General features: G+C 39.7%; 2 protein-coding genes across 4 annotated transcripts; one reads left to right on the top strand and one right to left on the bottom strand.

Annotated features, from left to right (window-relative positions):
- The first annotated feature begins 43,610 nt into the window (after positions 1-43,610).
- Positions 43,611-52,495, top strand: slc39a4 (solute carrier family 39 member 4). 2 transcript variants are annotated; one of them, XM_074686963.1, is made up of 12 exons: positions 43,611-44,021; positions 46,432-46,525; positions 49,074-49,275; positions 49,423-49,580; positions 49,690-49,873; positions 49,993-50,165; positions 50,264-50,452; positions 50,609-50,707; positions 50,840-50,894; positions 50,990-51,142; positions 51,228-51,415; positions 51,509-52,495. In XM_074686963.1, exons 2-12 carry the CDS (start codon positions 46,505-46,507, stop codon positions 51,635-51,637), a joined length of 1,551 nt encoding a protein of 516 aa, XP_074543064.1. In that variant the 5' UTR covers positions 43,611-44,021; positions 46,432-46,504; the 3' UTR covers positions 51,638-52,495. The 2 variants fall into 2 exon arrangements, with proteins under 2 accessions (XP_074543064.1, XP_074543063.1); XM_074686962.1 differs by having other exon boundaries at positions 46,432-46,854.
- Positions 52,496-59,732: 7,237 nt separating this feature from the next.
- Positions 59,733-71,826, bottom strand: recql4 (RecQ helicase-like 4). 2 transcript variants are annotated; one of them, XM_074687395.1, is made up of 28 exons: positions 71,218-71,826; positions 71,082-71,115; positions 70,884-70,999; positions 70,641-70,787; positions 70,420-70,571; positions 69,154-70,195; positions 68,991-69,073; positions 68,491-68,590; positions 68,149-68,326; positions 67,818-67,928; positions 67,518-67,685; positions 67,339-67,431; positions 67,107-67,243; positions 66,917-67,000; positions 66,613-66,801; positions 65,732-65,914; positions 65,397-65,595; positions 65,106-65,299; positions 64,737-64,820; positions 64,472-64,609; positions 64,278-64,385; positions 63,897-64,173; positions 63,609-63,738; positions 63,348-63,514; positions 62,997-63,174; positions 61,317-61,470; positions 61,113-61,221; positions 59,733-59,951 (listed from the first exon to the last, which is right to left on the bottom strand). In XM_074687395.1, exons 1-28 carry the CDS (start codon positions 71,299-71,301, stop codon positions 59,830-59,832), a joined length of 4,761 nt encoding a protein of 1,586 aa, XP_074543496.1. In that variant the 5' UTR covers positions 71,302-71,826; the 3' UTR covers positions 59,733-59,829. The 2 variants fall into 2 exon arrangements, with proteins under 2 accessions (XP_074543496.1, XP_074543497.1); XM_074687396.1 differs by having other exon boundaries at positions 70,902-70,999.
- Positions 71,827-72,089: the final 263 nt, after the last annotated feature.

Genomic DNA, 72,089 nt, shown 5'->3' with positions numbered 1-72,089 from the left:
TCACGAAAAAATGTCTACCAGGAAGAATACCATAAATTTCAATCACGGGTTTGTAATAAATCCTCTAAAATTAGCCAGCAGGAAGAGCACATTCCTAGTATTTTTTTTTGACTATATTTAGAAACTGTAACCTGAGGCATTAGGAGTCAGATTAAGTTGACTGAAGTGTTTGAATCATGTCCTGCAACACACGACTGTGACTTTGATTTCAGCTTTGACGTTGAGAGAAAGACACACAGAGAGGAGGGGGGCGGAAGGATAAAATCAGTCATTAGAGTCTATTCACACTGCCTCTGTGGTGCCAATGGAAAGGCTCTTAACCTGCTGACACACACACACACACACACACACACACACACACACACACACACACACACACACACAGAAAGAGAGGGAGGGAAACGTAATGAACAGTCGGGGGAGTCTATTGCCCCTTCTGTTCACATTTAGACTCTTGATTGGTTGAGACCTCTGACCAGCAGGGTCAAAAGGTTCATATTTTGACCCTAAGGACAGCTGTGTGTCTGTGTGTGCGCACATGCATGGGACGGTGAACTGCTACAGAAAGGTCAAGAAGCAACAGTAAAAGCTAACTACATATCAAATACTAATGGAGAATTTTAACGGTAGAAAAAAACACGAAGGCTGACCGATTCCTCCATTTATGACATCCTAACACATCAGAGTGAACAGCAGGTCAGGGGCTCATGAACTGGACGTTTGTTTGGATGTGTGGGAACTCCAGTCTGCTGATGACAGCTCGTTAACAGACGGAGATCTGACCGACAACCCCAATCACTCTCTTTTCTACCCCCACATCCCCTCCACCACCACCGCTGCAGGCTCTGCAGCAACAAGGTCAAACACAGAGGTGGAGGATGGAGGCATCAAACAGGGCAGGGAGGTGTGTGGGCTGACGTTTCATGAAATCAGAAACCTGTGCATACGTGGGGATAAAGAGTCGGCCTCTTTCATATGTGATGATTAGTTGATTTGTCACGTATCTTTTTTTGTGCGCGGGAGAACACAGAACTTCAGAACAAGCTTGTGAAAATAGAGAAATCAGCTGCAAAAGCAAAATATGTCTTTCCGGATTAAGTAGAAAGTAGACATGGATACATTAAAGCTGTCAGTACTGGACATACGTACACCCGGAAAACAAACATGATTCTTTAAAGATGTAAGTGATTTATTATCAATCATTTTTTACTTTTACAGCACCAGTTTTTTCTTTCCAAAAACAGTAGCAGGTCCAGACTTGTTAGAGACTTAACATTAAAACAACAGGTCTTATCTCATCTTGACCCACTATGAGTAGAGAAATCTTTGCAGCATAGCAAGTTGCAATAGCAGGGAAAAACTCCATTTTAGCAGGCAGAAACCTTGGGCAAAACTGGACTCATGTTAGACAGAAGTTTGCCTGAACTGTGTTTGGGAAAGTGTGAAACAAGCAATTGATTTTTTTTACACTAAAAAAGTGATGGAGGTACATTTCTCTGTAGGAATAATTGTAATTGAATAATTTTATTTGTCAAAATTCAATTTTTACCTTTCTTTACTAAATTTTCTTTTATCCAAACTGTGCTGTCCTATAGAGCAGGAGTCGCCAAACTTTTAAGCTCACATCACGCAAAACATTTGTGCCTAAGACTGGTGATCCCCTGCTATGGGAAAGGGACAATCAAAAAAGCACAGACCAGTTCAGACAGGTTTCTACTCAAGTCAATGTGTCAAATAACACTGGATCTGCCCCACTGCAGTTCAGCTGGGTCTGGCTGGGTCTCTGCTCCAGCAGGTTACAGCAAATACTCAACAGTCCTATACAGTATTTGCCGGATGCCAGAGCCATGACCCGTCAATTCTCCATAGGGCAGACTGAGCAGGAAAGTAAGTTGTCCACGGAAAGCACCAAAAATGCCCAGTGACTTTCAAAATAAAACAAACCATGTCAAAAACACATCGTATTTAGCCTGACTACAACAACAAGCCAACCTAATGAAAACAGCCGGGCCAGGATTTATCAGGTTTGAGACTTTACTGCCCAACGTGAATGAGGAGAGGCTGTCTGGTGTCCTGTGAGGTGCCGGACTGGACAAGCAGGCTGTGAGAGTTGACATCTGCAGTCAACAGGCAACAGAGCGGACTCATCTGGCATATTCCCAGTGTTTGTCACCCAGGGGTCTTGCGGCAACAAAGAGATACGGAAAACCAATCAAACATTTTCTGTTTGCATGGGTTCTTTGAAAATGGAAATCCTATTTTTGTTTATATTTTTACACTTATTGATAAAACAGGAAGCTAGGCGCCACCCCGATGGCTATGGCTGCCTTTTGCAGCAGCTCTCTCCTCTTTGTCTGTTTCTTGTAATTTTTTTCGTCTCTTTTTCATAATCTTTGTATTTGGAGAGGATCATTATTTTGTTTGGCTCGTTTGTTGGCCGTGGACACCAAACTTTTTGTGGCTTCAGCGATATTTTTACTACTTTCTCTCCTGTGTTTGTCTGGAGATCCTACATGTAACCATTACTGCATTATTTACATGTGAACTCAGTTGTTAGCAGCCTGTAACATGTCAATGCTAACTGGTGTAAGGCCTGATGTCTTCCCACAAGGTGAGGAGAAGGAGGTGAGGACAAAGTGCTGGTTCTCAGGTGTGAGCTAAGAAGTGACGACATGGACCTGTCCTTCCATCCATCGTTATTGGGAACGTAAGATCTATCTCCAATAAGATAAACGAGCTAGCCATGCTAACCCAGCAACAGAGGGAATACCAGAGGGCAGAGTAGCATCATGCTATTCAGAGACATGGCTAACAGAGCTAACATCAGACACCAACACCACATTGGAAGAACTTCACCTGCTGTGAACAGACAGGATCTAGGAGACAGAGATGGAGCATGACTGAAGAAGCTCAGTCCTGGACCCTGTGGAGGTGGAGGTTGGCTGAACTGGACAATGATGGACAAGTTGTCATCATCTATTTTCTTATGGAACTTTTTGCACTTTCTATACACTTTCTTACTTTTGTTTTCTTGATTGCTGCTGTGAGTTCTATTTTGTTGTACTTGTTACAATGACAATAAATTTCTATTCTATTCTTTTTTAAGTTGTAAATAGTTTTTGGTCTTAAGAGGCATTCCCTGATCCCCAGTTTGGGAAACCACTGTTATACAGTGATGATTTCCAAAAACCTTTTACAGACTCTTTTTACATCATTTTCAATCTATATTCCTCCTGCAAATACATGTGATTAAATTTTAAATGTCCCTTCTTTACCAAAGCTGTTCTTTCTCCAAAATGTCAGCATAACAGAAAAAAATGACCACTTTTCTAACTTTATATAACAACTCTGTTTGCCTCCATGCTACACTCTGTTGACTGTTGTTGCTCTTCCTGAAGCAACTGGTTGTGTACGTGTTTGTGCTCCTCCACAGTTGGCTTGTTTGCAGCCCTGCACTGGGCTTTATAATAAGCTATTAGGTTAAGAAACACAGCAGTGAAAAGTTTGGCATGGGTTAACTGGGGGTCAAACTGTTGAATGGTCACCACCGCAGGGCGAGGAGGAATACCTGAGGAATTGTTAACAAAATCCCATCACACCATTATTACGCATCACTTCACCTTTCTCTGTGTAATCTCTCCGAACGTGACAGTAATTGTGGGGCGGTGAGGCACATGTCAGCTGAGGGATCACTGCCTGCAGCGAAGATGAGAAAGATGACTGAAGAAGCTGAAAGAAAAAGAGCATCAGAAAGGTCGTAACCTTAATTCATGTACAAATAAAGCCTGGAAATTTCCCAAATCAGAATAATAATTATTTAGTCTACAGAAGTGTGATTATATGAATAAAGAGCATGATAAAAAAAAAAACAGGGGGAGAGGGACACAGAGGTGTGAAGATAGAGGAAGGTGAAGAATTGGGCTAAGTAGGGATCAGCTTCACACAGAGATCACAGACATGCAGCTCTGTCTGTCTGTCTGTTTACCTCTCCTGCTCCATCTTTACCTCCATCTCTGTCTCATTTTTTTTCTCCCTGCACCTCGGTGTCTAAGCTTGTCTCAGAGAGAAAGAGAGATAAAAGATAAGCAGAGACAGGGAGACAGGGTTTTGTGGTAGCGAAAGAAAAAAAAGGAGGCAGTTAAAGGAGATGGCAAGGAGTGAAAGAAGATGAGAAGGAAATGCAGATGGTTGTTTTTATGGCCGGGTCAATGAAAGCAACAATGGTCCTTTCTTCGCATTCCTCTTTCTCTCAAAACGCAGTGGACGGGGCAAAGGGGTCAGAGTGACAGAGAGAAAGATCACACACTGATTGGTACACGTGACTACCAAACATAGCGCTCTGTTTGCTTTTTAGAGTTTTTGAAGCCTTCAACTGAATCCCACTACATTTCCCCTGGTGCTAAATCTGACTGACAGGTGCATCAGGTGGAAACATCTCCAGAAAACTCTGCAACTTGCAACAGATTAGACAGATGCCTGTTGAAGTAATACTCTACTTATTGCCTTCTCTGCCCTAAATATTCAAATAGCATGTTTTATGATTGCAGATGAGTCAGCTTGAGTCTGCACATGAATCATTTTAATTTAACAGCTCAACAACGGAAATTTTGCATGAAATCAATTCCAAAACATCAAAGCATAAATCAATGTGGAAAATACTGGAATAATCAGCCCCATACCACTGCAAAAATAAGTGAAAGAGTTATACAAACAGCTTAATGATCAGAAACACACAACTATTTTCATGTATATCATTTTTGAAAATTCCATTGAAGTTGGTAAAACAAAAAAGATAAATAATAATTTAACCTTACAAATTTGTTCATATTCCTGAGGTAAACTTCCCATAACAATTTTCTCAAATTCACAGGAAATTAGATTTTCTACCCCCCTGCAACCCAAACAGTGATACACACACAGGCCATACACTAAAGCGTAAAGTTCAGAAGTTGCTTTTAGACAAATCTTTGGCCATGATTTCTCAGATGCATTTGAAATTTTGTACCTGAATTTAATAAATCCACAAATAAACATCTTTAGGGGTAACATAATACCCAACACATATTTTAGAGAAAACGACCAAAGGGAGGAGGACTTCTTGTGCTATAAATTTAATAAACAACCTAGATTCAGCTTCAAATGTTGAGATTCTTTATTGGAGTTTTCACCCTTTCAACCCCCTGAAAATAAACTCTAATTACAAGTCTGTGGAAAAACAACAAGAATGGTAGTCACATTGAACAGGGTCAGTTTCAATTTTAAAGAAAGAAAGAAGAGTTTCTAAATCAATGTGAAATGCAGCTGATATGAAAAACTTAAAAAGAAGTGACTGACTCTCACGTTTTTATCTCCGAACAATAGAAACTCGCTGTGAGAGGCTAGCGTCTGTGAATGTTTATGTGAGTCACTGTGAAAGTGAGGTGGATGTGATTGGAGAGGTTATGACGAAAGGAGATCATGATGGCAAAAATGCACACACTTAGACTTGTACACAGGAAGAGAGGGAAAGGGGAGTGCAATCATCTCCAATCAAGATGTTATTGATTTGCTGCTTGTGCTCGCTCTCCCTCTTTTCTCTCTCTGTCTCTCAGCAGCACCTGGCTCTTGTCACAGTAGGACACTGAGGCTCAGTCGCAGCAGTGAGACACACAGTTTTACATCATTATCTTTCTTCTCACACACACACACACACACACACACACACACACACACACACACACACACACACACACACACACACACACACACACACACACTTAAAGTGTGTATTTTCCTGGTCACTTGCTTCAAGATGCAAACGCACACAGATCTTTTCTTTTGTTCTGCCTGCTCTCCAATCATGATCTGTTGCTTTTCCTCCAGATAAACACAACACAACCACATAAGAATATACACAACAGGAGCTCTTTCAGTCTCAGCGCAGCATTACAGTACTGCTTACACAGTGCGTGATCTAAGGTGTAATCTGAAATGGTCCATTCTGCTTAACAAGCATCTCTACTGTTGATTGTGCTACAGCATGTTTAGAGTGCTTAATGTACAATCTTGACACCTATACATTAAGGACTTGAATTCAGAGTTTAACTCTTTCACCACATCCTTACGGTATGCAAGCAAGTACCCAACGAAAACAACGCAACGCAATCATACAACAACCTCGCAACGTCCCCATGCAACACAGCCCCGCAATGTAACACAGTGTAACATAAATCAATGCAGCTTAAGGCAATGCAACAGAAAGCAACACATCATAGCACAACGCAACAACACAACACTACAGAACACTACGTAACAGAACACAAGGTAACAGAACACTGAGTAACACAAAACACTCAGAACCATAGACTGTGTAGAACATGGACATAGCCTCTGCAACGTTACTTGGTCTGTTCCTGAAACCGTGGTACGAAGCCAATCTGTGGGTGCAGCCATATTTTCTATGACGTCGGCCGTGAGTTTCCTTTTGAACAGTAATAGGGCACCCATCAGTCACTTGACCTGAGCTTTGTCTCTGATTGGAAGATCAAACGATCCTAAAAACTTCTAAACCGCTGAGTTAGAAAAAAAAAATCACTCACCAAACAGTGTGTGCTGATAGCGAAATTAGCGTTTTAGACCCAAGCCATTTTTTTTTAACCAGGCTGTAAATATGCCTTTTAATGCCGTAAAAGTCCATTTTTATGGCGGGGTGTGTATGTGACTTCTGGTCTTTCTCAGCCAGCCTCAAGCTGATCCTTGATGAACAGCAACTTTTAGCACTTAAGGTTCATTTTTCTATGCCCGATGTTGCACCTGGTTCGGAACACACAACACTGTATAACGGAACACTAGATAACAGAGTACTACATAAAAGAACACAACAGAATGGAACACAACTCTACAGAACACAACACTATGAAACACTATGGATACTACGGAACAAACATTTCGAACAAAATACTACGAAACCAAACACTAATCAAACACTATGTAAAATAAAACTACAAAACCAAACACTACAGAACCAAATACTAAGTAACTAAACACAATGTAAAGAAGTACGGTGTAACAACACACCACAGCACAACACAATGCTATGGTACACTGCATAACAGAACATTGGGTATATTTGTAATGGAACTCTACACAACAAAACAAAACACTTTGGCATGAAACCATAAACTGTAAAAAAATGGACGTCCACTTGCTCGTCTCCAAGTGAGGTCTCCACAAAAACTGCTCCGTCTGGTGGCTGGCTGCAGTATAGGTTAAAAAATACAGCTTTCCAGCCATTCCAGATGGGCTGTGATCAAACTTTAAAAAGTTAACACACCTCATAGAAATGTTTCTCACGTCCGATTGTTGTGGTGATTTGAAGATTTCATTTGGCTGTCTTGTATTCAAGTCCTCTTTTTTCTCAAAAGTTTTGTTTTCATTATACAAGGTTATACGAGGTTAAAAACAAGGTTTTACGTAGCATTTCACGATGATTGACAGATGCTGTTCTCGTGTATTTTTTTTCGGGGATTGTAAAATATGTCAGGAGGTAGAGTCAAGATTCTCCCAGAAAACTGCTATAATGGTGGCACCTGTGACGGGGGTATTTTGGCTTCAAAACCATACAATGATAAATGACAGAACCACGCTGCCCACAGTCTATGCATGGAACACTTGCAACTGAATGCTTTGTAACCCAACACAATGTAACAGAACACAACACAATGCTACAGAACACTAGGTAATGGAACCCTACGTAACAAATCACTACAGAACAAAGCACTCAGTTACAAAGCACTAAGTAACAAAGCACTATGTAACAAAACACAATGCAACAAAATCCTTCGGACTGGAAAACCATGTAACCAAACACAACAGTACTGATCACAATGGACGACATAATGGAGCACAATGCATAACATTACAGAAACAACGCAACCGAACGCAATGCACTGCAGTGCTCCACTATTAATCAAAAAAGTGTAGCATCAATACAGTTCTTTTTGGATCAGTCATAGGCACGTAAGGTTTAAAAGTACAAATATACTTTTTCACATTTTTTTTATTTGTGTGTGTATGTGTTAATGTGCAAGCCATGCTTTTGTGTTTTTGAGAGAAAGCTCCAAAATTCTGGTTGAAGTTTGTCAAAAACAGCTCAAACACACAGCCTCCCCAGATGTGTGTGTTGGTGTCCATGTGTCAGTGTGTTTCTAGCCGTATGTTAATCAACGCCGTTAATGTAGCAATGAATTAGTAGTTTAGATGTCACGGGACGCTTAACACAGCTGATCCTTACCAGACACCCACTGAAACACACACACACACACACACACACACACACACACATGCACACAAGCACACACACGCAGCCCACAGGACCCCTGGGGACCACAGGCGGACATTGTATAGTAGGCTAATTATCCCAAATTGCTAAAGTAGTAGAGAGGGTGTGTGTGTGTGTCTGTATGTGTGTGTGTGTGTGAGTGCAGGCTCTCACAGCTGCTCCTGGTGTCAAGCCTTTGATAGATGAGAGATAGAGAGAGTGTTCATTTACTGCTCGGAGACACACACACATTCACGCACACACACACCTGACTGCTCATTTATTGGTCTAACAGATTGGTCTTTTGTTGCTTGGTCGCTGGTTCACGCTGGAGGAACTACTGAAGTTCAAGCTACGACGCTCGGGGGGAAATAGCGCCCTGTCGTCAAGCGTAAATGCCTAAATGCTGGAACCAGACCTCCTATGAAATTTGCGGTTATAATTAGGAAACGAGAGGCGTCATAAAGAGACAGTGGTTTGACAATGAACAGGCGCAGGGGAGAGCCAAGTGTGAGATGGATGAGTGGATATGATCGCCTTCAGTGCCGACAAAGAGGATTCGCAGTTCTGTTGTTTGGAAACTTTTTTTGACATCTTTAACACCAAACTTTTGCTGTGTGAGTAGCTTTTAAAGCTTGAGTTGGGAAAAATATGTCATTCCCTACTTTCCAAAGAATAAAGGGGGAGTATTATGTCAACAGTTATATCATTAAAACTGTGAGTTGTGTTTGTCTCTAGGTGTTAGTAATGTGGCGTGGAAACCAGAAAAGTACACTTCTGTGTGATGTCACTTTAATATCAAGTGAGCACTGAGCAACCAGTGGATTGTTATGTGTATAATAAAGCTGCTTTGTACTCTTTTCTGCTCACCATGATGTCTTCATCCAAGCCATACACTGTTTGATAATGGACATATCAATGACATCACCCATCTGTTTATGATACGCACTTTTGAAGCAAATCATCTACAGGAGTCATTTTGGAAACGAGGTGGGCTTTGAGCCTAAGCTTCAAAACAAAACAACATTTATAGCAAAAACAGACATGTTAACTGCCTGTTTTTTTTTGTTTAAATGGTTTGGTGTGAATAGCTCATGTCTTTAACAGCACACACTGGATAGACAGGGAATTTTTCTTAACTGACTGAAAGGCATCTTCAAAGAATCACCCAAACTCGCACATAGTAAGGTTTAGTTTAGCATTTCTAGAATGGGCCAAGTTGACAATAGGCTTCAAAATAAGAATCAAATAGGAGATAACATCCATATTTGAGGCCCCGTTTACATGACGTTTCAACCAAACCACAGAGAAAAAAAACTGCATTTACACAGAAACGCTGAGGGACTGAAAACGGAGGTGTTGGCGCTTAAACTGTCTTATCCAGAAGCAGCTTTTGGTAGATCTCCACCGAAATAGGTTTGGGCTAGTCATCTGGTGTATTGGTGAATGCCATTTGCAGAAGTGGCATAACACATGCACATTTTGTTTAAAGACAGTTAGTAGATTCAGCAGGTTGAGAAGCACAAGCACGACACGTTAGTCCACGACTATCGTAACAACAGTGCGGTTGTGTGACATCAGTGTTTCCACTGAGAACTCCGGTTTACTCTTCATGCTGAAACGGTGGCAGTGAAAATATTCCACTCTGGGGGCCGTTTTTAAAAAGTTTTTAATTTATGTTGACTGAAATGCAGTTTCCAAGTAAACGAGAGGCTCAAACACAACAATACTTTTGCGTTTCATCCCAAAAACCATTGTTGTGTAAGCAGCCCTTTATGCCATCTATGGTCATTCCCCAATCTGCCTCCCAGTTCTCTGCTCGCATCCTATTCTCTCAATAAAGACATGAAAGCCAGAAAATAAACTTCTACAAGTTCAGTTTTTGTACTCAGCCTGTATAATTTCTTTTGATTGAAAAAGTCCATGTTAAGCCACTTTTCATCAACACATATCACTCTACTATAGTAAACCATTCATTCTACTGAAAAGGCTATGATATGGCAAAATCATTCTTTAGAAAGTTTGGCCCCTTTTCTAGTAAGGCTTCATTAGGAGTAAAAAAATACCCTCTAAAAATCCAGAGAGGATAACTGGTTCTTTTGTAACTTCTTTTGTTGTGAATTAACAGATTTAACGTAACAAACCACTAATCTGATGTATTCTTCTGCTGTTTTTTATTCGTGCAAATATGTTGTTTCCCTGAAGTAAAGAGTCCATCTCCAAGCTTGAAGGTCTTAACTGTGGGTTATTGAACTTTATTTTTAGATAAGAAGAAAGATAGATTCCAGAGTCTTTTGTCTTCCTTTGTTGTCCTTCTTTTTGCGAGACAATGCCCCCACCCTCTCCACCACCTTCACCCACCCATCCATCTCCTCATTCCTCCATCCCTCTGTCTCCTCAGTATTGATGAAGTGACGGGGCCACAGGCTGAAAGACACCACCTCATCTGCTTTAAATTACCTCAGAAGCGCACACACACCTGCACCAGCACCCGCACGGCTGTTTGTGTGGGTGGGTGGGTGTTGAGGGAGGGAGGGGGTAGAGCCTCTGGGATAGGTGACGGGGGAACGCCCATGACCCCAACCATACTGATAAGCACACACACACACACAAACAACAGGGGGAGAGCAACAGAGCGGGTGGGGTGTGAAATAAGCTGTAAGGCAGAGGGGATATTAAGCTGCCACATGTGTTCTGTTTACTATTCTCTAATTAACCCCCAGGCTGTCTTATAGACACACACACACACACACACACACACACACACACACACACACACACACACACACACACACACACACACACACACACACACACACACACACACACACACACACACACCATATCTCACATGTAATTGTCTCTTGTGTCTTACAGCCTGCACATCAACAGTGACACTATGTTGCTGTTAAAAAAAGACAAAAAAACGACCCTTGTTATGAGCCTGTGTTGGTATAAAACAATCTGCCCTGTCAGTAAACTTGACATAAAAGAAACATGTGCATGAAGACACTGACCTCCAAGTTTGACTCCCTTACCCGTCCCATGGTGCCCAGGGGTTGACTGTTGTTGATGGATGGCTCACCAGGAAACGCAGATGTATGGGTTTCCTCTACCTGAGCCATTTTTATACGCCCAGAAGAAAGATGGTTCGTGAGCAGCAGCTTTTCGTCAACAGACTCAGACTTACAGCTAACTGCTCACACTGGAGTTCATTAAGAGCTTTCTCCAAGAAGCCATTGTTGCTGCATCCTTATGACACAGTTATGGAGATTTCTCTGATAATTTAGCTTCGTATGTTAGTTTTTGTGACCTTCACACTCGAGGCATTGTGTGCATGTCCAAGTTCAAGCTAAACCAGTGGAACAGTCCTAATATGTGATATAAATGAAACATGCACATAGACACTCACACTCACACAAATCTCAAACTAATTATTTAAATTACTTCTAGATGAGAATTCACATTGCTTGTGAGTGGCACAAATTATGTGCCCAGCAGCCTTTAGGATTTTTTTTCTGGAAACATATCTTAGTTCCTGTCCCGTGTGAAATCAGAAGTCCATCACAAGGAGATATTTAAAGGGACTTTGAGGACTTTCAAAGTAATCTTGAAAAAGTCTAACTTCTAGATATTTGCCTGAACCTATCACACTTTAAAATGAAATTATTATCATCAAAATAGATGATTTCTAAATGCTATTTCTGAGCCCCCCTGATGGGGTCGGACAGGACAGGGTTGCTTTACATTACACAGACGTCCCCATAACAACACCAAGTTTAGTAGTTAGAAGGGAGATCTATGTTTTCTGTGCTGAAAAAGATTTCTTGGATTTACATATTTATATTTGTAGTAATGATTGACACTGGAGCTAAACTGTCAGACAAAAAAAGGACAGAAGAGCAGAAGAAAGCTAAACAGAGGAGCGCAAGCTGAAGAATAAAACACGGGTCAAGCTGTTTGTGACAATGTTCATTCCAACCCACATGCAGCAGTTATTCTGTAGTGGTCTGTTCAAACTTGAGAGTCTATCACTTAAATGAAGAGTGGGGTCAACATTAGCTCTGCTTGGTAGATGCCTGGTGGGACATAACAAGGATTCACCAACATTTCACATTATGGACATTATCAGCTACTAAACTACGGTACAAAGTTTCAAAGTTTGCTTGTTGTCACATTTCAAACAACAGGGTTACATAACTGTAGGTATGTACATTATCCTTTTTGGGTTGTATCTGGTAAAAAGTTAGCTTAAACAAGAGAAGTAGTGTTAAAAGAACATCTGATCTCTATTCGTCTGCTTCAAAACAAACATGTCTTGTTGCAATATGTCATCATGGCAGTGAGACACGATTACAGCTAAAGGTGTCACTGCGAACAGAAATTAAAGCAGTAATTGTGCCAATCTTTCTTTTCTTCTTGTACCACTGCGCTATGGCCTTTAGCTGGGCTCAAAGCAACTAATACAGTTTGTTAAATGTGAATTTGACTGGATTTTCTTTTAAAGGGGCTGTGAGGACAATGCACTTCCACCCGCTGTGATGGGGACATGTCTCTTACAAAGGCGAGCATTTGTTTTGAAGCAAATAAATAGAGGGCAGATCTTCTTTTTAACACGACTTTTACTGTTCAAGAAAACTTCTCTCTAGAATACAACACAACAGTAATTTATTTATTTATTTATTTATATATTTATTTATTTATACTTCATTTATAGTATAGTGTCTGAAATGTGGTAACAAGCTAACTTTATAGACGTGCTTAAAGTATAGTTTGGTACCAGGCTATATTAAGCACTACTCACAGCCCGGTGCCCGATAGCACCTGTTATTGTCAATTTGTTGGGTACCTTGAATTTTGGTTGACTTTTTCAATGCACCCTAGTTTTTTATGCTTTTTTATGAAAAATGTAGAATCAACGCATATCTGAACATATTAGACACTTCCAAACTGTTCCCTCTTCATTCTTTGTTCAGACACAAAATCACACAATCCTACCTTTCAAAATCACTTACTTTTCTTCTTTTTATGGCTGTATCAGATTCCCCTCCACAAACTGTGGGCAGAAAGACAAACAAATTAGGTCCTTTACAACGATTTCTGTAACCCTGAGCCCTTAAAAGGAAAGGAAAGCTGGTGCGTGTCCCTTTGTGCACATGTGATGATATCACCTATAATACAATCAGCTGTCACCACTAATGCTCTCATCTGTACTAATAGAGTGAGTCAGAGAGAAGAGGAGAGGACGAGTGGGAGGACACTTGCTGTGTTTTTGAGTGTTGGAAAATGAGCGGTTTCTTAATAGAATTCACCATGGTGCCTTTTCCTAAGGTGTCGCACGCAGACATGTACGCACTGTAGACGAAAAATCACACACAGATTCATGTACACACAAAAACTCGCACGCAGAGGGCTGGGGGAAGTAGGCAAGTCTAATTGAAAAGAACCAAGCAGAGAGAAATCTGATAGCTGTGGTGTGGCCTGAGGGGGGAGGAAAGGGAGAGGAAAGAGTGAGGGGAGGAACAGAGAAGGGGAGACAGGGGGTGAGACGAAGAGACAAAGAGGGACCAGAGGAAAAGAGAGTGGGAATAAAGAGGTGGAGACAAACAAAGCAAATGAAAAATGTCAAAGTCATATTTCATGAGGCGATGGCAAGATTGTTTTTTTGCTTTGGACCTTTTGTTTCAGTGAGATGTTGGTACCTTCCTGTAAAAAAACGGTATATTCTGCAGTATGTTTGTCATTTTATTGCTTTCCCCCAATACAGAAGTTCCCAAACTTTCTGGACAAGGTACCAAGTACTAAAGTATATTTATTCAGAACGACTTCGTATTGCAATGAAACAGACACTTTTCACAGAAATGTCAATAATGCTCATTCTCCATGCCATGTCAGACTCTGTGTCTACCTGAGCAGAGTTAGTTACGACATTTAATTGCTTTAGAATTAACAGAGCATTACAGTGAAACAAAACACTTGCATTCGGGGCCTTGACTGACTTTATTTTGGAGTAATTTTGATATAAATCCAAGAGTTCAGTGCAAAGTATTCTAATGAAATTAAATTACTGGTCTCCATACAACCAACAGTTGCTTTAGACCTACCTTTAATCAGATCTTGCAGTGTTTTGAGCCACATCCCTCTGCTGGTATGAGCTGGGGTTATATATATGTTTTTATGCTGCAAACAGAATCAGTCTGTGGTTGTTGAGTGCTGACTCAGCCAGAGCTGTCACTATTTCCTCAGCTGTGTCACTTTCTTCCAGCATTGCACATTTGTCTCATATTATTGACTTTTTTATGTTTGGCTCATGTGGTGTGTAATCATTTTTTAGCTGTGACTGACAGCCTGCATACAGTAACTCACCAGGCTGATCTGACACACAAGAGAGAAACGATATGATCAACAAATGACCATTGGTAATGTGTTTTTAGGAGCTTTTGTTTTATAAACTTGTGATTTAAAATGTTTCTCCATCATATTTTAGGCTCTGTGGATCAATCTTTGGTTCATTGTTAAGACAGATTCATGCCTCAGCTCTCGTATCAGCGCATGTTGAGATGGGAACCTTGTGTGCTATTTTGATGTTCTTCTGCTTCCAGTTACAACTGTCATCAACCACCTTCTTGCTAACAGTGCTACATGATAGTGTTATAGATAGATAAGAATTTTTAGCTCAAATTTCTATTAGCTTACCCAAAAGATACATAATATGAGAATAAGTATGTTCTTTCTTGCATGACTTTTAGCTTTTCCTCTTTTACTGTTCAACTCTAAATACAATGTTAGCTGGAACGGGTTTAAATACTAACGTTATCTGTTGATGAAAGGTAGCTACGTTTTTAAATGCTGTCTTGTGGTGATATTTTCCTGTATGTCTTTTGAGGTTTTCATCATCCACTGCCTTTTAAAGTGCGAGGCACATATGCACATTAGCTATGACAATGGACCATTTGTACTAATGGTGAAAAAAGATTGTCTCTTTTAAAGGACGACAGACGCCGTGCTCAGGCGTTACCATGAGACTCAATATGGGAAGAGAACAGGTATACAGGGATCAAATCAATCCTTTGGAAAGCCTGACGATGTCAGGAGACAAACTAATTTAAGATTTACAAGACACATTTTTATCGCTGTTCATGGAGAGTACACAAATGAAATTTGAGTTTGTTGAATAGGGGTTTTCCAGGAAGTTCCCTGCAAATATGACTTTCTGCACCTGCCTGGCTTTAATGGTGCAATTATTCAAACCAGGAAAGTCCATAGTTTGCTTTCTTTGGTCCGGACCAAAATACAATGTATCTTTTTTGGTTTGGTGTGGTTCCTTTTCACATTGCAATTTTCGCAAGAGTCCCAGGATTTGACAACAAACGCATGTGTGAGCAAAGATCGTTCAATCATTGGACAAAACGGTCTGGGGCAGGGTAACGTGGTAAAAACCAGAAGTAAACAATCATGGAGCTCCGGTGTGCTGCACTCGTTGTGCTTGTAATGATTTTTTATGCATTTTTATGTGTTTTTTCTAGCATACGTTTTATTTTGGCATCTGCCCAAATATAGAAGAGACATTCTGTCTCCTCAGTGCCCCACGTTGTGCCCCGACTCATTTTTGACGACGTAACGCTAACCACAGACTGTGATGCTTACCAAACAAAATGTCCCATAATTTCTGTGGCTATACGGAAGCACGTTACATTCAAAAAGGTGTGTGGTTTCAGAATTGGTTCGAACCACAGCACGGTCACTTTCGCTCATAAAGCGAACAGCACCACAGTTCACTTGGAAGCGAACCGACACCACCCCTCCGGAGAGGTCTTGGACCAACTGTTTGCTCCGCACCAGAGTTCGCTGGTTTGTATTCAGACCAGCCCAAAAGGCTCGCAGCACAGACTCTTTTGGTTTAGTCTGAACCAAACAGCTCTGGTGTGACAGCGCCCAAAGCTAATACATACAGAACTTTCTTGGAAGATAGTCAGGTTATCTGGTTAGTGGTGAAAATTTTGTCCGTTACTGGATTTCAGCTATCGGTTGTGCAGGCAAGTCAGCACTGCCCCAATTAGTGCAATAGATTCACCTCAAAATGAAGTCAAGCTCAACCTTGTTTGATGACAACAGGCTGGAGAGGTGTTTGAATGGAACTAAATCCGGTTACAAGGTTAGCATTTCTGTTTGTTTGCAAAGACAACTGGTTATTCCCCCTATTGAAGCGAGTAAACACAAAAACGTCCCAGTGTTCAAATGAGGGAGTGAATTATTTTATTCCTTTCTGGTGTGGCCACAAAACACTAGGTTTCTGAAAGTAAATCATTTTTGTTCCATCGTCTAATGACCAGACAGACGGAGAGGTGAGAGTCCTTTAATTTATGTCCCTTTGTCCTGCCCACAAACACACAAAGTTGGGATATCAACACCACTAATGAGAGCAAGGAGTAATTTATGTTACTGAGATGTAGTAACAGCAAAGGACACAGAGTGAATTATACTATAACCCAAACAAAAGGCTTTGAGCACACACACACATACACACACACACACACACACACACACACACACACACACACACACACACACACACACACACACAGCCTGCTCTTTGTCCTGTTTCCACCATCTTAACTCTCACATGTAATTAGCCTCAGTCTCTCTGTCCGTGGCTGATACGGATAACACACAGGAGGGGGTCAGTGTGGGTGTGTGAGGGTTTGTGGGTGGGTATGGGACAAGGGGGGTCCAAGCGTCTCCAGGGACAGGTTATGACAAATAAGATTAATGTGTCCCCTATTTCCAGACTGGTGCACTGGCCTCTCTGATGCTCTCACACGGTCTCACGTCACAATAAAACACACATACACGCCTCCCTGATAGCCTTTTTCTCAGGAGAGGCTCCATATGGGGACTGGAGTCGCCTGGGAGTGTGTTTAGGAGTGTGTGTCTCTCTAGGACGCTGTCAAGCACAATTAAAAACATTAGAGCTCGGTGTATCTCTAGTCTCATGGCTATTTTGTAGATCTGTGTGTTTAAGTTTTTTGGAAATCCGTCTGTAATTAATTTAATAGAAACATTTGAGAACAGGAAATGTTACAGATTGAGAGAGACTTTTTTAAAGGAGTGACTGATGATCCTGTCAGGCTTGTGAGCAAACATGCTGCTCTCCACAGATCCTGAATATGTTTCTGTGTGTTTTGCAGAGATATTCTCTCAGAAGGAAAGCCAGCCTCACGCTCACGAACATTAAACACTGCTGAACCGGGTGACCTCCTTTCACCTTTGACCTCTGCTCTTTTGATCCTCCATGCTCGAGTGGTCATTACATATCAGCATCACAAAGAGGAAATCTGTCTTTGAGTGAGACACAGGAAGAGAGAAAGTGTAGGGGATAGGATTTAAAGAGAAATTTACAATTAAGACAATGTTACCTAAATCAACTTAAATGAAACTTAAAACGGATAAAATGGTACCACTTCATCTACAGATGATGATGTTTAATCAGGAGTTTTTATTTTCAAAGCAAACGTACGAAACTGCCAGCCAATAACACTAATCGGCTTCAAACTGGCAGGGAACTATTTCAACAGCCTACAGATGTATATGTAAGAGGCTCCCACGATGAGTCCTGCAGTAATCGAAAAGCAACACTCAGTGTGAGGCTAATAGAGCCGGGACGAGAGCCGAGCTGCAGATTCAGCTGTGTATGTTTCTCCATAAAGAAGGAGAGTCAAGGTTTGATTTTTTAGCACTTGTGTTATTTAGGTACAAAAATATCAACCCAAACACTTAGCTTATGTTCAGTAATGCATGCCAAAAGTAGACAGCTGGGTGGAGATAAAAATGTGCAAACTCGACACAATAAAAAGGAGGAAAGAAGGTGACAGGTAATATTTAGCTCAAATTCAACAAATCAGTCAGTAACCCAAACCTATATCTCATTAATACAAGGACTGGTAGATGGACTGTAATTATAAAGCCCTTCCTACCGCCTTTGACCATTCATACACTGATGACAGAGGCTGCTATCATTTTTAACTGTCCTGTTTGCACATTCAGCCACTGGGGGCAGTGTGGTGTTAAGTGCTTTATCCAAGCAGCAACTTCTGGTCTAAAATATGAAGCAAAGCAGAATTGCTAAAATCTGCAGTTCATACAGTGTCTGCTTGTTGCTGGCTCCTGAAGTACGAGAAACAGACCCACCAGCCCCCCAAAAAAGCTATTTACATAGCAGAAAGAAACATGTTTACAGCCTGATACCAAAAATGTCCTCTGTCTGAATGGCTAATTTCTGTAACGGCCCACAACCAACAGGGGGGTGAATTCTTTTGTAGAGTTTAGTAGATATTAAGATCACCAACAGGAGGCACAGCTCAGCTGATTGGCAGGCTGGTGCCCTGTCGCTGTTGGTGTGGAGGACTAGAGCCCACCCCATTTCCAATATGGCTCCTGTCGACGATTAGCTTCAGAACTCATTTCCAAAACCAGAAGGGTGACATCACAGAGACTATGTCCACTTATTTTACAGTGTACTGTCTTACTTAAGGGGCAATATCCAGTTTTAAAAACTGAAGCCTATGCTGAAGTATTAAAAATTGCAGTTTGTTGAAGGTCCACTTGAGGAAGGCTGCAGAAAGACTGTGTACATATCACACTAAAAAAGTGATTTTTACAACATTGCAAAAACATGTTTACAGTCTTGTTTAAAAAAACGGCTTGGGTCTGAATAATTCATTTCTCTATCAGCACACACTGCTCAGGGGTTGAATCTTTTTCCAATTCGAGAAAAAAAAAAGAAAACATTAAGATAACGAGTTTGTCCAATCAGAGGCACAGCTTATGTGACTGACAGGTCTGGCACCCTGTAGCTGTTAGTGAGGGGGCTCAGAGACCGCCTCTTGAGTTGGTAATTGTAATATGGCACTGGCCAACAGAGGGCATCATAACTCTGTTCAGTAACAGACAGGTGACGTCAGAGAGACGATGGCTGTTTCCCAAAGCCCAGGTACCTTGCCTTGCCTTGCCTTTGAAGGCAGTGCCTCCGAAGCCACTTCCTTCCAATCCAAGGCAAGTGTCCTGCCTCTGCTCAAAAGGAGATGCTAATGGAACAGCCTACAAAGGCATATTTTTTACCATCAGATTCCTGTCACAAATGTATATGTAATTGGAGATACATTGTCTCACATAACATGTGTTGCACTGTGGACAGTGCTTGGAAAGTTTATACAAACATGGGAGGAGATCAAGCAGCTACAAATATTGTCATGTCTTGCCACTTTTGTATGCTTTTTGCTTTTTAATTGTCATATCATTGATACTCTGCAGGTGCAGATTCTCAGTAATTATAGTTACGTGAGTGACACACAAAAGAGTCAAGTGTTGGACATGGTATAAGTTGTTATTTTCAGAGGTGTATTTTGTTGCTTACATTTGAATTGGAATTTACCGCGCGCCTCCACTGGAGCGTCTCTCCCTGGCGCGTCTTTTCCTTCCATTCTTTTCCTTTTTCGTAGATTCACGCATTGCATGTTGGGTATTTATAGCCGTGGCAAGGCTACAAAGGATACACCTGTGTATCCTTGGTCAATTAGCCACATGCTAACCAAACGGAGGACATATGCCTCTAGAGGACATGAACATTGGAACAGCACTTGGGCAGCGACTGATGATGTGGTTGCTTGCCCACACCCACCCCACCCCACCCCATGCCCACATCAGACCAAGGCAAGGCAAGGTACCTGGGCTTTGGGAAACAGCCTATGTCCATATATTTTACAGTCTATGTCAGAGCTGTTCAATTAAAAATCTGGTCAGGCTGGATTTTAAGATTAAGGTATGAGCAGGGCTGCACATTTTTAGCAGCAAAGTTAAGATGCTGTGGCTATGCAAAACTGCTTTATTGTAATACAGCTCTGATTATAAGATGCAGTCAAACTCTGAATTTTAGCCGCCCCCTTCACGAGATCCCTCAGGAGAGTTTGTCCAAAAGACGGCATATTTTTTCATAATATTTCAGCACTGCAACGTACTGATTGCAGAGCAAAAACATTGGTTTGGTTTTTGGACTTGGTAGTACAATAGATGAATAAATACTTTTGAGTCCACACAGAATAAAACTGACAATTATCCTTGCTTTTCGTTCAAGGGTAGAAAGAGACATGCCATTTGCACCTGTGCAGGACTGCTAATGTTAACTTTGCAAACTAACCTGCTCAATGAAACAATGCATTGGGTTAGTTGCTAGGTTACTATAGGTGTTGCATTCGAGATTGTAGTAATACTGAAATTTTTGTAAGAACTTGTCCGTGTCAGTAAAAGTTGTTTTTTCTCATCATATCTGAATCCCAATCACTTGGCAGCTACTTCCAGGCTACTCAAAGGTTGCTCTTGGGCTGCATGTGGCCAGCAGGCAACTAACTAAATAGCACTAGTCGATGGTCTTCTCCAAGGACATTTCGGCGCCAGAACAGCAGGACCTGGGATCAAACCCCTGACCTTTGTTTGAGATGACCTGCTCTACGACTGAGCCCCAGTCATCCAGTAATAGTTGTAAAGGGATTTTTACTCCACCTTTATCGAAAAACCAGGCTTATGTTTCTTGTTTAGACCAAGATTCTTAAACATTTTTAATGCTTTATTAGTTCTGTTAAAAAATAACACAAAAATTAACGCAGTTTGTGTTTGGTGGATTATTTCTTTGATGTAGTGATGCTTTCTGTTAGTAAATCTTACAATGTTGGAAAGCTTGTTTATCTCCCCATATTTGTAAGAAACGGGTATTTGTGGAATGAGTAGCAGAGCTGAGTGTGTGTGTGCCAGTTTGTCTTTTTCTTCATACATCAATCATCCAATCCACCAATCAACACCAAACACCAAATGCCAAACATGAGTCAATGGCAGAATAAGTTGTTTGGCATTAGCAGAGAAGATTAGGCAAATTTTTTATGGACGCAACCTACACACTCACCCTGTTTCCTGCTCTATCCACTGTCCCGTCCTCTTCAGTCAAAGCTATAAAAAGATCAAAAATAAGTTTAAAATAATAATAATAATAATAATATAAAGTTTGTCTTAGTTATTTGGATATCCCTTCTTTAAAAAGCAGACAGAAGAAACAGTCGGGTTAATCCTGCAGTTGACATTGTATCAGCTTGGTCCTTCTTGCAACACATTGGGTCAGTCTGTCTGGAATGCAAATCATTCGTATGAAACTTTCAGCAGAATGTGATACATTCACCTCACTGTTAAAGTTCAGGGTTTGTTGTGTTTGTGTGTGTTCAGTGTGTGTGTGTGTGTGTGTGTGTGTTTCAGCCCCAGAGGTATAATCTTTTCCCCTTGTACTCCCGCTGCGCTCTTCTCCCTCCCCCAGATCGGAGCCTGTACCCCCAACTGGGACAATAAGAGTGTGTGTGTGTGTGTGTGTGTGTGTGTGTGTGTGTGTGTGTGTGTGTGTGTGTGTGTGTGTGTGTGTGTGTGTGTGTGTGTTTGTCTGTGTGTTTTGTCCTCCCTGTGTGTGCTTGTTGCAGCTACCCAGGAGACACAAAAATCACACACTCACACACACCCCATGGGATCTCTGACACACACATGCCAGAAGGCCCCCAAGAGAGGCAAAAAGCAAGAGACACAGAGAGGAATGAACAAATAGAAATCGTTTCCAAAAAATGTGTGCAGCTCAATTCGTCTGTGAGCGTTAGGATGCAGTTTAATTGCCATACTTTCTGTATATAAAATAGTCACAGAAATGGAAGAAGAAAGGAGAAAGGAAGGACTTAAAAGAGGAACATGGGATGGGAAACATGAGGAAATTACTGCAAATTGGATTAACAGGACAAAATAAATGCAGGATGATCTGGTGTGCTGTAGTCATGTTTGTGCATGTGTGACACACATGAGAAAAATATCAAAAATTGAAATAAAAATAGAATTAAATGGACGCAGCAAAAGAGGGAGAGAGACGGGTAAGGGAGACAAAAACAAAATGATCAAGGGAAGAAGAGAAAGAGAATCTCTGTCCTGTCCTGAAACTAATTGGTCCAGGATTAGAGGAGATTATATAAAAAAAAATACAGAAAAATTATACAAAGCCCTCTACAGGTCTGGTTTCCATGGAAATGGTCTGCTGTGCAACAGTGCAACAGCAACAGGGAGCGAAACAAAAACCAGTTGCTGTGTTGATCAGAATAAGAGTTACAAACCAGTCACACAAAACTGAAAGTAGTTGGAAAAAGGTGATAGTGATAGAATTATTACAAGTGTGACGCATGCTTGTTGTCTTTATGAAGCTGTGCAGGGTGAATGAAAAACCCAGTTTTTAGTATTCATGGTCATATACTTGGATGTCCAGGGCATTCTCTCAATCACAAAATTTGAAATAAGCAAACCCATTCTTTTGTTTGTAATCCACCTCAGTTTGATAACACGGTCTGATATCTGTACCACCACCCTCACCTTCGTAGCTGTAAGTTCAGGCAGGTCAGGGTAGATGTGCTCTTCCCACCTTAGGCTTTGGCATTCCACATGGGCCTGAGGAAGAGCAGGGAGCTCCAAGAACAGAGCCACAACGCCAAATACAGAAACATTATTGCACGAAAATAGATTCTTTTGATCTGACTGTATAAATCCTTCCTAAAAGTGATCTGTCCTACTGACTTCATGCTGTGGCATGTGTGATCATTTTGGATGTAATATTCCAGCAGCAGCTCTAGAATAGAATAGAACAGAATAGAATAGAATAGAATAGAATAGAATAGAAAATACTTTATATATCCCCAAGGGGAAATTCAGGAGGACTCACATCAGTAATCAAGAAAACAAATGTAAGAAAGTGTATAGAAAGTGCAAAAAGGTCCATAAGAAAATAGATGATGACAGCTTCTTCATCATTCTCCAGTTCAGCCAGCCTCCACCTCCACAGGGTCCAGGACTGAGCTTCTTCAGCAGTCTGTTCAGTTTTTACCCCCTGTATCCTGTCTGCTCTGTTCTTCCAATTTGGCGTTAGAGTCTGGTGTTAGTTCTGTTAGCCACGTCTATGAATAGCATGATGCTACTCTGCCCTCTGATATTCCCTCTGTTGCTGGGTTAGCATGGCTAGCTTGTCCATCTTATTAGAGATAGATCTTATGCTCCTAATAACAATGGATGGAAGGACAGTTTGATGTAGTCACTTCTTAGCTCATACCTCAGTACCAGAATGTCATCCTCACCTCTTTCTCCTCACCTTGTGGGAAAACATCAGGCCTTGCACCAGTTAGCATTAACATGCTACAAGCTGCAAACAGCTGATTTCAAATGTAAACAATGTGGCCATGGTTACATGTAGGATCTCCAGACAAACACAGGAGCAAAAAGTTTGGTGTCCATGACCAACAAATGAACCATACAAAGCAATGATCCACTCTAAATACAAAGATTACGAAAAAGAGACCAAAAATTTCAAGAAACCAAAAAAGAAGACAAAGTGGTGTTTTTTTCTTGGTTGACTTTGCCATGTCTGGTTATGCTGGGGGAAGGGCTTTCATGAGTCTGCATTGGCAGGATTGGTACAGGTTGGTGCTTGGCACTCTCCGTGGTTGCTCTGGATTCTCTGTGGGTTCTTGGGCTGGAGTGCATGGAATTAGTGCCTCTAAGCCTGGTGGTATCAAACCAACTGGTATGGGGCTAAGAAAAATGAAAGAAGATAAAAAAGAAAGAAGGAAAAACATGCTTTGAAATGAATGCATAGCTTTATATTCCTTACAGCACAACAACTTTATCCAACTTCCCTGTTTCAGTCTTTCAAACAATGTCTGGCAAACTCCAGCAATCACTGTCATCAGTATTTTTCATCTTGAAAATTATACAGGTGGACAAAGTGTATTTATTCCTCATGATCCACAAATAAAGCTCTAAGATCAAATGAACTGCTTTGGAAATCCAGACTCTACTCTGAAGTTACCTCAATAAGCGCACAGATCTGTTTCATGGTTTACCTCCCAGGACTGAAACTCCAAACATGAAGATTTAGCATATCAAATAAATAAGTACACACAGACTGTCTTCAGTTTATCAGAGTACTTAGTGCCTTAAAATCAAGTTTAATTGGTTGTGTTAATCAAAAAGAAAAAAATGAGTGGGAATGTTGTCAGATCGTTTTTTCCTCAAGCCAGTGCACACATTGACACATAAAACCCGACTAATCTCATGATACTTGCAGCCTTTGATATTTGAAACACCAGTCTAATGCCTAAATAACTCCAAACACTCAGAGAATAGGAGGAGGGCAAAGGTGTTGAAGGAAACAGAAACCTCCCGAGGCGTTGTACAGCCTGAACAAGAAAACTCCTGAAAAAAAACTTCAATTAGTCGCTGAAGCATCTCCTCATTTCATCCCCAAAAACAGCATCTGCTGTTAATTAAAAACTGACTTCTACCTTTTAAAAAAGCAGTTAATATTCTGTTTATGAATCCAGATCATAGGCACACATAACTCAGTAGAGACTCTAGAACATGTCAGCTGTTTTTGTTTTTTCACTCCAGTGTCACTCTGCTTGATTTGTCTGTGAGCGAGCTTTTCTTCTTGTCAGTCTTGCAGCTGATCAAGCAGGCTGAGACATCAGTGTTTTTTCCTGTTGTTCCCTCTCATTGCCTCTGAATTATTTCCTTCATACTAGGCAGAAACAAACATCAGAGCATGAAACAAACAGATACTCTCACAAACATGAAAGTCATAAAAATCTGCTCTTTTATTTTTATTTTTTAATGAGATTATTTAATGGAAACTTTTGTTGACTTTCAAGAATATCTGTCAGAAACACTCTGGTCATAGATTGTTCCTGGAACACTCTCGCTCAGGGCTGTAGGCTCTGCTTTTTAGAGTGCCTTGGCTTTCCGAGAAGTGCTCGCAGGAAAGGATTAAAAAAAAACATTTAGGCTTAATAGGAGGAGGCATAGGTGAAGGAGGCAAAGCTGAACACACACCACCAGCAGTGTGTCGGCAGCACGGTTGTTGCAGGAAACAGAAAGTGAAAATGAACAGCTGTGTGGTTTGAATGAGCTGTGATTGGTTGGAGTCCTGCATGAATTAATAGGGCTGGTACAATGTGCGGTACTCGCGATTTGATTCTATTACAAATTTTGGCTTGCCAATTCAATTTAAATTTTGATTCTTTGATTCTTTGATATTTTTGATTTTTGTGATTTTTACTTTTCTTTTTTTAACACCAGACCATGAGAAAATGTTAAATAATGATAGTAATGTCCTCAGACTATATCAGGAACCATATTTTCACATAAAATGTCAGGGAAACATTTCACCCTCCAATCCAGTTTTTGAGCTAAGACTAAAATGAAGAATTTAAATTAATTCATTTTCTTAAAGCTATGGTCTACGATCTGGAACCCAGTTTGGCTGATGAGACACATTTGAAAAACACAGCCTCACTCACCCCTCCCCTCCGTGTTCCAAGATCCCGCCCCCCAGCTTGTATCGCCCTTCTTCGCCTCCTAACAACACGCCCCCTTCGACAGAGCAAGAAGCCGGCCGGCAGAAAATGTAACAAACAAGACAGTCATCCTCCTTGTAACACACAGTGGTAGCTTTTTCAATTGGACCGGCGCAATCAAAACCATGAATTAGCCGGCGAAGCAGGTCTGGCATTGCCACTGCCAGCTGATTAGAGAAGAGCAGACTGTGGGCGAGGCTGTACCTTTCTTGGCGTGTCGTTACCAGCTCAGTTTACAATGATAAAGATGTGTGGCTAACTTATGCTAAAATCTATTGACAGAGCCGACCCGTTCCAACCAGCAGCGTTCAGTCATTAGCCATATAGGCACAGACTAACCAGAGTTATTCAGCTGACATTTCCCACTGTGATAAACAAAGTCATTACCTGTTCAACAGAAACTCAGCTGTCTCTGCGTCAGTCTTCAGTCCCAAATCCCTCTGCAGCTTTTTCCACTGGTTGTACATTTCTCCAGTATTCAGTCTCTGTTGGCACCTGTATCGCTCATAATTCTTGCTTCAGCCTTTTCCTTGAAACTTTTTCGTTTTCTTCCCTTCACTGTGGAGGGTAACAGTAATAGCTTCCTGGTTTCGGTCTTCTCTGGCTCCATGACGCTTCAGTAGCTGAGCAGCTAGCTGACGTGAGAGAGGTAGTGGGGAAGGACGAGGTGGGACCATGGGCAGTACGGTGCAGAGCAGGGGAGACAGGGGATTGGTTGGACTAACGCACAAACCTCCTTCTTTGAAAAGGAAAAATCTCAATCTAGATATTGTCAAACAAAAAATCTTGTCATATTGGTTTTCACTTTTTTTTCCCCCACCCCTATGAAATGATGCTTCATTTAAAAAATAAGAAAGTTTGAAATTTTCACTTGGAGTTTCTGGCAAGTTTCATGAATTTCGGAAATTCAAGGCGATTGTTTTCAAAAAGTTTTTCTGATAAAATTTTGAAGAATTTGTCAGTTTCTCAGTGGAAAACGAGAAACATTGATTGATGATTATGATAACGACTACTTTTTCTTTTATTAAATCATTAGTTGTTTTTTTTATAAGCGTCGTGGAATTTTCTGTGAAGATCTTTGAGGGATTGGGCGAGAAATGTTTCATTGAAAATGTTCACATATTCTTGTGATTTAACAAAAGTTTTACAGGAAATCATTGGACTTAGAAAGGCAATAGGGAAACAACAAGTGCAAAACAAGACGAAATGTTTTTACTTACTAGCAGCGAAATGGGATCCAAGGGCAACTGTACATTTTGATACATGTTGTTTTTGTTCGATTTGTCTGAAATATTTTATGATTCTGCCCAGTGCAGCTCATCTTGGTCTTCCTTCCCAAGTATCTTTCAAACAGCACACACACACATACACACACTGTAAATATATATGCACACATGCACACACCTGGTCTATTCCTCCTTTGCTTCACCAGATGTTTGCTCTGAGATTTCGATGTAAAATCAAGTGTGAGAAATGTTTTTAATTATCTCGCCACCTGGACACAGTTGTAGTGTGGAGACACATGCACACACAGAACATTATACATACAGCACACACACTTATACACACACAGGCGATACAAAACAGCACCACTTGTTTTGATTTATATATTGTAGATATGTATAGATCCCAGTATAAAGCTGGACTATCTTATTGAAACATGTCATCAGTCAGGAAAAAACACACTAACTCTTTCCCATTTCGTGGTTCATCATGGGAACTAACAGACACACACTCACACACAGGTAACAGATGTTGTCCTTCTTCTAATTACAGACAACAAATTAAGACATTGTACAATTTACTGCTGCCTCAACACACACACACACACACACACACACACACACACACACACACACACACACACACACACACACACACAAACACACACACACACACACACACACACACGCCGTACACACTGCAACCAGCAGTGGGGAATACAGCAGCTTGTTTTTAGACTTTCAAGGGCAGCACAGACACTTCATCAAATCATCAAATCAAATTTTATTTATAAAGCATTTTCATACTAAAAGATGTAAGACAAAGTGTTTTACAGTCAAATGAAAAACAATCAACGTGCCCTTCAACCCAACCACTCTTTCACAAAATACAGATATGCTCACTGAAACCGCGATTTTACATGTGACTCCAAAACAGGATCAAGTCATATCACTTTTCACTTTTTTTATGTCTTTTAATTGTTTAGCCAATTTTTTAACTTCTGAAGCAAACTTTTCTTTGGACCATTGCAGAGTTCTGACTGACAGCAGGAGAAGGAGAAGTTGGGGACTGGATATCTGACGGCCAGAGTCATGAAGTCACAGTCTGAATATCTTACACATGCAGTGTGGGTCTGATCTGTTGGAGACAGTGGAAGACAAAGCATCAATATTATAGTCATTATGATCTTAATCTCCAAAACTAGACGGATACTAGACATTTTAACGACATTCACAGGACAGGCAGTTTGATAAAACACACAAAAATGACTTATTCAGAGGTATTTCAATCTAGATATGCTGCAAGTGTTGAAGATTTACTCAGATACTACCCAGGACCTGTATGAGTAGAGTCAGACAAAGGTAAAGGTGAAACTTTATTGCATGGTGGCCAACTGGAAAAATTTACCATTTTCATGGCCACACATATGCTTAACTTTGACATTTCATTCCCATTTTATCCTTTTTAAAATGGCCTTTTTATCCATGCTTACCGCCACTTGTGAGTTTCAGGCAGCTGTCTTCAGCAACGTTACATTCCACTTTGACTTCACAGTCGCTGGTTGAGCCATCAGGGCAGGAGTAACACTGCAGAGAGAGGCCTGCAGAGAGGAGAAGGTCACCTTATTCAAAGACCGGGTACTGTGGGTTTTTTAAGGCTCCAGAAGCCCAGTTTCCAATCAGCAGCCCTGTTTGGATTTCCACAGCCAACTGTGCCCTTCTTGGTGGGTTGTGTGTAAGTTGGATGTCGGTGGCCACATTAGCTACGTAATAGCATGACAGCATAGCAGCGCGACACAGTGTACCCCACTCATAAATCCAACAAAGCAGTAAAACAAAGAGCAACAATGGAAGACTTCCAGCAATTCAGCTTCTTTTTGATTGGCATGTGGCTCTTTGTTACAGTGCTGCGAGGAGAAATACAGCCACTGTCACAATCAATGGACTGCAGTGTACCGAGCTCCAGCTTCTGGGGTTGGTTTGGCATGTCTGGCACAAAAACAGAAGGGTACCAAAAAAAGGGGTGGTATGGTTAGGTAATTTGGGATCTGCCCCAGTTTTAGTCAAAGGAAATGCCACAAAATGTGTGCCGTAATGAGATGAATCAAACTGAACCATTTGAAGGAAATGGGGCTATACTGGTGTTTTTTTTTTTTAAAAAAAACAAAGGTATATATCATCCCCTATCTGGAACATGTTGCTTTAGCTGCTGTCTATTTAAGGGTCCCCACCCTGCAAACCCCTTTCCTTCCTGATCCAGATCTTAATGTGATGATGTCATCATTTCAGTAAGTATGGTAAGATTTTGTGCTATTTTTTTTTTTTTGGATGGACTGTTATGATCAGTTAACAGACAGATTCAAGGATTTCTTCAACATATAAACATGTAGCAGTTTAAAAATGTTAAGTAATAACATCCAGCATTGTTACTTTATATCCATGTTTGAAATAAACTATGAAACTATGATTTCCACTCTTTAAGCTGTTCTTTCAGTCTGAGAGGACAGGAGAAACTCCCACATATGAAGGATTAGTTTGACAGTTCAAGTCAGTCTTTTCTTTTGTTCAGGAGTTCCCCTCCCTGACATTTTATGGACAGAAAGAGAAAAGCAAGGACCCATCACTCCTATTCCTTGTAAGAAAAAAAAGTCCCTATTATTATGTTTTTTATCAATACAAGAATCATTTCGATAATCTCAAAGCTACAGCAGAGAAGTTTATGTCCCAAAACATCACAGACATCTTTAATGAACGCTTCCCTTTGACTCTGCAGTGTGTGAACTGGAAGCACGTTACACAACAGCCAAACATGCAAACTGCACTGATCTGCCAAAACATGCCCTCAGGCTGATCTGTTTCCCCTTTGTGCAACACATCGTCTTTGTGATTTAGCCCCACTTGGCCTCGCAATTCAGGAGCAAAATAAAAGCACTGATAAAAGCTTCACTGAATCCTTCTTGTAACCAGGTTTTTTGTTTTCTTACCAAATCCAAACATGGCAAAGCTGATGACGAGGAAGAAAACCACAGAAGTCTTCATCATGACTGAAAGAATGCGTCACGTCTGCTAAACAAAAACACTAGTGTCACGGCTAGATAAAAAGAAAGAGATGATTTTGTAGAGGTTAAAAAAGACAGATATTCACCTAAAAAAAAATAAAAAATATGACAAAAATATCTATAAAAAGAATGAGTCAGACTAACTATAACGTGGTACAAACACTGAGTAATATTTGATATAGTTTATAAAAAGTTAAATAAGCACCTCCACTTTATTTATCCTCAGCCCTCAAGCACCTACCTCTGATGTGAAGGAAATGACTCTAGGCTTAGTAACGCAAGGAAACACAATGTGAAGTCCTTTGTTTGAGTTCAAAGTTTGTGTGCTTTTAATTCACAATCAATACAGTTAATCTAAAAAAGGCAAGAAAAATACCTCACACATGATTCTTCGTCAAGGTAAACAAAACTCTGAACATTTCAACATTATGAGTGAAAAGATGACGGTAAAATCGACCAGCAGTTACGAGAAGGGTGAACAGATGATTCACAATTACTGTAATCACAGCTCTTGACTAACAGTTGTTTAACTCTTGATGTGGAAAAATTTAAACTGAGAAAGAAGCTGAGGGGAAAATGCAAGATCCACAAAGAAACTGGTCTTATCATCAAACTCCACAAGAATAAGATAGATAAAACAGGCTCTGTTTAAGTTAAAAATCTGAAATAGAGTGTTTTCACTGGCGTCACGACTTGTCAGCTCACCCTAATTTGCAATAGTTTTTGGTTGCTGAAAGTATTGTGTGTGTTTTTTTGTGAGGGTTTATTTTTCTTGGTCTGACAAAAAACCCTGCTGTCGCTGCATCAAAAAACACAACATCTTACCAATTTGTGTGACAATAATCTCGTATACCTGCAAGCTGAATTTTAATCTATTATGAAAGTGCCTCCAACATGGCTGATCTAAAAAAAAAAAGAAAAGAAAAAAGAAAGAAAAAAAATGGATCCTGTAAAATAAATCTCAGGACATTTTTAAGTTTAAATCGATGAGTGTTTATAAATATGAATGGCAAACTTCGATCTCCTCCTGCTGTCCAAATGTTCTGGGGATACCTGAAGTTGAGATTTTTGCATAATTAGGGGTGTGGCTAATTTGACTGATTTGAGGTAACATTGTGGCTGTAAGACAGCGGCTCACTGGTGTTTACACTGAACATGAATAAAATATTTTCGGTGACTGATTTACATGTATAGTCAGGACCATAGACTGTATATTGAATGGGCAGCGTGGCTCTGCCATTTACCATTGTATGGTTTTGGAGCCAAAATTACCCCATCATTGCAGCCAGAGTCTATGCATCAGAGACTCTGAGGGACTCTGAGAGGATCTGAGTGGAAGTGGGTGCAATCACTGTAAAACGTGACATAAAACCCTGTTTTGACCATTGAATAACTAATGAAACTAAAAGTTTTCAGAGAAAAATGGGACTTGGAAACAACACAGCCCAATTATATCCTCACATCATCACAGCAAGTGAATGTGAAAAATGTTTCTACAAGGTGTATTTATTATTTAAATTTTGACCACAGCCTATATGGAATGGCTGGGGAGACAGATCTTTTTTAACCTATACTACTGCCAGCCACCAGGGGGAGCAGTTTTTGTGGCAACCTCGCCTCAAACCAAGCAAAATGGTGTCCATTTTTATGGGGTCTACAGTCAAGACCATAGACTGTATATAGAGTGGACAGTGTGGCTCCGCCATTTATCATTGTACAGTTTTGAAGCCAAAATACCCCTGTCACAGGCGCAGGCATTGTAGCAGTTGTGCAGCCAGAGTCTGCGCAGTAAAGACTGTGAGGGATTCTGGGAGAATCTGAGTGGAGCTGGGTGACAAAAATAATGTTTTTTTTCTTTCAAGAGTCTAATCACTTCTTGACTCTACCTTTTACAATCCCCCCCAAAAATACACTAGAACGGCAGCTGTCAATCATCGTTAAACATTACGTAAAGCTTTGTTTTTAACCTTGTATAACTCATGAAAACGAAACTTTTCAGAAAAAAGAGGACTTGAATACAAGACAGCCAAATAATACCTTCAAATCAACACAACAATGGGACATGAGAAACATTTCTACGAGGAGCATTAATTTTTTAAAGTTTGACCACAGCCCATCTGGAATGGCTGGAAAGCCTGATTTTTTGACCTATACTGTAGCCAGCCACCAGGGGGAGCAGTTTTTGTGGAGACCTCACTTCGAGCCGAGCAAGGGGACGTCCATTTTTTTTACAGTCTATGGTCAAGACACATATACATGACTTGTTGTTGGCAGCACAAATACTGCATATTCAGCGCTGAAAATTGCACAAATGAAACAAGTTATCTGAGTGAATGGTGCAAATTTGCCTCCCAGAATTCTATGACACTACCTGTTTTTTAATGGATCAGAAACAAAAAGGATTTTGTCTGGAAGAAAGTTACTGAGGAGACTGGATTAAGACTGGATAAGAACCTCAGTCACTTCAGCTATCGGTTATCCTAGCACGTTACCAGTGAGCATACATATTCTCATCCAGTGTAGTCAAGCTCAACTTTGTTCAATGACAACAGACTCAAGTCTGGTGGAAATCAATCCCTTCTGGCAAAATTTTGAGGGTTCAAGTTTTTTGTGGATTAAACTGCCAATCTCTTGCCAACCAAATGTTAACCAATGGGTGACAGCTTCAAGGCACTTCAAAAAGACAGTGTTTTCTGCGTGTTCTTAGGTTTATCAACTCTTTTAGTTATAACAGTTGATTTGAGAATGGTTTCATGTATGTATGCAGGCCGTGTCATGTTTAATTCAGAAGGGTTTGAAATATAGTTATGAATCATTCCTCCCAGGGGGAAGAGTTTACCAGTTGAGGTTTAAACTTCACCATCTGAGAGCCCCATGACTTTCCTTTGCCATTGCAGCTATTTAGCTAATGACCAGCCGTCCTGCTGCTCATTACTTCTTGTCTGAAGCTGGGCTAAAGGCTGGTGTAATGAGGCAAACAGAGGTTTCATTTCTTTCCAGTGCTGGCTCAGATCCTAACTGGTTTTTCTTTGCGTCTTTGTTATGCTTGCACCTCAGTCTACCCAGAGAGGACATATTTTAGACCTTCAAATTATCTGAGCTTTTGTTTTTCTGAGATTAAGTTTAACATGAGCTTTAAAACAGGACTCAAAACTAAAGATTGAGACAAAAAAGTCAGACACCACAGGAAGTGAGGGGTAATTTCCTCTAACTTCTTATTCATGGACTCTCAGTGCAACAATTGGAATCCCCTGGTGGTTGAAAACATTATCATACTTCTTACTTACATGGCAATGGAAAAACAGAATTTGTGATTTAATGCTATGTTCACCTTTAAAAACTCTCTCCTTTTTGTGCTTTTTTTCTATTTTTTGTCATTTCCCATCCCCCATTTGCTTGGCTTTCTCTTCCTTTCTTTAACTCTATTCATTCAAAGTCTTTTGTTTAATTTTTCCATCAATCTGACTCCATTCCTCTCTGTCCTCTCATTTCCCAGTCCACTGAGTTAAATATGGGAAAACCAAACCAATCAGGCCATGACATGGTTATTATTTTTAAGTACGGATTTTTTCATCTCTCTCCCTCTCCATTGGACCTCTTCTTCCCTTCCTCCACCTCCCTTTATTCTCTGTCTGTCAATCAGCATTCTGTCCATCTGCAAGATTTAAGGCATGAATTAATAAACCATTAACATTTGACCAGCATGTGTGTGTGTGTGTGTGTGTGTGTGTGTGTGTGTGTGTGTGTGTGTGTGTGTGTGTGTGTGTGTGTGTGTGTGTGTGTGTGTGTGTGTGTGTGTGTGTGTGTGTGTGTGCGCCCACTGAAACAGTCAGAGAAAGCCTACAATTCCTACCACATATTAAGAAACCCTCAGTACACAGCGGGTAGGGTTCGTAAGAAATCCTGAAAACATGTTAATTCCAAAAAGCCACATGTATTATGCTAATTTTTTCAACCTGTACAAAGTTTCTCACCTCCTCCGGGATCTGAAACACACATGTTAGAGCTTGTTCTGTTGAGCTCATTTTTCAGCAGGCAGCAAGTATTTAAACTGTTTAATCTTTGCATGGATCAAGAACTGCAATGCATTGATTTTTTGACACAGGCACAAAAGGACAAAACAAAACTCAAAATTTTGGAATGTTTGTGCTTGGTCTGGGGAGTATATTACAAGGCTAACATGTTGTCAAACAACCAGACAAACTCTCGCCTCAGACATTTTAAAGATAGAATCTGCAGGATTTTCCTAAAACCTTAAATGTCAATTTATACTGGAATAATCCTGCTTCTCATACCAGCCTCTATACATGTCAGTCAGTGTCTGCCTCAAACCCTCTCCTCTGCCTGTATGTTGATGATTTGGTTGTATCAGGATGTGTCTGGGCAGAGAAGGGGCATGGTTACATCACCCAATCACAGCACACCCAGTGTGAAAGTGACTGTATGTTGATTAGCAAGTGCAAGAAACAATCCCTAGCAGCTACAATAGTGGATGTAGCACAGAGAAAGAAAAACACAACCAAAGTGAACAAGAGGGTGAAGCTTGGCTCGACTCACACCCACTTTCGGGTACTCGGAGGGCAGTTCGGGACAAAGAGTGACGCGAGTTGGCTTTCTACTGAGCAGATATGTGTCAAACACCCATGAATAGCTTGTGCTAACATGCCGGCTCTTGAGTCGTTCCCACATAGAAACGAGATGCTAAAGGTAGTTGCTAAGCTAGTAAGTGTGTACCAACAAGTAACAAAAGTTCCTGCAAACCCTACCTTTAATGCCACCAATAAAGCTAACACGCATATCGCTAGACTGTGTTAGGAAAATGAAGTAAGAACAAACTAAAAACTAACTGTTGCCATCCAACATTTCTTGGGATGAGGGATAAACACTGCATCAATTTTGAGTTTAAAAAAAAAAAAGTGTAAGTGCATTGACTACACACTGTAAAAGATGAACAATATGACAGCTCCTCAAAAGTGAAACCAAAATAAAAGCTTTGACATGAACTTCTTGGCATTTGGAGCACATGGATAGTGGTGTTACATACAGTCAATGCAAAAAAACAATTAGCTACAAGCTCTTTTGAGGTACTGCAAATTGGGTTAAAGGACTGAGGTTTAAACATGAAAGATACCTTATTAGCGTCCCTTTAAATGGGCTACATTAATTGGTTCACTTACGAGTGTAGGTAAATTCGGTCTACAACAAATCGTGCAAACCACAATGGCTGACCAGCATGGTCCTCCAGTGAGTTATGGTGTGAAAAACGGATCAGTGGAGGTTCAGTGTTTGTTTTCCTCCTTGTTTTTCTGGTGTTCTGGAAACAGTAATGTTGAAGGGTTGTGCTTTGAGAGAGCGACTGAAGAGGATAGATTATCTGATTAGCTGGGAAAATCTTTGTTTCACAATTGATTCCAGCCATCGGTCATTCTAGTAAATTAGTATTTTTACTCATGAATGGAGCGTAGTATTCTCACAGATTAAGAAAGTAAACAAAAAATGTTCTTATGTTTGCATACGCCAAAATAAAATATGCAAATAGTTTTCTACACATTCACGACATAAGACCAACGTCTTCATGGTGAAAATAGAAGATTGTCTAGTTTGAATGAATCTGATAATAATTCTGTTTTTTTTCATCCCAACTAATTATTGTAATATTATGGTACCAACATGATACACTCTTTCTGCAGATTTCTCCTCTATACATAGCATTAAGTTACCTTTAATGCCCTCTGTTAGCCTGCAGGCTCACATACTGTACACCAGCATGTGGGACACTGAGAGAAAAGGACACACACTCTTACAGTCAAATCCCATAGGACAGCAGTTTTTCAACCCTGCTGGTCATTTTCAAGACACTGACCGTGAAATGGTGTAACTACCCTTTAATTAGATAGAGGAAGAAACGGTGTCCTTATCGAGAACATAATTAACTTAATCAATGAGCGCTAAAGAGACACAAAGCACAAATGAACAAAACCAGAATGGTTAATGTGTGGGTGTATGTGTGTGTGTGTGTGTGTGTGTGTGTGAGAGAGAGAGAGAGAGAGAGAGAGAGAGAGAGAGAGAAAGAGAGCACACGATTTGTGTCCAGGCATGCGAGGGTTAACTTGGTAAATTAGTAAATGTATAGAGGAAACGCCATAGGTTGTATAATTATCTGCACTGACCTGAGTGTTCATGCATGTAGGACATACCTGCTCTCTAACTCTCCCTCTCTTTAAATCCCACCCTTTACTTCCTCTCTCATCCCTCCATCCTCATACAAAAGCACCTCATCCTGTCCTACTTCACCTCTTCTATACTTCTGCTACTATTTGAGGCAAGTTCACCTCCAACTCTTCCTTCATCAGACCTCTACCTCTGGACCGACTCACAGAAATCATGATGTGAACAGTAAACAGAGCAGAAACCCTACTCAGTTTGATTTATGTTTTGTGTTTAGGATACGTTTTAAAAGTCCTGAAAATCTCTGGCTCTCTTGTGACATTATACTTCTGCGTCAGCTCAGCACTGAAAGACAAGGATGAGTTGTGGTTATAGCGTGTCTTTTCTGGTCCCTTCAAAGCCCTTTTACATGACAGAGCCTGCTATGCACAGCACCATTTATAATAACTCACCTCATTTACACACCACTGGCAAAGCCACACAGATAGTTTAGGGTTAAGTGTCTTACTTAAGGACTTGCATCGGCATGTGGACAGCGAGACCTGGGATTGAACCCCCAATGAGGCAGCTGACTCAACCACTGAGCCATAGCGGCCTCGAGAGCTGCACGGACGAGGAGGTCGTACGTTCTTATTTCTCCTTATTATAACCTTTTCTCCTCCGTATAGGAAGGATGTGCAGCTCTGCAGGATATTGCTATGGGAGCTTATCAGTGCTTGTGTGTGTGTGTGTGTGTGAGTGTGTGTGTGTGCGTGGATTACCAATGTTTGGTGTTTATTTCAAGAGCTCCAATGCTCTGTTTGACTTTTTCATAGCAGGGGGTCTTGCTTCAATCACATGCCCCATGTGAGTGTGTGTTTTTGTTTGTGAGTGTACGAGTGTGTGTGAGCCTGTGTGTGTGGCTGCACTCGTGTTTGTATGACTTTATGCAGGCCTGTGCTTGTCCACCTGCAACATGTGTATCCTTGTTGTTCCTCTGGTTTCAGTGTTTTGGCAGGATTTAGCATTTATTCAAGTGTGTTTGTGTGTATGCATAATGCACTTGTTAATTCAAGTGTGTGTGTGTGTGTGTGTGTGTGTGTGTGTGTGTGTGTGTGTGTGTGTGTGTGTGTGTGTGTGTGTGTGTGTGTGTGTGTGTGTGTGTGTGTGTGTGTGTGTGTGTGTGTGTGTGTGTGTTTGTGTGTGTGCCGTCCAGGGAACATATAACTGGATTAGCCGTCATGCTTTTATTTCTGTAATGGAAACATCAGCCTCAGAAAGAAAGTAGGGCTGAGGCCAGGCAGCCTGTGAGCTCAAGACCATTTGAGGAGGGGGGGTACAAAGACAGGGGGGAGTGAGACAGAGACAAAGGTACAGAAGGGGGAGAAGAAAAAGTAAGACAAAGAGAGTGAAGTGTCCTCCCTAGAACAATTTGTTCTTTTCCTTTCCTTCATTTGTTTTTTTACATGGAGGTTTTTAGCTTCATATGTGCTTCACCACCTCATCCCAGCAGTGGAGGAAGACCATGTTATGTTTCAGTAGGGCTGCCGAAATTATGAGTTTGAGCTCTGAGTTTAAGACTGTTGAGTGGCCACTAAACAAAGGTATCAGGATATCAAGAAAGAAAAAGTGCAGAGAGTAAAGGTATGGTGTTCTGCTTTGTGTAGTAAATACACAAATAATAATGCAAAGTTATACTCAGTAAGGTCTCCTCCTACTTTAACCTTTAATAATAAACCATCTGTGAATCAAAGTGAAAACACCCTTAAGTGTTTCATATTATGCATCCTTTTTGGTAAATCAAGAATCTGAGCCCCTGGAGTCCTGACAGGTGATCATTTTTATCTCATGCTGAAAGGATATCCACCTTTGCAAATGCAGTAGTGATAATGTACCAGGTTACCACAAGTTTTCATTAGTCAGCTTTTATTAAATTGTGTGAACTGTGTATACAGTGTATTTATGTGCATTACAATGAGGATGGTATTTTTTGTAATGAAAAAAAAATAAACACCCCTTGCAGGGCAGAGTTACGGGGTGTGCCCCATGTTGTGTTGATATGTAAAACGCTCAGCTAAAGTACAGTAAATAACATAAGTCCCTTTTCTGTGGTCCCTGTTCATGTGGTATGGTTCAGTGACACTGTGAATTAAATGATAAAAAGTATCAAGAGGATATGAAATTGCCGTAGACTTGGTATGATATGCTTTACATGTTTGATCATTTTCAGTATAATACAAACAGCCAAATTTTGCTTTCTGTGTTAAAGAGTTTTCTTTAGCTCTGCGTTTGTTGTTATCAGGATGAAAAGCCTCCCTGAGACAAAGTTGAGTGTTTCGGCCTGGCTGGTTCAGCAGTTCCCAAAGTAGGAGTAAGTTTGTCCATCACTCAAAAATCAAATAAAAAACACTGATTGAATTTTAAGTGAAACCATGCAAATAAAACATACAGTTTGTCATCAGTTTTCTGGTTTCCTTTCTTACACGTGACCCATGAGGTGGTTCAGATGGATAAAGGAGAGGATCAGTATCAACAGGTTAGTTCATAGAAAGCACAGTGACATGTGATCCAACTAAAGAGTTGGAACTCTTAATAATGACGGAAGATGTGTTTTACTCACTTTTCAAAACTCAGAGACACTGAGCAAGTTAGAAAAAAAGGATTAGAACTTTTACACGCAGGTCAAACAAAACAACAGCACAATCTCAGCTCATATCTCGATCTATTGAGTCACTGGGAAATTAAGACTCAAAGAAACTTGTGCATCTCAGTCCTTTCCCTGCAATAGTATAAATATTCTGCTTCCAATCGCTTTACAATTACTACAATATAATATGGCTCTTAAGCTGTTGTGGGGTGCTTTGTTTTTGTTCTGAAATATGTTTTCGATTGGCTTATTAGTGTTTATCACATTTATCACACATGGTAGGAGAGAGTGTACTCAGCTGTTTTAAGCCTTGATTGTGATCACTGTTGTCGTAAGCCTGTTTCTTTAGAAAACCAGAATCAATAGAGGAAAAGGGAGCAGGTGGTATTTGACGAACAACATTGCAGAAAGAAAAAACAAATAGCACAAATATTAGTCAGCTTTAGCAAAGGGACACACAAAGATGATGGGATGTGTGCGCATGCTTTTGAGAGATGGAGTCAGCGACGCAGAGTCAGACTTGATGAACGTGTGTTATGAGAACATCTACAGGTTTGTATGACAGACAACTTAACAGAGAGTGACATGACAGTGGGGGGTGTAAAAACAGGTCAGCGTACAGTGTGTGTCCTGTCCAAGAGATTAGCAGAGCAGGGGTCATCCTGCCGGTGTGTGTGTCGGTGCATGTGCACACGCACGGGGCAGATGTCCAAAGTCCCATGCCATAGGCGCGTGTCTGCGTGTTGCTGTCCGTTCATGTGTGTGAAGTGATGTGCAGCCAATCAACTCAATATCCTCCCCATCAGTGATTTCTGAAGCTGACGGCGACTGAACGTTGACACGATTTTTAGCTGATGTTTCAGACATCAAGCAACAGCAGAACAAGTGAGGATCAATGAATCCCACCACACCAGACAATCATGATCACACACATGAACACAACATAAAGCAGTGGATTTATTTTTAAGTTGTACCATCAGCAGGTGAAAATACCAATACGAAAATATGAGCAAAAAAAAAAATCCTACTGTTAATCTGTTCAGCCTCAAAGGCTTCATCAGTCAAGATAAGAGTAGAATTATATTATACTTCATTATTGTAAGAAATACTTGTAATAGGAAAATGTAAATTCCGAAAGAAACTGTGTCACCCAACACCTATTATTTAAAGACCAACAAATAAATTCACCGTTTTTTTATTGATAGAGTTTCAGTTGGATTTTTATTTTTTGACATCATACTTTAAAAATTTAGTAATTTTTTTATTATAAACAGAAAAGTGTTGTTCCTGTACCATTCATTTCACTGAAAACAAATTTACCCATGTATCCGTATTTGGCTTCGCTAATATTAACAGTAAAATAATAATAATAATAATAATAATAGGTTAAACATGCAAATAAATATAGACATTGTGCATTGATGTGTGAGATTTCAATGATTTGTGGGCTGATTCTAATTGAGAACTGTTGCCCAGATGCAGGAAATATGGGGATTACAAAGAGCAGCTACCCCACCTGCTGGTCAACACTGGAACATGCCCACAAACAAACTCAAGAAAATACAAATAAGCAGATCATCAGTAATGTTCTTTTCTTTTCTTTCCTTTTTTAACACTTTTTTTTTTTGGTCAACTGCAACACATCACTGTTTTTTACTGCAACACAAGATTAAACCATCTCATGCTTGGTGACTTCTGCAATTTATGTTAAGGTGAACAATCTGCTTTAATGCTTTGTTGGATAGCTGACCAAGAGCTAATTTGGTTAGCAAGCTCTTGTTTCACGCTCACTTGTCTAAGTTTGTAAACTGAAATAACATTTGAAAGGGACTGTTAAGACTTTCTTAGTGATCTTGAAAAGTCTTTTTTCCAGATGCCAAAATGCCTTTTCATAATCCCCAACTTGGAAACAGCACAGATCTTCACACATCCACTTCTCAGGCAGGTGCGTCAGATGAAGACAAAAGAGTCCAAATTTAACAGAAGAAAAAGGAAAATCCCACACACTGGCCAACTTCCAGAGCTGGCACAAACATTTTATTGACAAAGGTCAATGACCGAAACTTTGTATTAAAGTTTTTTTCTCTCTGGTAGTTGGCCAGTGTGCGTGAATTTTCATTTTCTTCTGTTAAAAAATCCACAACTCAAAATGAGATTATCAATGCCAAAACAGATTATTTCTCAGTGCTATTTCGCAGCTTCAAATGAGAAATGAGATTTTATCTCCTCTGAAAATGACTTCTTGGACTGATTTTGTAATGGTGGACACAGGAGCTGGACTGTCTGATAGGAAAAGGACACGAGAGCAGAGGCACACTAAACAGGAGAGTGATAGAGCACAGGCTAAAGGCTAAGGTACAGGCTAAAGGCTAGAGGCTGACCTGTTTGTGATAATGTTGATTGCACCATGCAGCAGTTAAAACGCTGTGGTCTGTCAGACTTGATAGTCCATCAATAAAATAGTTGGATTATTTTAGCTCTGCTTGGTAGATGACTGGCAGGACATAATAAGGATCCAGTAACATATTACAGGGGTTTTTTTTTAGTGATATTTATCAACCTTCAAATGAGAAATGAGAGTTTCTCTCCCCTGAAAAATATTTTTTGGACTGATTTTCTAATGGTGGACAAACGAGCTGGACTGTCTTATAGGAAAAGGACACGAGAGCAGAGGAACACTAAACAGGAGCATGATAGAGCACAGGCTAAGGCTAAAGTACAGGCTAAAGGCTAAAGCAGAGGCTTACCTGTTTGTGATAATGTTGATTGCACCATGCAGCAGTTATTGCTCTGTGGACTATTAAGACTTGATAGTCTATCAATAAAATAAAGAGTGAGATAATGTTAGCTCTGCTTGGTAGATGACTGGCAGGACATAACAAGGATTCAGTAACGTCTCACATATTATTTTTCAGATCTTTTTCTCAGCTTCAAATGAGAAATGAGAGTTTATCTACTCTGAAAATGATTTCTTGGACTGATTTTGTAATGGTGGACGCAGGAGCTGGACTGTCTGATAGAAAAAGGACACGAGAGCAGAGTAACACTAAACAAGAGAGTGATAGAGCACAGGCTAAAGGCTAAAGGCTAAAACAAAGGGCTTAACTGTTTGTGATAATGTTGATTGCACCATGCAGCAGTTATTGCGCTGTGGTCTATTCAGACTTGATAGTCTATCAATAAAATAAAGAGTGAGATTATGCTAGCTCTGCTTGGTAGATGACTGGCAGGACATAACAGGATCCAGTAACGTCTCACACACAGATACATCTCAGAGCAATAGGCTGTCAGTAGCGCTAAATGTAGCTTGCTACTAAACCAGGGCACAAACTTAAAAAGTTTGCTTGTTGTCACGTTTTAAACAACAGTACCACAAAACTGTCAATAAACATTACCCCGTTGTGTTGTATCACGTAAAAAACACACGCCTAAGCCTCATGTCATCATGACACTGTGAGCAAGACTCTGGGTCAAAGGTGTCCCCGCAATCCACTTCAACCTGATAGACCACACAGTCCCATCAAACTAGTGTTTTTTCTCTACATCCATGGTGTTATGGTTGTTATGGTGGCACACCTGTTACACACCCTTACAAAAAAGAAGTTTATTAAAGTATGCTATTAGTATACTTATTTTCAAGACAGTACACTTTCAGTTTACTTTCGATGCACTTATCCCAGGTATACTTAACAAAGTAATGCATAAGCATACTTAGATTATACTTAAAAGTATATTTAAAAGTCTAAGTATACTTAGCCTATAGTTAAAAGTATAAAGAAAGTCTAAGTATACTTGGCTTTAACTGAGAAGTATAAGGAAAAGTCTGTGTATTTGGCATAAAGTATTGTATTAAGCAGTACACTACACAGTATACTTTCATAAACTGAAAAGTGTGCTAGAAGTATATAACTAGTAAATTTAAAGTATATGTGTAAGTTTTGTTGTAGTATACTTGCAGTACAAAATAAAACTTGAATACAAACTAGTAGTGTACTCAAAGTTTACTTCTTTTAACCTAAAAACATACTTATAGTATACTTTTTTAAAACTATAATGGGTCAATTTAGTCCCAGTAAGTACTGACAAAGTACAATGGTAAGTAAACTACTAGTATATTAATATTAGTACACTTGCTGTAAAAAGTGTACTTGAAAAATACATTTTACCTTTACTTCAGTTTACTTAATAAAATGAACTTGAAGTATGCTTCTTTTTTGTAAGGGCACTTTAGCTTTAGATTTTGTAATATTAGTATGGGCCTCAAACCACTTCTCTTTTTTTGCCACAGTTATAAAAACGTTTTGAAAAATGGTCTTGACAGTGATAAAAGGGCCAATGGAGTTGCTAAGGTTTGTGCTAGGCCTATAATGATGCATGAACAGGATGTAAAGAAAGTGACCTACTGACTTACATTGTAGGCAACCCTCGCTAACGTTACCATAAGCTAATGATGTAAGCTTGGAGTTTTTAAAAGGATGAATGATACATTTGTAGTGATTGAGCTTCACACACTAAAGTCACTTTGGGGTAATATTACTACATTGTGAAAACGATAAGATGCTAAAAACTGAAGAAGGAAAATGATTTTTTTCACTCTGTGTGTTTCCTTTGTTTTCTTTACCGTTTATACGGCCTGTGGTGCTGATTTCTGCCAATAAGTTACCTTTATAGAATAGTATTGTGTCTAAAGGTGACTCGGCCTGACATCCTCCATCACGTACAGGTGACAACGGCTAATGGGAAGTATGGGACAGCACGAGCCACGTCTCAGCCAATCACAATCCAGAGTCCAGGCCGAGTGGAAGTGCAGTGATTTTAAATAGAGAGCAGCAGAGAGAGGGGAGCTCTGTACAGCTGAATGAGTCTGTAGAAAAACACTGACACTGTGTCTGCTTTTTACTACAAACTTTGCTTCTTTTTCTTTCTATCTAAATCAATTCTATTTAAAAAATAATAATAATGACTTTAAAAAGTTTTAAAATGTTTTCCTTCGTGCTGCTGAGTCTTTGTTTGGGTTTGCTCGGTTCTGTTTCTGGTTCCCCCGCCGTGGAGGAAGCGTACAGTGCCGTGGTGAGCGTCGTGTCTCCCGGGCAGCAGGTTCTGACAGAGGACTCGCTCCGCAGCCTCTTTAATACTTTGGAGAACCGTGTGCAGTGCGGTGAAGTGTCGTGTGAAAAGGTAAGTTTTATTACTCTAACCCCGCAGCCAGCTTTTAGCTTGGAGAGCCGTGTGGCTGAATGCACCTGCACAGAGAGGTCGATGTCCAAAGCTAATTGACGGCTTCACCTGTAGATAAACTAGGTATCTACATTAGTAATGTATGGGCCTACTTACATTAAAACATACTCAGTTAGTGTTGTTGAATACAGCACGGGGGAAAAAGTGAATTTAAGATTTTCTCTTCCTTGTTTTGTCACAGTGAGTTCCAGGCTAGAGATTGTATGTAGACTTGACTGTTTTTGTGACTGGTTTGTAAATTTTAATTTTATTTTTTCTAGTACACACTTCTTTAAATTCTTAATGAAGGGTTTTTCCTCTGAGGTCACTGTTTATGAAATCCTCTGACTAACTCTAAACATTAAGTGACTCATATCTGATGAGCACAGCCCGTACTCTTCTAGGCCAAGAATATACTTTTGTGTGTCCTACCTTTTTTATTTGTAGATTTTGATATAGCTTATTTTGTTATTCAACAGTTGTCTTCCTTTAAAATCAAATATTCTTCATATTTTTGTTTTATTCTGTGTTTAACTGTGTCTATGGAGGCATGTCCACTGTGCGTACGCGGAACGGTCCAAGGAAACTAATTGAAAATAAACTGGCTTAAGGTCACTTCATGAGAGCTGATATTTACTACAAAAGCACTGTCTTACTTTTTTAGACTTCAAACAAAATAATGCAAAGTTTTAAATATGTAACCATCAGAAATGCAGTTTATAAAACTGTAAAGTCAAACATAATCATTTATTTTAACATGGGAGCTGGTTTCTTCCCTCCATCACCAACTCGAAAACTCCACCTAATGTTTGTTTGTTTTTCTGTTTCAAGAAAAAGCGTCATACTGTACTTCATGTAATGATTTTTCTAAAGAATCTTATGAGAGTAGTGTCTTTCAATTTCTCACACTGGTATGACACCTATACTTTGAATTACTGGACAAAGTTTGTTGTGTAACAAAACTGAATCCAGGCATTCAATTTTTAAAGTTAATGGTGCTTCAGACAAACGCTGCACGGATGACAACATTAAAGAAGATACATGTTTAAACAGGTTAATACATTTTAAAGCAAAGAAATAAAGGCAGGTCTTCAGGTGTTTCTTAAATTAAACACCCAAAAAGTAAGACCTCAGAAACAAAAAATGAGGATAGTATTAGTTTAAATAAGATGATAATTGAATGAACCGCTAAAAGCAGTAATTCCCTTAATTTATAACAGATTTTTTCTCTGGTACTCAAAACTATCATAAGGGTCAATAAAATCAGGGATAATTCCCATAATTCAAAACAGATTTTATCGCTGGTACCCGAAACTACCATAAGGGTCAATAAAATCATGAGCTTTATCGGACACACTAGTGACGTGATGCCATGCCACATGTCAGCGAGTCCGTTGCTTACTTTTACAACTTGCAACGTGACAGCGTTGCTTCTCGTAACAGTTATTAGCCAGTTAAGTTGAAGTTATCACATTTAATTCATTTCTTGCCTCCTGCCACAGTTTGTGTGTCAGGATCATAGATTGTACATATCTAATCTCTATGTTAGTATATTGACGTCAGAAGTGTTCCCTGATGGTGAAGCTGGATGATTTAGAGCTCCCCCCGCTGGCTGATTGCAGTATAGGTTGTTAACCCTGCTGACCCCATGTTAAAATGTAAAAAAAAATGCCCATGCTTGAAAATCTTAATATACCTCAAATTTTTTTCCTCAAACATGGTTTGGGCCATTATAGATGGTTGTTGAGTGTTAAATTTTCTTGGATGTTTAGTTTTAATTGGCTACAAAATTTAAAGAGCTGTGTTGGCAAATGCAGGTCTCACACACTGTTAGAAGGATCGCCAAACTCTGCACAGTCATGCGTATCTGCTTCCCATCCATGAAAAGCTGCTCTCCTGTAGGCTGACCTGACCTCAGGAATCTTTGGCATGTTTCGGTCACAGGGAAGTGTGCAACGTCAGAACCTCAGCTCTACCGGTCAGTTAGCCTCTCTAGCGCTGAGTCCCATGGAGGCAAACTTTTTTAAAATTCAAAGCTCTTGATTACGGGCGGGAATATAGGCACGTGTATGCTCTGTATGCCATCAATGATCAGGATGAATCTGGATTTTATGAGGTTTTATGTGATGTATTGTGACCTAGTTTCCCCCTGTATTCAAAGAAAGCTCATAAAGAGCAGAAGCAGGGTCAGATTACTGGTCAAACATTTATGTTTACTAACCAGGAAGTGGGTTGCTTTAAATTTCCAACTTACAGGAAGATATAAACTGAGTAACAAGTTTGTTTTGAGCCTTATTTTGTACTTTCCTTAACTATGTGTCAGTAACTGTTAACTGTATATTAATGAGTACGTTGTCCTCTGTGTGTGTAGTGTGATTTAGCAAACGGCGTCCACCAGCTGCTCAGCAACCACTCCGTCCACGAAGACAACAAGGCAGAAAGTGATGAACACAATCTTACCATCAGTGAGTCTGACTTCCCCACTCTCGCAGCTGGAAGCATCCTGTACCTGTCATCCCCCAGCCAGACATGCACTGCAGTGAACCAGGGGAGATGGGCAGAGGAGACCGAGCATTTCCTCCACAAAATCACACACGGGCATCAGCACGAACACGGGCATGAAGACAGCGAGACGCACCACAAGCATGAGCATGAGCTGGAGCATGAGCACGAGGATGAGCATGACCATGACCATGACCATGACCATGACCATGACCATGACCACATAGACACTCATGGGTTACAGAATCTGTTTCATGAGCTGCATGAACACTATGAGCCCTCTCCCAGTGAGGTAAGGACAGCTGCTGTACACCGCTGTAGTTTAGTTTAGATACACAATCAGAGCATCCTCATCAGATCCATTTTGTTAATATACCCCCTGCAAAATTTAGATAATTTCAATCATAACTTCAGCACAGTTTTCGAAGAGCAGTATTTCTGTGCCAGGGTGTGTTTTATGGAAAACATGGCAGGGTTTTCCGCTGAGGTTGTCTTGTCCTGTCTTATCTTATCGTGCATGCAGGATGCCAGGAGAAGACCTACGAGGCTTCGCCCTACAATTAAACACATCATCATAGAAACCACAGCAGAGATGAAAAGAGCTGAGATAAATAACGTTCAATAATTCATTTAAGTTAACTTAACTCAGTGGTGGCCAAAATTTTTAGAAGACCTGACAGATCTGAAAATGTTGACCTTCATTTCAAAGCTTGATCAAAAAACATGCAGTCCTACTTTCTTTATCTGCTTTTCGCTTTGATATTTGGTTTTTCAACCTTTCACAGAAGTTACAGCAGCATGTCTCTGGCGTAGTGTCAGTATATATACTGAAAACTTCAATACTAATGTCATCCCATGCCCTCTGCAACTCAAGCCAAAGTTTTATTCTTTTAAATGTACAATGGATCTGTCCACCCTTTCTTTGAACTGGCCTAAATTTTTGGCTGGAGTTGAGATCTGGACTTTAGGGGGCCAGTACAGAGTCAAGTCCATAATTTTCAGTGTTCCTTTTTGTAAGGAAATATTATTATTATTATTATTATTATTATTATTATTATTATTATTATTATTATTATTATTATTATTATTATTATTGTTTGTTGTTGTTGTTGTTGTTGTTGTTGTTATTGTTATTATTATTATTATTATTATTATTATTATTATTATTGATAATAATAATTATAATAATAATAATAATAATAATAATAATAAGCATTATAATAATAATAAGCATAATAAACTTCATTTAAATAGCACTTTCCAAAAGCAATATTACAGAGTGCTGTACAAAATAAAACAAACAATAAAAGAAATAAAAGAGAAGAAATGAAAGAGGACTGAAAGAGAAATGTTAGGAACTAAAGAACATAGATATAGATATAGATATAGATATATAATATTTTTTTGCCACAAAATTAAATAAATACAAACATTAAAACGGATTAAAACTACAAAAGCTAAAACTTGAAGATCCTGCCTATGTACTGTAAAAGAAAAAAGCTAAAGGTAAAATAAAATAAATGCAGCATTTCAATGATTAAAACATGCTAAGCTTGACTCTCCAGTAAAAGCGCATCGTTAAAAATTTGTCTTTAAAAGAGATTTAAAAGATGATAAAGAGTCAGCCGTTCTGATCTCCTCAGACAGGTTGTTCCACAGGTTGGGAGCTCTGACAGAAAAAGCCCGGTTACCTTTGGTCCTCAGCCTTGACTTTGGATATGCGATGACCCAAATCTCAATACAATGGGTCCATTTCAATAAAGAGTATAAAGAACAATTATGTTTTTGGGGTTGTTAAGAGCCCATACAATAAAAACAAATGAAAACTCTTTAATATCCAAGTGTTCTAATAATTTTGGCCATCACTGTATGTTATCTACCAGTGAATCACATTCCCAATTCTCATATTTTAAGCTGCAGGTTATGTTAATGTTAGCTTCAAAATGAAGCAAATTTGTTCCCTTAAGCATTTAAAAAAAAAAGAAGAGAGACAACCAAGGCGTGATCTTTTCTCGGGAGGCATTCTTATATTGGATATCTGGAAACAATGCTGAATATTCATGTATTGAAACCATTAAAGTGTCATCAGTTATTTTTTTAACAGCTTAACAAAGCTCATCTAATTTATTTTAATCTAATTTTAATTATATCACACAATAATCAAACCAAACTCTCATCAAGTTTCTACCTTGGGATTTTGATACCACAGCTTGTCCCACTCATGTTTTTCCACCCAACACTTAACTTTAATTTATTTTATTACTAAAGTCAAACTTTTGAGTTTTATACTTGGATTGAAACTCAACATGCTAACTTTAGCCACGATTAACAACAAACTGTTCAGCTTTTGTCTTTGTGTCTGCATGGATTCACACCTCAGCTGTAACTTGTTTGTATCTCAGAAAATACATTTGTACCTATGTGTATCCTCACTTTAATCCTCATTCCCTCTTACACTGGTGTTTTTAAATCAAATAGCCTGACGTTTTTTTCTTTGTCTCTGGTAACCAGAGCTGTGTAACAACCAATGACATCATGATGAAGGTCAACGCAACATCACCTGACCAAGAACAGGAAATTGGTGCAGTTTTGGGCTACGTCCTGTATCACGCCTTGTTGGGACAATGCTTCATCAGCCGCTCCCTGCCTGAGGAGAGCTTCTTCCTCGACTTCATCCTGAGCCACGTGGGGTCGGAGAATTTCACAGTTGGAGGTAAATGATCATCAGAAACACAAACACTGAGTCAGATAAACATGTAGATGATATCCTGCAGAGATAAGCTGTTTCTACAAATACAAATGTAAACATATTATAAGAGTCTGTGATTTTCAGCTGGATTTTGAATTGTTGGTTCTGTAGATTTGGAGACTCTGATGAAGAGCCTCAACATCGGGACTGAGAAGCAAGACGAGCATGGACATGACCACGATCATGGTCACGATCATCATGATCACAGGATGAAGAGGAGCAGCCGTGACCATCACGAGGGACATGAAGGAAACACCACCTGGGACCAGGTAAAAGAAAAAAGTCTACAGTTTTCATGTTAAATGTGAACACCAGGTGATGTTGATGCTTCTTTTCTAAGTTTGTTGTTCTAATTTGTTTTTGCCCCCTCTGCTTCAGTTGTGTTTCTCAGCCAAAGAGCTGGTCCACATCTACGGTTTGCAGGAAAACAGCTCTGACTCCTCTGGCCTGGGTGAGTCTGGTTTGGCTCAGCTCAGCCCTGCACTCCTGCAGCAGATCCTGAGTGGGGCCTGCAAAGATATCACAGGCAAGCCGACACCAGACGGGCTCACCAAGGCAGAGAGTAAGTGTGTTAGGTTCTAACAGACTGTTAGGGATCCCCTGTTTTTGAAAAGCTAAAGGTGACATGATGTTCACACTCTACATACTCCAACATCCTTCTTTTCTCTCTGTCCCTTTTAGGATACATCTATGCAACTATTGCCAACCTGGTGATAACACTGATGGCCGCATTCGGCATCGTGATACTGCTGTGCACCTCCTGCACGTCCGTGTTCCAGATGTCAATCCAGTTCTGCATCAGCATGGCTGTCGGTTCACTGACTGGAGATGCTTTACTGCACTTGCTACCCATGGTATGTTTTCACTTTCACTTTAAAACATATATCTCTTGTGCTTTTCTGTGTTGAGGTTTTATTTTCACATTTAAAACTCCTGAAATCTCTGTGTCCAGTTTCTAGGTTTACATGTGCACGGAGAGGGAGAGAGTGATCACTCACACGATCACGAAGAAGTTCCAGACTATGTTTATAAAATGCTGGTTGTGATTGCCGGGATCTACTTCTTCTATTTGATGGAAACGATCTTCTCTTTGATCACATATAAAAACAGAAATCATCACCATCATCAACATCATGACACAGTAAGACAATAATATTCACTCTAGATCAGCTAAAAATAGTCACATTACAAGAAGATATGAGGCTTACTCACTGTTCCTGTTTTTTTCCTCATAAATCCAAAAATAATGTCTATTTTTTTAAGTTTGCCTGTGTCATTTGTCTCCTGCTTCTCCCAGGAAGACTCAGAGCCTCACCACTGTGACCATGGGAGGGTTTTGGAAATGTACCAACAGAAGAAGAAAAAGAAAGACATAATGGCATCAAAAGCTGACCTGGTGAGAAGCATGTGGTGAAATCAATCACTAAGTCTTTGTGAAAAAGCAGATTTCCTGTGTGTAAGAAAATGTTGGTCACAGTTTCAGTTCTCTTTAAGTTTTGTGACTAACTGTGTTTTGTGTACATTTTAGGTTAGTGATGAAGACACTGAGAAGTCACAGACAGAGTCAAAAGAGCGAAACAGAGGTGAGTAATGTTATTTCCAAACACGAAAACAAGCACGCCATCATGGTGTCATGATAACCCTGCACCACTAACTACACCCCTGTCTGCCCCCGCAGAGCAGCGTATGCTGCCTTATATGATTACAATCGGTGACGGGATCCACAACTTTGCAGATGGCTTAGCGATGGGCGCAGCTTTCTCCCTGTCATGGAGGTCTGGTCTGGCTACATCGCTGGCTGTACTCTGCCACGAACTGCCCCATGAGCTGGGTAAAAACACACTCAAAGACGGCAAAGTTTGGTGAGATGAGTCAAATAATCGTTAACGTCTTCTCTCACTCTTTTTTGTCTCCAGGGGATTTTGCAATTCTGCTCTATAGTGGGGTGTCTGTGCGTAAGGCGTTACTCTTGAACATTGGCAGTGCTTTGACCTCCTTCGTCGGTATGTACATCGCCCTGTCAGTCGCCACTGACCTCGCCACCAAGCAGTGGATAGCTGCCATCACTGCAGGGCTCTTCCTGTATGTGGGGCTGGCTGATATGGTGAGTGATCATCAGATGATACAAGCTACAGTCGGCTGATGAAATGTCAAAGTTTAATCTTAAACTTCCATCACTTCCTTTTTCTCCTCCCAGCTCCCCACCATGATCCACATCAGCAACAGGAGACCCTGGCTGATGTTCCTGCTGCAGAATCTGGGCCTGCTGACCGGGTGGGGGATCCTGTTGCTGCTGTCGCTTTATGAAGAGAGAATCAGCTTTTAAAGCGTGTATATTTATGACACACTGTGGACTGCTCAGAAAGTATAATTTGCTTTCTGTTTCATCCCTCTTGACCAGAGGGTGAACACACTGTCTGATGGGGAACTGATCCAGTTACAAATTGAAAAAAAGGGAGTTAGATTCACTCAACAATCCAAACACAGTCTTAGATGGTAACAATCAAAGGTTTCTCACCAATATTTCCAGAAGAATCAATGCACAGCACCATGGAGCATAATCCCTGTTTGGTTTTCAGCACTGACGAGTTTATCATAACACAGGAACCTGACAAATCTGTGTTTTACTTCTGCTAGCAGAAGTATCAGATTTTAATCCCACCTGATTGGGGCGAGTCACAACCCACAAATAAATGTTTGGTTGAAGCAAACGATGTTTAACATTCTTCATCCACTGCTGCAGGAGTATTCAGACAAACTGTTGATGTTCACACCGTGTACAGATGGTACATGCACCGTGTTGAAACGTAAGCCATACGCTGGATCACAAAGTCACCCAACCTGTCCAACCCATAGCCAAACTCTGTGAGTTTCCTGCTAAGAAAGCTGGACTCAGTTGGTTCAGAGGCGTTTTGACACTGAAGAATGAAATCAGAGAAAGTCAGACTAAGTTGAATCTTGGCTTATTGTTTCAAGAGATCAACCCTGAAAAGTTGCACTATGACGGGTTTTGTATAAAAAGTTTGTTTAATGTTAAACAGCTTTGTATGAAGTCATTTATTTTGCTTCTGTTAAGATGAATGAAAAGATGTACAGCACAGTGAAAGAAGAGTGAGAGTTTTTTTTGTTCTAATTGTTAAACTAATGATCACACCACTCCAATTATTATAAAGTTTAATATTTGGAAATGTGTTTCATCACTGCTCTAAGGTATCTGTTTTGTATTGTGTCCTTTTTGAAAAATTAAAGACTATTCAAAACACGCTCTGTACTTCTTGATTTTTTTTATTTTATTTTTTTTTTGGCAGTGACAAGTTCTCATTTGGAATTCACATTTGCCCTCTTAATGTAAAAGTACATGTTATCAATTAATCAGCTGATGCTTGGGACTGTCAGCTATTATTCAATCCAATTAATTTTATTTTGTAAATTTATTTTGAATATGCAAAAGTAGCTTTACAATTTCTAGTATATATATATATATATATATATATATATATATATATATATATATATATATATATATATATATATATATATATATATATATATATATACACACACACATCAAAAGTTAAGGAAGACATATCAAAGCAAAAGAAAATCTGCCAAGTGAAGCAGATTTAATAATTTAATTTATTAATTAATTTATAATTTAACAGTTTAAGGTGGTGGATCAGTTCACTTTGATAAAGATTGTTAAAGCTGACTACAAACCCCTGATGGAGAAAATAGTTTAATTAACCAATGGGTGGATGTCCTTGCCCTAATATCTTAAAAATGAATATTCTTCCTAGAATTTTGTATATATTATAGAATATTCCACTCCCCCACCAAATGACTTTTTAAAGAAACTTTTTGAAGATACCTTTAAAGCTATTTACTTGATTTATATGGAAAACTATAAGTGCCCAAGTGAGACTCTCCCTATCAAACTTGTCATACAGCAAAAGTGGTTTGAAGTGTCTGAATATTTCCTGGTATTACTATGCAGTATAACTGAGTACCATCAAGTTTAATTTTGTAACAAGGGAAATTCCACAATGGGTAATCCTATATTTATACTTATATTTATACTTATACACATTTCCAGATCTTATGAGTTACACAGCCAATGGGATAGTCAAAAACCTGATCAGAGTTTGGTTTGAAGTTAGGAAGTTTATGAGAGAACCAAACATTTTGTCCCAGTATAGACTCTAATGGGGAAACCAGGACTGCTGTGTTTAAGGCATGGTCATTAAAAGGTTTAGCTAAAATACAGGATTTGTATTCTCCAAATACAAACAATATGCTGTCTTTTAAAGAGATAAAGTGCAAATTTGGTAGATAAATAACACTTTTCTAAATATCTTCAAGTGCAAAGTTTTATCAGAACAAGGCAGGATAATACATCAGATAAACCATGTAAGTCTAATATAGAAAGAACAGTATCTGAGCACAGTTGGCCTAGTTGTTTAGGTCATGCTCCATGAGTTTTGCCCTCACTCAGGTGGCCTGTGTTCATATCCACATCTTTCCTGCATGTCACCCCCCACTCGTGTCCTGTTTCCAGCTCTATCCACTGTCTTCTTTATAATCCAATTAAAGGCATAAAAGCCCAAATAAAAACTTAAAAAAGAAAGAACAGTATCTAAAGACAGTCTAGAAAAATGGGCTTTTTCAGAGCTGTACTCTGGTTCATACTCAGTAAACACCAGAGATTAATTCAATAAAAATGAACAATGAGAGCTTTTATCACACATGTGAAATTAAATAAATCTAATGAAAATATCCCAGATTCTTTCACCAAATGTCTAGAAGAGAAAGGGACATTGTTTCACTGTGTTTGGCAATGTCGTCAAATTAAACGTTTTTGGAAAGAGGTTAGAAGAGAAATAGAAAGGATTAGTCAGAAACCAGCACTTTTTGGTTTGGGTTCATAATCTAAAAATAATACTTTTGTGAAAATGGATCGGGTGATAATAGATATGTGTCTCTTGAATGCAAGAAGATCAATTGCTATACTGTGGGAAATATGAATAGACCAAGCATTAAACACTGGGTTGGACAAATGACTGCAACACTTCAGAAAGAGTTTAGTAAGAGTGACCTTGATAAGGAAGGAGCAACAGGAATTGTTGGAAAACTGTGAGGACCATTCATCACTTTTGTTAAACATGTAGATATGTCAGATATTAATTATTATGAATATGTTTCTGTCAATGAAGCTTGGTGACACAGATACCTTTAAAGTTAACTCTGAGAACTTTCAAATGTTTAAACTCATAATGTTGTTTCCTGTTTTTAATATGGCCTGAATATGGCGTTTAGTCTGAGAAGCAGTTTGTTAAAAGATATAAAAATGTGTAAAACTCAATAAAAATACTGTTGAAAAAAAAATGGAGTGAGCAGAAGCATTGCATTGAGCATTGTCTCACTCCTTTAAATCTATACAAGTGTACTCTATATGAACATCTATATTTGTATTTATATAAATCATATCTGTAAATATCTAAATAGACATCTTTATATACAGATAATCCATCTCTGATAATTGGTTGCTCATTCTGGACTCTTGTGTGAGGCTCATATGTCTAACATCAGTTCTGTTTGGTTTCTGCCTGTTAAAGGGAACGTATGCTCGCCACTGTAACTTGTTAAACTCATGGTGGGTCAGGATGAAATAAGGAGTTTCACTGTCTCGATGTTAGATCTCTGTTATTAATACAACATTATCAGGTCTAAACACTCAGAAGTCTAGACCACTGTCTTCATAAGCTCTGTCAGTGAAATATATCAAAAAATAAAATGAAGTTGTGTAGAATCAGCCTGTGTGTTGAAATGGAGCAAACCCTCCATTAGTCATTTTAGATTGACCTCACTCTGCACACACTGCACATTGCTGTCAGACTGATCTCACCTGCTGAGTTTGAAACCTTGGCAGAGGGAAAGTGGAAGTGCAGGTCAGACAGACACTTGATTCTCTCTTTATCTGACTCGTCTAATCTAGTCTTACAGGTTATGTGAATCCTTTCATTAGGGACAGAGTCCGCTGACAACTCATTGCACAAAGAGTAGGATGTCATACCTACAGTTAGTGTCATCAGAAGTGAGAGCATCGTCTAACTTTCAGAAATTATCTGTTTAATGAGCACATATAGGGTGTGTGCTGTATTAAACTGTTTACTGGCAGCATGTAGTGGCTGACAGAAAAGAAGTGGTTTGCCTGAAGTCACTTTATGCAAATTACAGTTTTGACCTCTTCTGCATGTCTTTTGAGGTTTATGAGCCCCCAGAGTGTTGTACCTTAAACTCTCACAATAAAAAATGCAATAATGGGCTTTTCAAGTGGACCTTTGAGCTTCTGATGCTTTACAATATATCGTATATTTTTACTGTGTAAGGGAGCAGCTGATCCAGGCATAAAATGGAGAATCTGACAGAGGAAAGACAGAGGTGTTGAACTCTGGCTGGCCGTGTGGTTTTACGACTGCAGATAAGTTTATCAGATGGTTATGTGATGTTACAGAAAAAAGGAAAGGAGGGGAAAAAGAAGCAGCTGGGGAATGAAAGAAAGAGCCCTCACTGGCTCGTAATGATAAATGTCTGTGCTATGAATTATCATTATGAAGGCACAAACAGCTAACAGAGAGGTGTAGTCAGGACAGCAGCTCAGTCAAAGGGTTTCAGTGACTGGGTGTTATTACCAGGAGACGTTAAGAGGTAGTCGTCACTGTGTGAGTCTGAATGGTGAGCAGAGCATCAGAGTGTAGGGACAGGAAGGAGACAGTCCTGTAAGTATTGTTATGAGATCGCAGAGTTACATGTCTGTAACTAAAGGACTGTGTTCATGAGATAAGACCACACTCAAAGTCAAGGCTGAACTTTTTATTCAAACAGAAGATAAATTCCTGAGGCCTTCTTTAATTTCTTTTCCTGTTCATAGATAAACTCAGGACAGCTCGTTCCTTCCTCTCCTTAAAAAAGAAGGAAGTATCTGTCTTCACAGCAAGTATTACACCTTCTTCTTTTGACATAACTACAGATGAAAAAAAAGCATGTGAACAGCTTGGTATTTCTCTTTTAAGGGATTTTGAAAAATGTGGCAACACGTTTTAAATTTCTAATATAAAACACCCTAAAAAAAGAAAAGAGAAAAGAGAGAGAAAGGCTTTTTTGGGGAGATTTTTTGGCCTGTGTTTGAGAGGAAGAAAGTGGGAGAGTAGAGAGTGGGGAAAGACATTCAAATTGGTTAGTTACTGGATCAATTGGTCGGATTTAAACATCTAATAAAGACATACTTCCATAGATTCATTTCCCCAGAGGATGTGATTGGGGGCTGTGAGGTGACTCCATCTGGGTCTATCATCAGGGACTTTGAACCATTTCAGGAGACTATCTGTTGGAGGTATTTGTCATCTGTGAGAGGTATCTGTTAAAGATCTGTTATCTGCTCTAACTGTCAGTTGAGTAGCAATTAAAAGGTTAGCATGGTTCCTAGATGATAAACGCGTCAGCTACAGCACAGAATGCAGTAATACATATATACAAAAATAATTATGGTTTCCAGAGGATGAAGCCTGAATACAGGTAGTTCTCAATTTTCATTTATTTTTTGTTTTAATCGATTTATTTATTTTATTTCATTTCATTTTTTGTTATTTTTATTTATTTATTTATTTATTTATTTATTTATTTATTTATTTATTTATTTATTTATTTATTTATTTATTTATTTGATTTAATTTAATTTAATTTAATTAATTGATTTATTCATTTATCTATTTATTTATCTATTTATTGATTGATTGATTGATTGATTGATTTATTTACTTATATATTTATTTTTTATTTATTTATTTATTTATTTATTTTTTATTTTTTTTATTTTTATTTATTTTTTTGTTTTTTATTTATTTTAATTTTTTTTTTCTTTTGGGGGGGGGGGGGGGGGGGGGCAATCTTTTTACTAATTTTTACAGATATTACAAAAATAATGAAGTTTGTCCAGAAATATTTCAGATCATCTGCATATACTAAAGATATTACAAAAAAAAAAAAAAAACACAAAAGTGGCATACCAGACATGAAATTAAGCACCCCTTAAACCCATCCACCCTTAATTTCCCAGATCCTGAGGTAGTCGATAATTAGTTAAGTTGTGGTTTTGCTAATAGACATCGCAAAAAAAAAAAAAAAAAAGTATATAGAGTATATACACACATATCTGTACACATATACGTGCATGCTCATACACTTATAACCTACTTACAAATAAAAAAACATATATGTATATTTAGAACAGGAAAAAATGAAAATTGGAATAAATAGAAACTAAATTATTAAATAAATATTGGGGGGGCAGTCAAAGGGTTAGGTTGTTGTTGTTTTTTTGTTTTGTTTTTTTTGTTTGTTTGTTTTGTTTTTTTGTGTGTGTTTTGTATTTCAACCAAAAACCAAAACTGTCACTCATCCTTTGAAATATTTCACTGTTACAATTTTTTTGGGCCCGAACTGCATTCCAAGATTCATGAACATTTAACTTGTAGCACAAATATGCATAAATACAGCCTAACAGCCCTGACAGCCACGCTTCAGGGTTTAATTATTCAAAGGACACGCCTCTTTTAAGATCAGGTCTTTGAATCACTTTATAAACAGCTCTCTCTGGTCATTGGTGTTCTGGGTGGATGTTGTTGACTCTCTGATGATCACTATGAGGAAAAAACAAATCCCTCCCTTTTCTTATAATACCGCCATTGTTACTGTCAGTTCCTCCCACTATGACAAGTCAGTGTCATCTGTGAATAATGTCTATTGTTTGAAGCTGATGGATAGATCCTGTACTTCATTAAATATTTTTAACATTCCTCCACATGATCCACTCTACACCTGCCAAGGTGAGGATCCTGTTCTGTATTTACTGGCATTCACTGGGAGTGGCTGTTTGTGCATTAGGTTTGCCTAACCTTTCCAGGAAGAGACTCATTTTATGGCCTGGTTTTCCTTGACCTGTTTCTCACTCTGAGCTTTGCACATTAACACCTGGCTAAGACATTTCAAAGTAGAAAGGTGCATCTGGGGTCAGGTCTATGTTCCCACAGTGCAATGTTCCCACAGCTCTTTTTTCTCACATTTCATTGTTTTGTTCTTTTTTTTTCACTGAAAATTAGGCCATCTGTTCCCAAATTTTCAGTGAAAAAAACCCAAAACAATTAAAGGTGGGAAAATAAAGCTGTGGGAACATTGTGCTATGGGAACATAGACCTGACCCCAGATACACCTTTCCACTTTGAACTGCCTTAGCAGGGTGTTAATGTGCAAAGCTCAGTGAGAAACAGGACAAAGAAAACCAGGCCATAAAATGAGCCTCTTCCTGGAAAGGAGTTTAGGCCTCATGTTCCTACATTTCCCTTTAGTTTAAGTCATGTTAGAGCCATAATGTAACATCAACTAAAACTGTGATAAACAAATGTAACAAAACCCAAAATGCAACAACTGACCCTAAATGGGCAAAAAGCTTCTTTGCTCAGATTCTTTTTTACATTTTGGGTCAGTTATTTCATTTTAAGTTTGGTTACGATTGTTTATTACATTTGAGCTGTTGTTACAAAATGGGCTCTAACATGGCTTATGCTAAAGGGAAATGTAACAACCAAAATCTAAAAACTTGTTACATTTTTACTTTTTTTAATTAAATAGGTTGATCAACAAGTGTTTCTGTTAAAGCAGAACTTAAAGATGCTGAACCCTTGAGTTCTCTTAAGTCAAACAAAAACAGGTTTTGGAAAATAACTGAGGAATAGAATAGAAAAGAACAGAAAGCCTTTATTGTCATTGCATGACTTGCATTGCATGACTATGGAGACACAAGCCTGCTTCAACTTCTCTACATTTTAAAGTTTCAACATGGAAAACAAAAGTCACCAATCTGAAGTTAACTCTTTGTCGTATTCAGCATCATGACTTCTTTGTTTTTCTGCCGCTCCTCCAGGAAACTAAATATTTCAAATCTTTAACAATTCAAAGCTTCACATCTGTGAGTGAATATTTAACCAAAGGTGGGTCCAATTTCGGAAAATCCCACCCATAGCTTCAGAAGTGACTGATGTCATGTGTAATCATTACCCAGAAAACTCCAGCCAACAGGAGTTAATATTTGCATTCTTATCCAATACCTCAAGCTTCTTGAGTTAACAACATTGTGACAAAGGCATGGTGCAATGAAGGGCGAAACTCTTTGTTTTTGTTCTTCTATTTTTACTCCAGATCTGGGTCATGACTTTTATTTCTCTGAGCTTAAGTTGTTAGAGTTCACGTGGATAATGTGACAGCAGTTACTTTTTGTGTGTGACACACATCAGAGATCAGGTTCTGTGGTGTATTCCTGACCTTTTTAAATAAGTGTAACTGCAAGAAAAAGTTAGAAAAATAGAAATATTTTATTTAATCAGCCAACAAAACAAACTGGGATTGAGACTTTCTCTATGTATAAAAACTTTACATTGTAAAAAAATCTGAGACAAAACATTCTCATCACTTGAAGCGAATGATCTCCTGAGTGGCCAGTCTAATGAGCTGGTTGAAGTCAAACTGGATGTACTTCCTCCAGTAGCGTCTGTCTCTGCCGTAGGTTTGAGCAGGATAACAAGGACTGGCTGCAACACAGAGAAGGCCTGTCAGCTTTTTATGAAGCACAGAGGATGATCTACAGCTTACTAACAAGACATGGCAGAAAAAATCAAAGTGGATTTCACAAAAGATATGAAATCTAGTTGACAGCTCCTGTTTGTGAAATTTATCAGGTAGGGGATATTGTGTTCTGCAAAAACAAAAAAATTGGTAAGGATTGTCACATGAGGATCTGCTTCGTGGGAAAAATCACTTCATTCAATGATCCTTTAGCCCCCTCTAGAGGAGTCCAGCTGCTACAGCTTCTGCTTTCATTCTTAACCCTATGTGTTACTGTAAATACAAATATGAGACCTTTTGACTTAAACTGCAATAAATATCAAGACCAAGAGTTCTTAGGACACACAGTTTTACCAAAAAATATCTTAGATATTTAAAAAGTCAAAAAATGAGGCCATGGAGTAAGAGATATATATATTTTTTGTTTCTTGTATTAGTACATTTTTTGTATTTCAAGAAAACAAGCAAAACATATCTCTGCATTGGTAGATTATCTAACTCTATACAAAAAATTCAGGCAACATTTTTGTCTTTTAATTTTAAGTTTTAGGTTTTTGTTTTGGCAAAGTGCTTTGTTTGTACAGCGTCCTGACATCACAACTTGTGTATTGGTGTTCTGTAAATAAAGACTGATACAAATCGATTGATGAAGGTCACTTTTGACTGAGGTCTCTGAGCTTCGTATTTCCCATATCCTGCTTTACAGCAGAGAGCATTTACCATACATCCATTGACAGAAGGCTGATAGGTTACTACTTTCACTTACAGACATTTTTGGACAGCATTTCAAGCTCCAATGTCTTAAAAATGAAAAAAAATCAGATTTTCCTGTAAACTTTTTAAGTTATTTAGAAATTATTTTTAAAAAAAGAACAAAAAAACAAAGTGAAACAATCCATTTTTAGCACTGACAGAAGACTTTTCTGTCATAGGAACATTCACTTTACCAATGTTTTTTTCTTATTCAATATTCTTTTATTTAATGAAGTTCTTAAAATTGCACTTCTTAATTGAATACTGCACAGTTTGGTTTCAATACTGTTACTTTAAAAATGATCTGATACTTCCTGCAGCACTCAGACATTTTGTTTGGACATCATCAGATCTAAGTGTTTGCATGCTCTTACCTATGCCGTGCAGGATTCTTGCTACAGCTCTTCCAGAGAACTTCTCGTCACTCCGGTGGGAGAGGAAACTCCTGATGTCCGCTCTGATCTGATTCTCCCAGTCCAGCAACTGCAAACACATAAACATCCAAGTAAAAACAAATTCCATGCAGTTCTGGATTCATATTTAATCAAAGGTCTGCGTAACCATCTCATGGATTTTACTCTGTATTTGTCGAGCTCTTCTGTGTCCAACGGTGCGAGTGTCTGGCCTCTATCTCGTCTCTTTTCAAAGTACTCGGAGAGAAGGCTTTTCAGCTTCAGACTGCGACTCTCCTCCAAATCATCCATGCAGGACGTGACACTGTGGTACGCAACACTACAACACAAGATAGAGAAAATACAGGATGTCAAAAGCTTAAAGACCTGACTGATGATCACGACTATTTAATCACAATATTCTCTTACGCTTGCACAGGTGAAGAAGGCTTTTGTGGGTTACAGGCAGAAATGAATGGTTAATGAGCAAGCATTAGCAAACCTAAATTCACAAAAAAAATTAAAGAGGGGGTACTGTGCTTTTTGGGTGCTTTATAATATCCACTTGGTAACCCTGTAGTATCTTTAAATTATCTATAGCTCAAAAAAAATCACTATTTTTCACACACTGGTGTACTAGAAAACTCTTATTTAAGCCTTTGTCTGAAACACAGTGTTTTAGCTGCTGTCTCTTTAAGGCTCCCCACTCCATAAATCCCCTTCCCTCGGATTGGTCAGCGCACTGGAGGCCTGTTTGGGGCAGAGCTGTGGGCACACTTCGTTGTTTGAGGTCCACATATCCCACGTGTCACGAACATTCAACATTTCGTCAAGATCCCAAGCTGTTTTGACTAATTTACAGATTAGTGTTGCAATGGGGAGGAAAATTTCCAGTAAATTCCAGGTAAGATTCCTGAAAAATTCCTAAGGAATTCTACCTCGGGTATATTAAAGATTTCAGGGTTTTGTTGCCACCAACTTAAATGATTTTTTCCATGACCAGGTAAATTGCAGTTAATATATCTATCCCCAATTTCCGAAAATCCCTATGGAAAATTTCCAACTTTGAGATTCCTAGAATTTTGTAACCCTAATACAGACAGATTCAGGGACTTCTTCAACATATGAGTATGAATCATTTTAAAGTCTGCATGTTTAAAGTGGATATCCAGAATTGTTACATCACATCTATTTTTAAAATATGGGAAAGCAGAATACCCCTGCTTTAAACATTTAGTTATCTAGTCCAGATTATTCAGCAATTAAAACAAGTGAAAGATATAACTACATCCACCAAGAAGGTTATGTTTTTGGGAGAGTTTGTTTGTTTGTCTGTGAACAACACAACTCAAAAAGTAAAAAATGGATCTTGATTAAATTTTCAGGAAATCTTCAAAATAGGATAAGGAAGAAGTGATTAAATTTTGGAGGTGATCCAGATCACTGTCTGGATCCAGGACTTTTTTAAAGGATTCTTTATCAGTGTCAGATTGGGCCGTTTACACCAAATGTGTATATAACTCCTCGATAACTGGTCGTATTGCTTTGCAAAACAATACAAGGTCACAACTATTTCTGACAGATGTAAAATTACGATCCAGATCCTGTCAGTATTCTGGATACTAAGACCTGTAAAATGAAATATGTACTGGGTCATCATAATTTTCAACACTGTCAGCTAACAAATAATCGTACAAACCTGCAACTAACACCAAATAGTAGCAGACAGTCTGCTGAAAGGGAGTATAACATTAAAGTAGGAATAAAGTGCTGCGTGACAAATACAATATGCTATTGCTTCTCTAGTTACATTAGTAACAATGTAATAAAACATAAACTGAACCGGGGGTGTCACTGTGTCATCACCTTTTAAAAGCCTTGAAGCAGGCAGACAGCTGGTAGAGCTGTGTCTTCTCTTGGTTCTGCACCCGGTTGTGGAGGAACTGACAGACTCTGTCCATCTCCTCATCGCTGAGGTCTCCATAGGAGCGAAAGTAGAAAGACATGGAGGAGAACTCGACCTGGATACCGCTGCGTCCACCACCTGAGACCCAGCAGACCGTTGCAACACATTGATAAATCTATCATTCATACTGTGCTCACTGTTTTAACCATCTTCACACAGACTTTGATTAAACACAGGGATTTACTGGTCAGTGATGATGATGAAAGAGTCACAGTGCGCTGCAAGAATGTTTTGACATTTTCTTTACACACCTCTGCTGGTGCTCCACTGGAGCTGTCTCAGTCCTCTCTTCACAAGGAGAAGCTGCCATCCCATCGTGTCAGCGACCTCCACGACATCAAACTCAAGCTGATCACATGACTCCACGCGCTCGCCTGCCATCCGCTTTCTGGCCAACACCACAGCAACAGGAGGACAACTACAGGGATGAAAGAATATGAACAAGTCATAGTGGTGAATCTTAATACAGCTTTTTCAGTCCTTGTATCAAAGCATCATGAGGTGTTTTGTACATTTTGGTGATTTTCTGCAGCTGCCTCGGTCCTTCGTAACAGCTGATTTTACACACGGACAGCGTGGAGTGGAGGAGCTCCACAAAGCGCTGCGGATGCAGCTCCAGATAGCAGAGGAGCGTTTCTACACCTGAGACACACAGAGAGACAAAGAAATAAACAAAAGATACATTTTTTATTTGAATTTCTTTCGTCTTCTTTCTCCTTTAAAAGTGTTTTAGCTGAATACACACTGAGACCAGACCAGCATCTAACTCATTCATGTTTCAGTTTTGTGCGTCCACGTACCTTCCTCTGTGATGTCCAGAGCCTCAACCGTCTCCTGGATTGGGATCGCCCTCTCGTGTGTGTGACACACCCGTTCTTTGGGCCAATCACTGCTTTCGTCTTCATGCTCCCTCAGCCAATCACCTTCTTCTTCTTCTTTCGTCTCAGCATCCTTGGGCTGTGTTGAACTGCCAGCTTCCTCAGACTCTACTTCATCCTCCTCTTCTCTCTTCTTTTCCTTTTCTCCATCCTTGTCATCATGAAGAGGCTCTCCTGTCGTGTCAGGACCCAGTTGTTCCTTGCAGATGAAAAAGCACAGATTTTATCCAAAGTCTAGTTTCAGATCAAACTTAAAAACCTGCTTCAGTGTGAGGTGTTTCAGGATTAGGAGTTGATTCCCACCTGTGATGGTGTCTCTGCGTGTTTCCTCTCCGGCTCATTGGGAGGATCCATGTCACTCTCCTGATCCTGCATGTCCATCAGCTCCAGCAGCTCTGAGTCTTCAATATCCTTTACACAGACATAGTTTGTACGCAGTTGTTTAGTTTTATGATTTTACTTTCTATGAAAACACACAAAAATGAAAATAAAGTTACCTTCACAAGTTCCTGCTGTCTCTGGTGTATCTGTTTACATTTACAAGGAGGGAAAACCTTCTGGACCAGTTTTTTGACCGTGAAGTAGTCCACTGTGTCTGCGTAGATGTGTCGACGGAGCTCGTGGAGATCTCCACCCTACATGAAAACACACACAACACATATCATCACATGAATTATACTCTTTCTCTGTGATCTCTTTAATATTTGTAAGACATCACGAGCTTTAAGCTTACATTTTAAAATCAAACGGATTCAGTTTTACCTCAGGATCCAGAAAGAGATGACAATGTGATGGAATTCCATCTCTTCCTGCTCTTCCAATCTCCTGGACGTAGCTCTCAAAGCTCTGCGAAAACATTCAGCGATTACACAAAAGCAAATGCTGAATCATTTTTTCTGCCTAGAATTTTATAGGATTCATGATCCTGAGTTTAGGATAAATCAGGACCAAAAACTTGTCTGATGTTTTTATTATCAGATTTGAAACCTGGGAATTCGAACCTATTTCATATTTTGATACAACAACTAGGACAAAAAAATATATAGTTTTAAGTCTGCTGCCTGCTGACAGAAATGTTAGATACATGTTTAAGAAGGGTTTGCTTCACACAGGTTGAACCACACCGCCTACCTTTGGCATGTTGTAGTGAATAATCCCACGGACGTCCGATTTATCGAGCCCCATACCGAACGCCACAGTGGCAACCACGATTCTGAGCTCCCCACACATGAAGTTGTTCTGGACACGACGGCGCTCTGATCCTGACAAGCCGGCGTGGTACGACTCTGCCTGCCATTTCAGGGGTTTACGGATCTTTTTTCTGGCTAAAGAAACAGAAGGAGAGAAGAGTGAGTGAACGAATCAAGATTCTTGTGTCTGTCTAAGCTGTGTTTTTGTTTCAGTGTGTTTTTCCACTCTTACCGAGCTCTTTCTTTTTCTGTCCCACTGGGTTGTTGAGTGCCTCACTGCTGTTGGCCAGTTTGTTTTCTTTCAACAGCACCCCCTGCAGGCAGGTCCTGAGCAGCGCTGCCACACGGGTTGTCTCTTCTCGTCTTGTGCAGTAGACAATAATAGAGTCCAGACATCCGAAGCGATCACCTTTCAACAAGGATACTAAAGCCTGAAAGCACAAAAGGGTCTGGTGTTAGCATCTGGAGGTGTTCACTACTGCAGCCACAAACCAACGACTCCACTAAGAATACCACAACCTCCCAACACGAAGACTGATCTTTTTAATGACATGCATTTCATCGCACCTGATCCTTTTCTCTGTCCATAGACACAGACAGAAACAGGTTAGGAGGTACGGCTGCAGAGCGCACAGCGATGCCTTCCCGATCTGTGATGTCCAGATGTTTGGCAATGTCCAGGGCGGTGGACAGTGTAGCTGTTGCGGTGAGTCCCAGCAAACACCGCACTCCCAAACGCTCCCTGAGAACCTAAACACACACACAAGACACATTTTTCTGTGACAGCTTCCAGTACAAACAAGAAAGTTTGTGAGTAACTGTCTAATTTGTTTTCAAAATTTTAATTTGATTTAAACAAAGTGGAAAACTTCAATCCAAAGAAAAAAATAGTTTGAATTTTTTCTTTATAGAGGGGCTATTACACTTTTTTAGCTTTGCATGATTTAAACTTAAAAAAAAAAGTTTCTTCTTTTTTTCTTTCAACCTCTGTCTAAATCACTTTGTTTTGGCTGCTGTCTCTTTAAGGCTCACTCCACAAACCCCCCCTTCCTCTGATTGGCCAGCCTTCAAAACCCAGTGGGGTTCAAAGCAAGTGGCAAATCTTGGTATTTGAGGCCCACTTCTGCATTTTATGAATCAATAACAAAATGTTTATGTGGTGACCTCATCATTTTAGCAAGACTCAAGACGATCTTTTAGTTTTTTCAGAACGGACTGTTTTGAGCAGTTTACAGACAGATTTAGGGATTTCAATGACATTTGAATAAGTAGGGGTTTTAATTCTGCATGTTTAGTATGAAGCATTGTTACTTTAAATCCATGTTTAATGTTTATCCTACCTCCTCTTTAAGAATTTTGTGCAGAATTTGAAGTTTATTTTTCCGTAAACTGATCTTGAGATTAAAATGTTTATAGTCTGATAAATGCCACCCTCATCATGAACCCACCTTACAGAGTCGGAGGTAGCAGGGCCTGAAGTTGTGCGACCACTCTGACACACAGTGAGCCTCGTCTATACATGCGAACGCCACAGGGGGGAGCTCCTGAGCTGAGGGCAGACATCCTGAACCTGAACCACCTCCACCAACCAAAGCCTCAGGGGAGAGGAGCAACACAGACACCTGGCCCGACTTCACCTGAAACACATTGATGAGCAAAAAATACAAATTGATGTTAGAGGCTCGAATTAAATTTGTGTTTGTTTTAAAGGTACAGTGCACGGAGTATAAAAGAACAGACGTTTTCTTTTACCTTCTCTACTGCAGCTTCTCTCTGCTTCATTGTCATGTTGGAGTGGATGCACGCTGCCTTCAGCTTGCTTGGCACCCCAGAGAGCTTAAACACAGATCAGACATTCAAAAGGCAATCTGCAGAGTTCCCAGTAAAGCTGTGTTTGTTTGTAGCCTGTAAAAGAGATTAGCAGGACAACGTGAAGGATTACCTGGTCATCCATGAGAGACACTAGAGGTGAAATCACCAAAGTGATGCTTTTTGATCGCTGAGCATACATGTACGCTGGGAGCTGATAACACAATGATTTTCCCATCCCTGTAGAGAGCACGACGAGGGTAGAGAGACCTGAAGAGGCAGGAAAAGAGGTTAAATAAGTCAAGATGTGTGTGCATGTGTGTGCATGTGAAGCATGTGTTCTTCTGCCTGCATCGTGAAAATACCAGACAGGATCCTCATGATGGCTTCCTCCTGTCCTGCTCGGAATGATGAATAGCCGAGATCTTTCAGGGCTGCAAATACTTCGGCAGGTGTTTCTGGACAGACATAGAAAGGAATAGTATGAGAAAACCAACTGTGTGTGTGCTTTTTATTTAAACATATCACACAGTTAAGTGTTTACCCTGAACTTTCCCATCCTCTCCAGGAGGGTAAAGTGGCTCCATCGGTGGTGGAGGAGGCGGCCGTTCATAGTCAGGACGGATCACGTTCAGTAGGACTTCATCTTTCTGGTTATTATCTGTTTCCATTTCCTGGTGCGGCTGCTCCTCTTTGACGCTTGGAGACGCAGCTGGGACACAAGAACATGTCTGCGTCACACTTCTTTAAATCATTTAACAATCAGCCCAAGGTGGTGTGAACTTTCTTTATACAAGTATAGATGTATTTTTGTGAAACTCTGGGAAACACATCAGAACTTTACCAAGTGACTGAGGATTCAGCGTCCCTGTCGCCCTGGCCACTTCCTCCAGAGTGGGCAGTTCGAACGGTTCCTCCTCAGCAGGCGGGTCGTCAGAGGAAGGAGGAGGAGGAGCTGTGAAGCAGAGTCCAGATGTGTTTTATTTTGAGTTTGACTGTCTATCATTGAGGCTCCTTAGACAAATACTTCAAACAAGAACTCTGTGCAGAAGATTTCAGATAAAACACTTATTGAGGTGATGAGAGATCTCCAGTAGATGAAAAAACATTTTGCTTCTTAAAAAAAAGCAAAATGATGATGCATTCATTTTTGAATAAGCTTGGCATTGTTATACCTCGTCCCTTGCAGTCGATGGCCCAGTGTCCAGTCCCTCCACACTTGTAGCACGTGTCACCCTGTCGATTGAACCCGCCTCTGAACCCGCCTCTGAATCCACCTCTCCCTCCCCTGCCGAAAAATCCACCGCCTCCACCAAAACGCTCGCCTTTCAGCTGGAACTTCTGCATGTACAACTAAAGAATACAAACAACACAATACATGAAAAGAAAACACTTTTACTGTGGACATATCTTCAAGATTTGGGAGCAATGAGCTTTGTTTTTCTACCCTGAACTTAATCTGATCACAGGTCTTTTGTAACACGACTTTCAAAATGCGCTCACCACACTAAACATACCTGTTTACGCAGACCAGCACCTCTCAGAGCATATCCTTTTACGTGAGATTTCTTCTTCAAATTTATCTTCACAAAGTTTCCTTCTGGCCCTTTGGTGCTCCTGAACAAATGAAGATTTTGTTTTTAGACAAAGATTTCTACAGAAGCCCAAAAGGGTCATGATGAAAAACATTTATTTTCTCTGTTTCTTGAAATAATGACCTAATGTTTGTTGATCCTTTTAGTTCAGTTTTAGCTGACACAAAAAATTCTCCTTATTTTGAGATAGCAATTTTTTCCCAGATAATGGCAGAAATGATCTTGTTTTGGTGAGAAAGTGAAAAAAAGAGAAAATTCTCTAGGATCTAACAGTTGAATCATGTGGACAGCAGCAGGGTTTTGGCTAATGATAGAGATTAAAATGTATGAATGTTTTTAATTCTGACCTCTAAGGGCTTCCATACATTTAAGATATTTCAGCTACATTAGAAAACCATGCAGTCCAGTCCAGTCTGACCTACCTGGCTCTCACAGGCTGACTGCGGTACATCCTCCTGGCTTCATACTCCTCCTCTATTTCTCCTAACAAGTTCTCCTGAGGAGCCTTGATGGGAGTGAAAGTGACTTTAGCTCCTCTTCAAAGATTTAAATCTTAAGTTGTCGATATGATTCAAACTGACTTACCTTTTTTGGTGCCTTGGTTTCCTTTTCTTCTTCCATCACTTCACCATCTTCTTCTTTCTTCTTGGTTCTCCTTTTCTTTCCGCCTTCTGTTCCTGGGCTTTGATTTAAATCAGATTCTTCTTCTTTCTTTTTGACGTTCTTTCGCCTCTTCTTCACTCCTCCCTCTTCTGCCGTTTCTCCTTCAATGTCCTCACCCTCTCTCTGTCTTTTCATGCCTCTCTTCTTTGCAGCTTTGACTTTCTGACTCTTATTTTCGTCTTCTGGTGTCAAAGGTGGCGTGAATCTTCCATCTTCTGGTTCACTTCTCTTTCTTTTAACTTTTTCTTTCCCTCCTCCAACTTTTCCTGTTAAATGCTCATCTGTGTTTGATGCACTGTCACAGACTATTCTGTCACTACTCTGGATCTTTTCCTCACTTTTTGAGTTTATTACCTCTCCTCTCTTTTCTTCTGCCTGTACTTCTGCTTTGCTATCATCTCCTTCTGTTTCATCTCCCCTTTCTTTCTCTCCTCTTTGCTCCAGGGTTATCTCCTGGTTGCCTGCTCCAGGTCTCTCCTCTGCACCCATCTCTCCAAACACCTGACACCTCTCCAACCACTTCCTATCAACAAAACTGAGTCTACTGGCAGGAGAGGGCCTTCCTCCCACTCCTCCTCTGAGAAGCTGTGGGCTTCCTCTCATGACATTTTCAGAGCCAATACCCACACGTGGAGTTTTCACAGCTTCAAATTTCTCTTTGGTTTCTCCTGAAGCTCCAAAACTCCCATTTACTTTTTCTGTCGCTCCTCCCTCTCCTCTTGTCATCCCTACTCTACATGGAGAAGATAGTGACATGAACAGAGCAGAAGGTCTGCCCGCAGAGGGAGGTGAGCTAGAAACAGTCTGAATTTGTGAAGAAATAATTTTGCTGTTAGTGTGACTTCTACAACTACTTGCAGCATCTTCAGGCTCTTCCCCAAACTCTTTAAAAGGTTCAAATGGTTCAAAGTGATCTTCAGGTGCTGCTGGATGCTGAGGCGGTGAAGCCAGGGGAGACTTTCCTCTGTAAATAGAGACATAGAAAGGTCAGAGAACACAGAGTTATTGTTTATTGCAGTTAAAGAATGTGACTGAAAAGATACAGTGCAATGAAATATCAACTTTTTCCAAGAAAATAATAGCAGAAAGAAGAGTAAGTTTGGGCATATTTTCTTATTGGTAGAAGAAGTGTGTCCTGGCTTTCATCAATCTAAAAATAAGATGCTAAAAATACCTCGATGTGAGTACCTTGGTGAGAAAGGATTGTTTTTAAAGCTGGTGGGGGTAGACTTGGTGTTGGCAGCAGCTGCAGGGCTGTTTGTCTGTCTTGTTGGTGTTTCTTTCAAGGAGTTTAGAGGCAGCCGACCCATGGCTGATTTTTTCAGCGAGACCGGTCTCTCCTGTGAAACACAACATTAGTACGGGGGTCTGATACTTTGTTCCAGCATTGTTGGATTGGTGTGCCTCACCTTCCCAAGTGTAGCCAGGTTATTTTTAAGCTTCAGACCATAATATTGTGCTGAAGCCTTCAGGCTGTCTCTGTCCTCAGCTGTTAGTCTAGGAGCAGACACAGGAAGTGCACTGCGGTTCAGATGGGCACCCCAACAGTCCGAGTCCTGTCAGTGAGAGGCACAAAATCATCATAATACAGAGCTATTTCTGATTTTGTGTGTATAATTTAAACACACGCAATCACATATGTGTGTGTTTACCTTCTGGTCTGTGCTGACCTCAGCTGTAGGTTTGGATTGATCAGCATGTCGGTTTGAAGCATCACTGTTGCTGTTTTCTTTGGCTTGTTTCAAACTGCGGTACTCTTTGTACAGGTCTGCAATAAAAAAGAAAACTGGAATCAGTCAAAATATTAGTCTATGAAATTATTGGACAACATATGATGGTCCTGTACTCACTTCTTGTCTCATCTGGAGCTTGATCAATATCCTCCTGTAAATGAAGAAACTATAAGATAACAGCTGTGCAAAATAGGTACAGGTCAATGTAAGGGGTCACGAGTGTTTTGCTAGCTCTCGGTAAGCTTAAAATTACCTTGTTTGGTTTCCTCTGATGCTGTGTAACGAAGCCCTGCTCCCAGCTTTTCAGCAGAAGCTTCACCTCATTGTATCGATCCATACTAACCTTCTTACCTCACAGATTTAACTATAGAAACCCTTTTTGTTGACTGTTTACAGCCATTAGCGTCAAGTGTGGCGTAATGATAGCATTATCGTAGTTTATGCTACTGGTTCTCAATGCTTCCTATAGCGGATTTTCCGTCTTTTCTTCTACTTTTCCTAAATACAAAGTTACAGAAAGCTAAGAAGACGATGAAGTCTAAAGCGTAATGTCATTATGTCCAAACTGCAGCTAAAGGTTTTCCTCCTCTGAGTTGTTTACAATTTTCCCGCGCCAGCGTAATGACAGCGTGTGTTGCCAAGTTCTTTCCTGCATCCCCCTTTTTCACAAAACGCCACTACCTCTTGTTCACCCGTATTTCAATCTAAGAGCGTTAAATTATAACAACGACAATAAAAAAAGGAAAAACAGATACAAAAATCAGTCTTGGTTAAGTTTTGAAAGTCGCAGTTTTGTTTGATCTAACCTTTAGGTGCATTGATATTTGAGTCTTCGAGGTAACGCTTACGGATGCTCTACTTAGCTCCGCCTCCTTCTTAAAGGGACAGTGAATCAAACTGCCGTTCACTAAATTTCAAGCAAAATTAACAAAACGTAACCAAAAAGTTAATTTTGTGATTGTACCTCATAAAAGTATTACTTTTTAACACCAAAAATTGTTTCATTTTATTTTAATTCTTGTTTGTTCTTTGGGAGATTAAATTTATCCGGACTCCGCCAGTCATCAACAGATCAAGACTGGTTGTTTGTCGTCTGTAAGTGTTCAAAATCAACTGTAAGCTGGC

The sequence above is a fragment of the Halichoeres trimaculatus genome, unplaced genomic scaffold (assembly GCF_033239565.1).
Source record: "Halichoeres trimaculatus isolate MK-OKI-2021-1 unplaced genomic scaffold, fHalTri1.1 fHalTri1_scaffold_14, whole genome shotgun sequence".
Lineage (NCBI taxonomy): Eukaryota > Metazoa > Chordata > Actinopteri > Labriformes > Labridae > Halichoeres > Halichoeres trimaculatus.
This window is presented reverse-complemented; position numbering and strand designations above follow the sequence as displayed.

Bases quoted from the DNA above. Each gene is read 5' to 3' on its own strand.
- slc39a4 (XM_074686962.1), top strand. From the start codon at position 43,803: ATGACTTTAAAAAGTTTTAAAATGTTTTCCTTCGTGCTGCTGAGTCTT. The intron at 46,855-49,073 runs GTAAGGACAGCT...TCTGGTAACCAG, and splicing joins ATGAGCCCTCTCCCAGTGAG to AGCTGTGTAACAACCAATGA. The intron at 50,895-50,989 runs GTGAGTAATGTT...CTGCCCCCGCAG, and splicing joins GTCAAAAGAGCGAAACAGAG to AGCAGCGTATGCTGCCTTAT.
- recql4 (XM_074687395.1), bottom strand. From the start codon at position 71,301: ATGGATCGATACAATGAGGTGAAGCTTCTGCTGAAAAGCTGGGAGCAG. The intron at 70,572-70,640 runs GTGAGGCACACC...TGTGTTTCACAG, and splicing joins ACCTGGCTACACTTGGGAAG to GAGAGACCGGTCTCGCTGAA. The intron at 65,915-66,612 runs GTGGGTTCATGA...GTGTGTGTTTAG, and splicing joins GCTACCTCCGACTCTGTAAG to GTTCTCAGGGAGCGTTTGGG.